Below are 72,089 nucleotides of genomic sequence, written 5' to 3'. Positions count from 1 at the left end.
TTGTTGTCTCCCTAGGATCATAAAATTGCAATATTGATCCTTCAGATAATGACTCTTTCAGTGTTTCGAAGGGGTATTGGTTGTCCTCATGCCACAGGCAAGGCACATTCTTTTTCAACAATATCCTTAGCAATGATGGTCTTAAGTGAAATGGAGATCTAGAAATCTTCCCTATCTTGGGGAAATGGCATGGCCTTAATATCCTCTATTTTACTGGGATTGAGGGATATGCCAGCACTGGGATAAATAGAACCTTATCTGCTTCATATTGATGTCACATTTCATACTGTTGAATACCAATTCTTCCAACATCAATAAGTGCAGAATATGGTCTTGTTCTTGCATGGATCTTAGCACAACAGCAATGTCATTGGCGATACAGATGCATCCTGGCACAATGCATGTAATGTGTTCCATGTGAACTTGAAAGAGATCCTGGCTGATAGTCTGCGAGGGAGTCAATGAAAATCGTATCATCCAAATCGGGAATGAAATGTAATACGATTTGGGACTTCTCCACGATTTTTACCAACCAGTAGTCATGCTTGGCATTAACCTTTGAGAAAAAAAATTGCACCTGCGAATCTTGGATTTGACTCTTCCAATGTGGAACAAATGTCCAACATTTCAAATCATTGTATAAATGTCCTGGATTGAGGTCTTTCCTTATGACACATGTGTTTGAGTTGCACCAATCAGCATGCTCTTTGCTCTTCCAATGATACCGTCTCTTTCCATTTTGTCCAGTTCGACCTTTCATTTGTCTTGTCTGTGGATCCTGTATTTATGTGCGAATCAATTGAAAGACTTGGGGGGGCGATTCTCCCAAAAAAATTCTAAGTGCTGAATTCGCGGGAAAAATGGTGTAAATAACGATTGTTTTTTTTCAGTGGGAGTTCAGACTCGAATCTCCCACGCTCTGTGCAATGCAGATGTCACAATCGTGAATCTCATTATAAGCTCAGGGGGGTGGGCCTATTCACGCCAGAGTCTGACAGTACCGGAACTCTGCGTATGCACACAGCTCAATCGCTGGCCAGCCCTTGACCCTCTCAGTGCTGCCCCCACTCCCAGCACCCCCCACAGCCCGATCATGGCCCGATTGTGGCCCCCACAACAAGCATTCCCAGGCCAGCCCCGACTCCCCCTCCCGTCACGGAGCACACCGATTTCCAGCTCCCCCCCTCTCCCAGCAGTGATGATCTCCCCCACACCCCCCCTCCCATGGGAGGCAGACCCCCCCACCCCGACAGACTCCCACACAGGAGGCAGACCTCCCTCCCGGCAGACAACCCCCAGCCCACTCTGATCGCTGGCCTCCCTCTAGCCCTGACCAAATCCCAATGCAGAGTGGCAGCAGGACCCCCCACCCTCACCCCCACCGTTTGCCCCCTGAGCCCCACCCCTTTGGCCCCACCCCTTGGGCCATGCCCCCTTAGAACTTCATTTTGCCCGGTGGGCAGTGCCAAGGTGCCCCCTGGGCATGGGCACTTTGCCCCTTGGGCAGTGCCGGGGCACAGGCTGACACCGCCAGTGTGCCCACACCCAGGGGGCACCACATCCCCGCCGCTGACCCCCTGGAGGGTCCCAATTGCCCCCCTTCACTTCAGCGGAGTCTCCTGCTTGTTCCCCGAAAGTGGAGAGATTCTCTAATCTCCGCCAGAGTGAATTTGTACTGGTGGGGTGGGAAATGCTATCGGGCTCGGAGAATTCAGTCCTGGGGCTGATAATTACATTCAAATAACATGTAAAATAGATTAAAATTACTTACCTGGTCTTCCCGTCTGTTTCCTGCGTTGTCTCGACCGTGCCGGATTTCTGGTGGTGGGAGATGCGCATGCGTCGGGAATGCATGCCCGAATCCCGCGAATCAGCGCATGTGCGCATCTCCCGACTCGACCTGCCAAAAAATTAGTGGGTCGGAATGGGAGAATCGCCACCTTGCATTCTCCTGCAAATGTAATGTTGAAGCTCCCTTGAAACTGCCAATTTTGCTAAAACATTCTGGATATTTTGATAAAAGCAAATTACTGCGGATGCTGGAATCTGAAACCCAAAGAGAAAATGCTGGAAAATCTCAGCAGGTCTGGCAGCATCTGTAAGGAGAGAAAAGAGCTGACGTTTCAAGTCCAGATGACCCTTTGTCAAAGCAAAAAGGCATAGATATTAGGTCATGAATTGAGGTGATGAATAATGTTTGAGGTTGATCTGTTATATGAAATCTGACTAATTCCATGGATTGTTACCAGTGCAAGATCATGACATGCTGTTAGACCTGCGATTGCTTGGTCTTTAGTCTTCATCATGTAGTACACCTGTGGCACTCGGGAGAATTGATCAGACTTGCATTCCATGGTGATGAAATCTGGTTTTGCTATGGCCTTCTGTGACTGTGGATATGTGTCTTTTAGAATTTACAGGGGTAGTATGTTGGCATTTACCCCTGTGTCAATCTTGGTCAATAATGAGTAGTCACCAACTTTCTTAGGGCAGATAATTTGAATCTTGGCAAACACTTTGATGATGTGATGGCATCTAGGTTTTCCACAAGGTTGACGGTGTGAAAAAGTTCACTGCTCTTCGTCTCATCACGCACAGCATCACCATTTTCTGGTTTGTCAATCATCTCATATATATGTTTCTTACAGGATACCAGATGGTCATTCTTATTGCTTGATGGTACCGGTTGTGGATGGTCTGTTTGGATCAATGCATGACTCTTTGTAGTTTCATCAGTCTTCATCAGCGGTACTGCACTGCCACTGCCAATGGCCTTTTCTGCCATATTGTGCAGAATTGCTGGAAAGCTGGGCAACTCATTGGTGCATGCAGAAGGCCACACCTTTCACATGTCTTGCTAGGTTTGGGTGTTCCAGTGAGTACATCAACAGTTGGGGTTGTACGTAGGACCTGTAAGCTTTGTTGACCTGTAAGGGTCACTGCATAATTATATCCATCCTTGAGCAGCTCTTAAATACTCTATGTTTTGGATTGGTCTAATAGATCAATAGCTGGAATGCTTCATGGGAGTGGATGTGGTCACCAACTCAATAATTATGTCTGCTAGCTCTGCGTTTGAAAAATCACAGTACGTACCTTTTTTCCTGCATCTACTGACAAAGTGGAGTATGGATTCTGAAAATTGTTGTCGAAGTGACATTAACTCTAGACAATGAATACGGAAATTTAACCTGATTCTGTACCGATTTTCCAATGTAGTCCATATCTTTTGTGGATCCTTTAGCTCTTCTTCTGTCAATCCTGATGTGTTCAGCCTGTGTAGACTTTCATTCCTAATTGTTAGGCAACTTTTTATGGCTTGCTTGTCTGGTTCAGACACACCTGAATCAAGAAACCATAGCTGTTAAACATTTTGAATTCAAATAATTGGCCAGGTACAGCCCTATTCAAACTGCAAACTTTTGACAATATCCCTTTGATCTTTCCCCATGTTTTATTTAATTTACTATTCAGAGACTTCTGAAGTCACCTATTATAATCACAGCCTTCTCTGGACAAATTTTGACAACATTCTTTGTTTTTTTTATTTGTGTCTCCCTCACTTGTGATCGACCTGGTCACTTGCCTTTCTTGACTTTTGCAGTCTGAGGTCAAGGTCAAGAAAAGGTCAAGGGTATCTCATGCCACATAGCATAATCTAAGACTGTTCATCAAGTCATGCCTGTACTTAATCTTTCTGCTACACTGTTTGACCACCACTAAATATCATTTTGTGTTGCTAAAATGATATAAGAGCACCAATCATTCATAGGGGATTGGGTAAACACGTTGTGGGTTCATTTACTTAAACCAGGCACATAAGAAAATGTATACATGGATAAAAAGCTTGGAGACATCAGCAACAGAGCTGTGTGTGCTGTTTTCTACCCACAGGGCAAAGTGAAACTGGGACTGGATCACATGATGCACCTCTCTTCTAATGATGGCATGCTGCTTTAACAATTTGCATTTTACAATTTGTTTAAAATACCATTTTACACACTCCCAGATTGCTTTCTTTAGACACTAGGAGATAGATGCCAATTCTGGTAACATCTTGGCTATTGCAAAACGATTGGCAACCCTAGTCCCACCATACACTGAGGTCCCAGATGTGCCGTTGCCCTCATCATGCTGTCATGAGCTCACACTTTCAACAAGTTATGGTGCAAATGTGTTTCAAGCTGGAATGTGCAGGAAAGGGTTTAACTCGGGGGCCACCTACTCCGAGATACTTTGGTTCAGCAAGATCCAGCCCTTTATGCTCCCTGCCTCATGCAACAAAGTTTTTTTTTTACAGGAAGTATTTTGTAAAATAAAGTTAACACTGCAAAACACAAGAAAAATTAACAAACACTCATGCTAGTCTGCCTGATACAAGCTGAAAAATTATGTGTGAACATATCTATCATCATTTACAATGCTCGTCAAGCATCCAGTCGGGTGAAACTCTGCACCATTTGGAGGATTTGCAGTTACCTTCCAAAGGAAACTAATGTTGCAGCATTCAGCTTTCTGCATTGGATAGTAAAGCACTGCAGCTTGAGTTACCACTCATGTGCTAAACGATATCAATAGTGACTGCATAATAAGTTGATACTTGGTAGGGGATGATCCCTGCAAATATTTCACACCTTCTTGCAAAAATATGTTGCGCTAAATTTATTTGATATTAATCTTAACCGCAGTCCCAAATTGTTGTGGCAAGAACATTACATTAAAGGTGTGACGCGCAGAGGAGCGTATATTGAGTACAGAACCGAATAATATAAAGCTCTTATTTTAATAGTGGTCATAAATTTTTAAATTTGTGACTCGTGCAACACTTTTACAGGCATGTGGACTAATTTGGTCATTTAGGTTATTGTAGCTTAGTTGGATCAACCTTGTGGGCAATCCTCAGTTCCACAGTAACCAGTCTAAATCTCGGAAACAACTGAACTAGAACATTTTGCAACTCAGGGAGTTGAAATATATTATGAAATTAGTATCTGTGTGAATTAAAGATGCGTTTTTTTTCTCTGGATTAAAACACTAAATGAACAACTATCTGTTTTTCCTACTTTTTCTTCTTTCATCCAAATCTTTGCTTATTGTTCAGTCTCAAGTTTCCCTACTGAGTTGAAAACGTTTTTTTTCAGGTAATCTTCACAATCTAAATGGTCAAATTAACCCATAAGGCGCTAAAAATGTTACACGTCATACATTTTTAAAAAATGATCACCATTGAAGCAGGGATTCTATATTATTAAGTAATGTCCTCAATAGGCTCTTCTCTTTGTGATTGTCTTTCAACACAATGACACAAGGGTCAGTCATGAGGGGATATAGATTCAAGGTGAGGGGCAGGAGGTTGAGGGGAGCTAGACCATAAGACCATAAGACCTAGGAGCAAAATTAGGCCACTCGGCCCATCGAGTCTGCTCCACCATTCAATCATGGCTGATATTTTTCTCATCCCCATTCTCCTGTCTTTTCCCCATAACCCCTGATCCCCTTATTAATCAAGAACCTATCTATCTCTGTCTTAAAGACACTCAATGACCTGGCCTCCACAGCCTTCTGCAGCAAAGAGTTCCACACTCTCTGGCTGAAGAAATTCCTCCTCTTCTCTGTTTTAAAGGATTGTCCCTTTAGCCTGAGGTTGTGCCCTCTGGTTCTAGTTTTTCCTAGTAGTGGAAACATCCTCTCTACATCCACTCTATCCAGGCCTTGCAGTATCCTGTAAGTTTCAATAAGATCCCCCCTCATCCTTCTAAACTCCAACAAGTACAGACCCAGAGTCCTCAACCATTCCTCATACCACTCCTCATTTCAGGGATCATTCTTGTGAACCTCCTCTGGACCCTTTCCAAAGCCAGCACATCCTTCCTTAGATATGGGGCCCAAAACTGCTCACAATACTCCAAATGGGGTCTGACCAGAGCCTTATGCAGCCTCAGAAGTACATCCCTGCTCTTATATTCTAGCCCTCTTGACATGAATGCTAACATTGCATTTGCCTTCCTAACTGCCGACTGAACCTGTACGTTAACCTTAAAAGAATCTTGAACAATGACTCCCAAGTCTCTTTGTGTTTCTGATTTCCTAAGCATTTTCCCATTTAGAAAATAGTCTATGCCTCCATTCCTCCTTCCAAAGTGCATAACCTCACAGTTTTCCGCATTGTATTCCATCTGTCACTTCTTTGCCCACTCTCCTAACCTGTCCAAGTCCTTCTGTAGCCCCCCTGCTTCCTCAGTACTACCTGTCCCTCTATATATCTTTGTATCATCTGCAAACTTAGCAACAGTGCCTTCAGTTCCTTCTTCCAAATCGTTAATGTATATTGTGAAAAGTTGTGGTCCCAGCACTGACCCCTGAGGCACACCACTAGTCACTGGCTGCCATCCTGAAAAAGGCCCCTTTGTGCCCACTCTCTGCCTTCTGCCAGTCAGCCAATCCTCTATCCATGCCAGGATCTTACCCTTAACACCATGGGCACTTAACTTATTTAACAGTCTCCTATGCAGCACCTTGTGAAAGGCCTTCTGGAAATCTAAATAAATCACGTCCACTGGTTCTCCTTTATCTAACTTCCTTGTTACCTCCTCAAAGAACTCTAACAGATTTGTCAGACATGACCTCCCCTTGATAAAGCCGTGCTGACTTAGTCGTACTTTATCATGCACTTCCAAGTACTCTGCGATTTCATCTTTAATAATGGACTCTAAAATCTTGCCAATGACTGAAGTCAGGCTAACCAGCCTATAATTTTCCATCTGCTGCCACCCTCCCTTCTTAAACAGCGGTGTTACATTAGCTACTTTCCAATCCTCTGGTACCCTGCCTGCCACCAGTGATTCCTGAAAGATCACCACCAATGCCTCCACAATTTCCTCAGCTATCTCTTTTAGAACCCTGTGGTGTAGTCCATCCAGTTCAGGTGATTTATCCACCTTCAGACCTTTCAGTTTTCCCAGAACCTTCTCCTTAGTGATGGCTACTGCACTCACCTGTGCCTTCTGACTCTCCTGGAGCTCTGGCATCCCACTGGTATTTTCCACCGTGAAGACTGATGCAAAGTAACTATTCAGCTCCTCTGCATTGCTTTGTTTCCTATTATTACTTCTCCAGCCTCATTTTCCAGTGGTCCAATGGCTATTTTTGCCTCTCTCTTACCTTTTATACATTGAAAAAAACTCTTCCTATCTTCTTTTATATTACTAGCTCGCTTACACTCATATTTCAACTTTCCCCCCCCTTATTGCTTTTTTAGTTGTCCTCTGCTTGCTTTTAAAGGCTTCCCAATCCTCTGGCTTCCCACTAATCCTTGCCACTTTGTATGCTTTTTCTTTTCCTTTGATGCTTCCCTCGTCAGCCATGGATGCCTCGTCCTCCCTTTAGCATGTTTCCTCCTCCTTGGGATGAATTTCTGTTGTGCCTCCCGAATAACTCTCAAAAACTCCTGTCATTGTTGTTTTACTGTCATCCCTGCTAGGCTCCCTTTCCAATCAACTCTGGCCAGCTCCTCCCTCATGTCTTTGTCGTTACCTTTATTTAATTGTAATACCGTTACATCTGATTCCAGCTTCTCCCTCTCAAACTGCAGAATAAATTCTATCATATTGTGGTCACTGCTCTCAAAGGGTTCCTTCACCTTAAGTTCTCTAATCAAGTCTGCCTCATTACACATCACCAAATCCAGAAGTGCCTGTTCCCTAGTAGGTTCTGTCACAAGCTGCTCCAAAAAACCATCCCTCAAACATTCCACAAATTCCTTTTCTTGGGATCCACTACCAACTTGATTTTCCCAGTCCATCTGCATATTGAAATCCCTATGAATACCATAATACTGCCTTTCTTACATGCCTTTTCTATCTCCTGATTTATTTTCTGTCCGAAGCCTGACTACTGCTAGGGGCCTGTACATAACTCCCATCAGGGTCTTTTTACCTTTGCGATTCCTCAACTCTACCCACAGAGATTCTATGCCTTCTGATCCTATATCACTTCTTGCTATCGATTTAACTTCATTCTTTACTAACAATGCAACCCCGCCTCCTTTGCCCATCTGCTTGTCCTTCCAATAGGACGCATATCCTTGGATATTTAGATCCCAGCCCTGATCCCCTTGTAGCCACGTCTCTGTGATGCCCACAACATCGTACCGGCCAATTTCAATGTGCACAACAAGCTCATTTACCTTGTTCCGTATACTGTGCGCATTTAGGTACAACACCTTCAGTCCTGCATTGACCATCTCTCTTCTCATGCGAAGAAAAACTTTTTTACCCTGAGGGTAATGACAATCTGCCTGGGATGGTGGTAGAGGCGGGTTGCCTCACATTCTTTAAAAAGTATCTGGATGAGTACTTGACACATCATAACATTCAGGGCTATGGGTCAAGTGCAGGCAGATGGGATTAGGTGGGAGTTCAGGTGTTTTTAACGTATCGGTTCAGACCCGATGGGTCAAAGGGCTTCTTCTGCGCTGTATGATTCTATGATTCTATAATTGTGGGCAGAGTTTTACAGCCCCATCGCAGTGGGGGCAGGACCGGGGCTGGAAATTGTGGCGAGCCTTTGGAAAGTCCATTGACGTCGGTGGGACTGGAAAATCCTGCTGGTGGGAGGGCCAGAAAATTCTGCCCAGAGTTCTGAGTTATAACAATTTGGGAATGCAGTTAGCTTACTGTAAAAGAAACTTAGAATAACACTAACACTTTAGTCTGAAGGTGTGAAATATTTGAGGTGATAAGCCCTTAGTCTTCACTGTAGGAATTCTATGATTCTATAATAAGCAGAAGTCTCCATACATCCATACTGATATTGTTTATCACATAAGTAATTCAATCTGCACTATATAAATATTAACTAGTGCTGGTATATTGGGCACCCTCAGATATCTTGCCAGGAAGCTGTTCTTCATATGTGAACATGGACAGTGTACATAATCCTGAAGGCATTGTGGGTTACTGACAATCTTCAACCAAAGGGATGGTAGGAGCATTATCATTATCCTCAGCATTCCTGGAGCAAAAAATAAAATAAACCAAGATTAAACTGCTGATCACTATCCAACAATTGGTTGGGGTCAAGAATTAGGATAAAGTATAACGCTCTACATGATTAATTAAACAATTAACAAAGTCATTTCTATACATATTGTTCCTATAACATACATATAAATATTAACTATTTCCAAAACTGGTAGTGACAGGGCTTCAGTGAGACCACACCTGGAGCACTGTGTACAATTTTGGTCTTCATACTGAAGGAAGGATATATTTGCCCTCGAGGTGGTGCAGTAAAGGTTCATGAGATTGATAGTTAAGAGGAAAGATCTGCCAACTGAGTAGAAGTTGAGTAGAATGGGTCTTTGCTCTCTTGGTTTAGAAGAAAGAGGGGTGATCTCATTGAAACATTAAAATGGCCTATGGATCACCAGAGACTGGACGGACAATGAGAGGCGCATCGGGACCCTGCTGAAAACCTGCAGTACTGAGCTACGTGGGAATTGCCTAGAAAGTTTTGACTTCTGATGTGCAATTCCCCTGCTCCCTGGAACCTTTCATGAATGTCTTAAATCCGAGTTAGAGTCAGACACTTTGAATTATTCCGATATACTTACCTGAATAGTTACCCAGAAAATGTTAGAGAGAAAACTCATGGGTAACTCGAGAACCTTCCAGAGCCTCCCAATCAACCACATCAACTACCCAGCCAGACCACCCGACTACAGCCTCATCACCTGCCACCCTACCCATCTCCCATCTCATCCACAAGCCACCTTATCCCCTGCCAACTCACCCACTTGCCACCCTACCATCTACCACCTTACCCATTGTCACCTCACCCTCCGCCATCTCACCCACCAATCATCTCACCCACCCTACCCACTTACTTCACCCATCTTAGCACCTGATCCAGTCACTCATTCACTCATCCCTCAACATTCATCCAGCAATATTCATCCATCAACATTCACCTACCAACATTCATTCAAGAACATTCATTCACATACCTTCAAACAGGACCTTTAAACTTATCATATGGCAGCTAGTGCCATAAAAAGGGGTGTTTTGTGTTTTCCCTGTCTCTACGCTGCTGCAGTGGAGCTCTTCGAGGAACGCTGCGCTCTGCATTTCTGGTAAACCCAAGTTCAGAAGTCCTGGCAAAAATGGTTGAGTCGCAGAAAAGTTTGAACAGAGTGGCAATCTCCTCGGAAGATCTAACCCATTATTTGTGAGCACTTCATAGGATAGATTCTGAAAGGTTGCTTACCTGATTGGAGAGTCTAGAATTCGGGGGCATAGTCTAAAGAAAAGTGGTTGACTATTTTGATTTGAGGAGTCAGGAGGAGCTTTACTCGCTGCAAAGTTCCCAGCCTCTGACCTGCTTTTGTAGCTCTGTTGCATTCCAGAGTTTCGTATGCATGGTTAGCATGCGTTTAGAAGAATAACAGATGATCGTATTGAAACATATATGATACTGAAGGGGCTTGATGTGGATGCTGAGCTGATGTTTCCTCTTGTGGGGAATCTAGCACTAGGGAACACTGTTCAAAATAAGAGGTCTCCCATTTAAGAGGGAGATGAGGATAAATTTCTTCACTCAGAGAATTGTTAATCTTTAGAATTCCTTTCCACAGAGAGCAGTGGAGGCTGCATTATTGAATGTATTCCAGCTGAGTTAGACCTTTTATTGATTTGATTTGATTTGATTTGATTTATTATTGTCACATGTATTAACATTTGGTGTAAAGTATTGTTTCTTGCGCTCTATACAGACAAAACAAACCATTCATAGAGAAGAAAATGAGTGCAGAATGTAGTGTTACAGTCATAGCTAGGGTGTAGAGAAAGATCAACTTAATGCAAGGTAAGTCCATTCAAAAGTCTGACGGCAGCAGGGAAGAAGCTGTTCTTGAGTCAGTTGGTACGTGACCTCAGACTTTTGTATCTTTTTCCCGAAGGAAGAAGGTGGAAGAGAGAATATCCGGGATGCGTGGGGTCCTTAATTATGTTGGCTGCTTTGCCGAGGCAGTGGGTAGTGTAGAAAGAGTCAATGGATGGCAGGCTGGTTTGCGTGATGGATTGGGCTACATTCACGACCTTTTGTAGTTCCTTGCAGTCTTGGGCAAAGCAGGAGCCATACCAAGCCATGATACAACCAGAAAGAATGCTTTCTATGGTGCATCTGTTGAGAGTCATAGCTGACATGCCAAATTTCCTTAGTCTTCTGAGAAAGTTGGTGGGCTTTCTTAACTATAGTGTCAGCATGGGGGGGACCAGGACAGGTTGTTGATGATCTGGACACCTAAAAACTTGAAGCTCCCGACCCTTTCTACTTCATTCCCATCAATGTAGACAGGGGCATGTTCTCCTTTATGCTTCCTGAAGTCGATGACAATCTCCTTCGTTTTGTAGACATTGAAGGAGAGATTATTGCTGCCACACCAGTTCACCAGATTCTCTATCTCATTCCTGTACTCTGCCTCGTCATTGTTTGAGATCCGACCCACTACGGTGGTGTCGTCAGCAAACTTGAAAATCGAATTGGAGGGGAATTTGGCCACACAGTCATAGGTGTATAAGGAGTATAGTAGGGGGCTGATAACACAGCCTTGTGGGGCCCTGGTGTTGAGGATGATCGTGGAGGAGGTGTTGTTGCCTATCCTTACTGATTGTGGTCTGTGAGTTAGGAAGTTCAGGATCCAGTCGCAGAGGGAGGTGCCGAGGCCCAGGCCATGGAGTTTGGAGATAAGGTAGTTGAGCACTAGGGGACATAGTACAAGGTAGCCGAGGGTTATTGGGAGGGCGTCGGGGAGGCAGGTAGGAAAGGGGTGATAGGGCCAAAATCAGCCATGATCTTAATGAATGGTGGAGCAGGCTCAATGGGCCAAATGGCCTACTCCTGCTCTGATTTCTTATGATCTTAGGCAGTCCTGTGTTGTTTTGGCACCTCATTTTTTTTTGGTATGCCTGGTGCTCTCCTGCGCTCTTCATTGGACCAGGGCTTATCCTTTGACCTGATGGTAATGTTAGAGGGAGGGTTATGCCAGGCCGTGAGATCACTGATTGTGGCTCAATGCAATTCTGCTGCTGTTGATGGCCTACAGCGCATCATGGAAGCCAGGATTTGAGCTGTTGAATCAGTTCTGAATCTACCATGTTTAGGGCTGTGGTTGTGCCATACAGCCTGAGGAAATTATCCTCAGATACCTGTGAAGGCAGGACTTCATCTCCAGAAGGACATTGCAGTGGTCACTCCTACCAATACTGTCATGGACATATTTCCTTGACCAAGCTTTTTGATCATCTGACCTAATATTTCCTTAAGTGGCTCAATGTCATACTTTTTTTTATAATGCTCTTAGGAAGCACCTTGAGACATTTCAATTTGTGAAGGGTGCTATGTAAATGTTAGTTGTTGTTTTTGCAACAGGTAGATTGATGCGGGTACGATCAAAATGGTTTTTCCAAGTTCCCTCACCTACTGCCACAGGTACAGTCTAGCAGATATGTCCTTCTAGACCTGGCAACAGCCATGATACCAAACCACCTCTTAGTGATTGACCATGAAATCTCCCACCTGGAGTACATTCTGTTCCCTTGCCACCATGTGCTTTTGCCAAATGGTGTTCAACATGGAGGAGTACTGATTCATCAGGGAAGGCAGACGGTGATAGGCAGCAGGAGGTTTCCTTGCTCATATTTGACCTGATGCCATGATGCCATGAGACTTTATGTGGTCCAGATGTTGAGGACTCCCCGGTTCACTCTATCCTAATGGAATATCATTATTCTATCACCTTTATTACCTTCATCCTATAATATGTCATTCCTGAGGATGGTGATGGAGGAGTGTGGGACATTAGCTGTAAGGTATGATTCAGTGAGTCTGACTCTATCAGGCTGTTGCTCGACTAGCTTGTGGGTCAGCACTTCCAATTTTGGCACATCTCCTGATGTTAGTAAGGTGCACTTGCAGGATGTGTCTCTGTCATTGCTGATGCCCAGTAAACTGCTGGGTGGTTCATCTGGATTGTTTTGTTCTTATTCCATTTTTCTGTCGTGGTTTTCTGGATCATCGTAGAGGACAGTTGTATGTCAACCATATTGCTGTGGATTTTAAGTCACATGTAGACCAGATTGGTTCAGAACAGCAGATTTCCTTCCCTAAATGGCATTAATGAACCAGATATTTTTTAAAACAATAATTTTTCATGATCATCATTGCTGCTGAGGGTAATAATAAATGATTTACCAATTAAACTTAAACCCAACAAACTACTGTGGGAAAACTCAAACTGACATTTCTGGAGTATTGTGTGGGTTACTGGAATACTAGTCTAGTAACATTATCACCGTGCTACCAGCCACATAGTATTTAATATAAACATCAATCTAATCTATCTAGAAATGGGTTAGAACATAGAACATAGAACATTACAGCGCAGTACGGGCCCTTCGGCCCTCGATGTTGCGCCGACCAGTGGAACCAATCTAAAGCCCCTCTAATCTACATTATTCCAATATCATCCATATGCTTATCCAATAACCATTTGAATGCTCTTAATGTTGACGAGTCCACTACTGCTGCAGGCAGGGCATTCCACGCCCTTACTACTTTCTGAGTAAAGAACCTACCTCTAACATCTGTCCTATATCTCTCACCCCTCAATTTAAAGCTATGTCCCCTTGTGCTAGCCATCACCATCCGAGGAAAAAGGCTCTCACTATCCACCCTATCTAAGGGTAGGTTTAAGACAGTGGCAGTGGATGGTTGCCCCCCTTCCCCAAGGAGCAAAGAGGGCATGGACACTCTCCATGCCAGCCTGCTCCTCAGCCATAACACGCTGCAGGCTAAACAGGGGCAGTTGGGAACTTCCGCCCCTCACTGGGGAGGAAGGCTCGCCCTCGAGAGCTGCCAGTTAATCTGTAAAGCTCATCTGTTGAAGATAGATGCTCTTCTCACCCATTTCCTTCCAGTCCTTTGAGGAATTGGTTTTTAAATCGCTCCTGCCCAACTGCCAACACCAGCCATTTTATGGCATGGGCAACATATTATTGGAATCAATTGGCTTTGTAACTAGCACAATTGACCCTTGATTATCTATTTAAATATGATGGGTGGACTGCCAATTTTGTTGCGCATGGCGGTGAGCTCGGGGATGGGTGGTAATGTGGTGGGGTAGGTACCTGGGCACCCATCCTATTTTACATGCCCCCCACCTCCCCACCCTGGCCAATGTGGGGGCATGTAAAATCCAGCCCTGTGACCTTTCAGCCCTCTGTTGAAACGAATGGCAACTTTTTCTTCTGTTGCAGCTTTTGTGATTGTTTCTGACTAACTTCTCTGTTGACATTTAGTTATATTTGATTACAATGATCTGACCATGAGAACAATTGTTAAAAATTGTGACCATGGCCACAAATGCACTGGGTTACTGATTAGGGATTAGAACAATCAGCCTGAAGGTCACCAGCAGAGCTCAATTAGTGTGATTCCTAATCTGGGACCATTCTGTATCTATGAATCTAAATCCCAGGTCTTGAGTTTCTTTTGTGAAATATTCAGTTGTTGATATGACAGTAAAGTTATCGAAATAAGATGAGTTATAATTGATTTTAGCCGTGGTTTATTCCCAATTTGCAGCATGTCCTTGAGGTAACAGTATGAGTGGCTACATTTTCTACCCGTACGGATTTTCCATTGCATGTGTTGTTAAATTTCTGATACCTTAAAAGGTATGAAGTTGTGCACCGCAATAATGGTTCTTATCTCTAGTGGACAGCAGTTGCTGGAGAGATATTGTATTTATAGACTGTTTGGCAAAAGAATCCCTATCTGCTTAATTGCTGGCGTCATCTACCAAGTACGAAGCTTTGACAGTCTAATAAAGCAGTGGATCTCTCTCCTTGTCTTGTTCTATCATTCATTTGCCTGGAAGTGAAGATTATTGTGCTCAACTTTGAGGTAAGGACTGGTGTCTCTCCAACTTTTGCATTGACTTTTCCTCACCTAATTATTTAATCTAGTTATTGTTTGTCTTCCTTTGTCCTTCTAAATAGGTAGCTTCAGGTGCATGATCTATCTAATTAAATATCAACAAACTGCCGCTTCTACTCTCTGGAGTCATTCAATTAACAGGTTATTAAAGCAAAAGGTTTATTAAATAGTTACAGGGTCGCTCAGAAATGTTGGTACTGCAAATAGATCTGCATCTGATACCTCTCCATAATTAGTCCAGTTGGAGCTTCCATGAAAATTAATCCAAAAAATTGTCCTCTAACTTTTTCATCCTCTTCTCTTATTGTTAAATGAGGTGATCCCCGATTATCAGTAACCATCAGATTATTCTTTAAATGATCATTGTGCAATATCTTCAGATCTGGGTGACACGGTGGCACAGTGATTAGCACCCAGGGACCTGCGTTCGATTCCTGGCTTGGGTCATTGTATGTGCGGAGTCTGCATGTTCTCCCCGTGTCTGTGCGGGTTCCCTCTGGGTGTCCCAGTTTCCTCCCACAGTCCAAAAGAAGTGCTGGTTAGATGCTGTGGCCACGCTAAGTTCTCCCTCAGCGAACAGGCACCGGAGTGTGGCGACTAGAGGATTTTCACAGTAACTTCATTGCAGTGTTATTGCAAGTCTACTTGTGACACTAATAAATAAACTTAAACTTACATCATGAACTACAGGTCAATTTATAGCAATTAATGACTATTTCCAGTGTTTCAGCTGTTAAATGCCAATGACTATTAAGCTTTAAATTATAGCGTTATGCTCTTTCGTGAAATATTTCTTATTTGGCCATTTTCCTTGTTTTCCCATATTTTCCCCCCTTCAATTTTCTCTCCATTTCTCAGGAGGTGTTGAGTTTTGTTGGTGTGCAGTTCCACAGCTATCTGCAGCACTGTGAAATCTCGCAAAAGTAACCATTCCTCCTGTGCTAGTCTAGACATTGTCAGCAGGTTGCTCAACCACAGGATGTCATAACCACGCTCAGTAAAAAAGAAAGAACCCAGACACCCAGAAATGCCTTCCCAACCAAAACTAATTAACTCAGCCTGGACAATGAGTGGAACATAGAGCTTTTTGGATGTGTGGCCCAATTTTGCGTTGAACTATTTAATTGCACACTGCCTCTTCAAGGGAACCATTTGATTTATTTTGTAAAAGTAGTTCTGTGTCAGATTAATTGATTGTTTACCTCATTGCTGTTTACGTGATGTTGCTATTGCCAAATGACTGTTAACAATAGAAACTGAAAAAGCTAGAAATATTCAGTAGGACAGGCAGCATCTGTGGAGAGAAACAAAGTTAAAGTTCCAAGTCGATAACACCAGACTGAAATGTGAACCCTGGTTCTCCCCAAAGGTGCTGCAATATTTGACCTCCTGTAATAATAGAAACGGCATTATGTATCAGCTGGTGGCAACCTTGCCCCAAAATTATATGGTTGCAGGTTTAAGCCCCACTGCATCACACAATATCATGGTTGAAGGAATACTGGAGATGCTGTCTTTTGGATAAGATGCTAAACTGAGTGTCCATCTGGATTTCCAAGGGCATTTTTTGCACAAAAATATACTCATCATAAAATTTGTGTAAGTAAATTACACAGCAGTTCAAATTTGACATTTTATAAAGGGAAATACGGATCGCTTTCTTTCAATCATAGAATCCACACAGTGCAGAGGGAGGCCATCCAGCCCATTGCATCAGCACCTACCCAACTCATGCCCATGACCTCACGCATTTACCATGGCTAATCCATTTAACCTGCAGATTTGGATGCTAAGGGGCAATTTTAACATGGCCAATCCACCTAACCTGCACATCTTTGGACTGTGGGGGGGAATCGGAGCACCCGGGGGGAAACCCCTGCAGACACAGGGAGAACATGCAAACTCCACACAGACACCCAAAACCGGAATCAAATCCAGGTACCTGGCATCGTGATACAGCAGTGCTAACAGTGTGCCACTGTGCCGCCCAATACAGCACATGAAGTGCTTCACTACATTTGCCATTACAGGTTATACTTATAGTGCATATTTACATTTCACGTCAAACATTCACTGGGGTTTTGAATGGTTTCCAGACCCTAGCCCAGTGTACTGTGGTGGGAAGATATGGACAGTGGTTTTTCCCCATTGAGCCTCTGCACCTGCTGTCCCAAGATTTAGTGTGTCCATCAGCACGTAGCCCTGTGCCTTGGAATGTGCGAGCCTGGAGCACTCAGTTATCAACAGTCTTTGCACTGGAAGGGTAGCAAGTTTTGAGCAGAACAAACAGCTTTTTCTCACTGAGTTTATGGTCCTCCTGCAGTGATTTATGTTTATCTCCATGTACAATCCCATAGCACATATTGATGAAGAGCAATGGCGTTGTCCCTTGTGCCCTGGTTAATCTTTATCCCTCAATTGACAGCACAAAAACAGATTAACTGGTCATTATCACACTGCTGTATGTAGGAGCTTGCTGTGTGCCAAATAAGCCGTTGTGTTTCCTGTTTTACAACAGTGACTGGACTTCAGAAGTACTTCATTGACTGTGAAGCACTTTGAGATGCCCAGTGGATGTGAAAGTTGCTATATAAATGCAAGCCTTTCCTTTATTCCAAAAAAGCTTCAGTGTTCTTTTGGCACTCACTAACAACATAATAAACATTATATGAATGTAAGTATTTCTTTTATATTTTCAATAAATCACATTTGATTAGCTCCACTGTGTGTTTCTGGATCACAATGCATGAAGTGTAAACTTACAAAACCTGTGAGATACTTATCCCCCTGTAGCTATTGGCAGTTGAATGTTTAATTTAGTTACTGCCGACTACAATTTAATGACACCTCTTAATGTGTTTTCTGTTTAAACCCTGCTGGTCTTTTTCCACAGTTTAAGGAGCTTCCGCCTTAACATTTGTATCTTTTCCTTTTGTTCTGCCTTTGTCCAGCTATTTTGTTTTTGAATTCATTTGTTTAAGCAGGATTAAGCAATAACTGAATTAACTTTTAAACTGTCAGCAGGCACATTTGACTGTCTCCATGGTAATGTAAGTTTTGTAAATCACATGTTTTTCAACACAAGAAATAAAAACTAAGGGGCGTTGACCTCGGGTGGGATTTTCCGGTTTCAGGGCGAGCGCAGCCGGAAAATCCCGCCCACAATTGTATGAGACATATGGAACAATGTTTTTATTGAAAAAAGATAAAGTTCTTATACTTACATGGTGTTTTATTATGTTGCTCAAATGTCTTAAAATATTCTAAATGAATATTTTACAATGTAATAGCTGTTGAAATGTAGGCAAATACAACAGCTTTTTTGATTCAGCAGCATGGCATAAACATCAGTGAATCATAGAAACCTACAGTGCAGAAGGAGGCCATTCGGCCCATTGAGTCTGCACCGACCACAATCCCACCCAGGCCCTATCCCCATAACCCCATGCAATTACCCTAGCAAGTCCCCCTGACACTAAGGGGCAATTTAGCATGGCCAATCCACCTAACTTGCACATCTTTGGACTGTGGGAGGAAACTGGAGCACCCGGACGAAACCCACGCAGACAGGGGGAGAATGTGCAAACTCCACACAGACAGTGACCCAAGCCAGGAATCGAACACAAGTCCCTGGCTCCGTGAGGCAGCAGTGCTAACCACTGTTTCAGTGTGCCACCCTGTATGAAATGCATGATCAGTTAATTTGTATTTTTGGTGCAGTTGATTGAGGGAAGCATGTGCTTTCAATTAAGAGATAATATATGTTTATCCCAAACCAAAACATAAATTCTTTAAAATTTAATTAAATGCAAACGTTACATTTTCATTTGGTGCATTTATCCTCATCTGTCGTTCTCATACTCCGGTCTTTTTTTTTTCAATTTTCCATTTTGAAGCTGGAGAAAACATTAAAAAGGGAGATTTTGATTGCCTTAAACTAGTTCCAAAGGTTTGGGGAAGAGAAAAGGCTGACACACTTCAGATCAGATGCTAAACTCGCAAAGAGCACCCTAGGAAATCCTATCCACTGACCCAGAAGCTGAAAAGCATCATGATTCGGAAAGAAATATGGGGTAAAATGGGGTAAGCACAACATTTCCAACAAGATACTTTACTGTAGGCATTTAAAACAATCAAACACTAAAAGCTAAACCTACACGGCTTATTTCCATAATCGTATCACAGTCATCATTTTGTCATGACATACCTATTTACACCACCAGGAGGCAGTGGGCACACTCAATACACTGCACCAGCATCTGTTGTGTTATTATTGGCAAGCTGTCCTTTTAGACGTGAAACAAGGAGCCCTTTGGGAAAATGGAAAGTTCAAACCAGAATTAGATTGCGCCCTGTCTCAGAAGTTAACAGTGCATTTCACATATTCGTCTCATTGCACAGACACCAATGATATCAGTATGGAATGCTGCAGCTCCCAGGGAATTATCTCATTTCACTGAGGGATGTGTGAGTTACATTTCGCCCTTTTGTTTTAATGAAAGGTTTAATAAATTTCTGGCTTTCGAGGATATTTTTCTGTGTAACAAAGAGATTTCGCTATGAAAAGCACTAATTAGAGCGAGAAATAGAAAGGTGAGAACCGCAGCTCAGCTTAAGAGCTTCTCTATATCAAATTATAGATCTGTGATGCCGCAATTAATTTGGAACTATGGGGGTGCAGCAACACACTTCTGATGCCATCCAAGCAACAGGAGTGCTGCTCAACTCATTGCTAGCGTGCTAAAGCTTTTGTTTCACAACTATATTTCACAGTGCTGGATAGCAGCCTTTTCTGGAGTGCACAAGCACCCTTAGTTCCTGTCAGTGTTTGCTCCCTCACCGTTTATTTACGGAATCATCCCTCACATAGAATCTAAGCAAAATGTCCATCTTAGGCTGCTTACTTTTGATTTGATTTGATTTATTATTGTCACATGTATTAGCATTCAGTGAAAAATATTGTTTCTTGCGCGCTATACAGACAAAGCATACCTTACATGGAGAAGAAAAGGAGAGAGTGCAGAATGTAGTGTTACAGTCATAGCTAGGGTGTAGAGAAAGATCAACTTAATGCAAGGTAAGTCCATTCAAAAGTCTGACAGCTGCAGGGAAGAAGCTGTTCTTGAGTCGGTTGGTACATGATCTCAGACTTTTGTATCTTTTTCTCGACGGAAGAAGGTGGAAGAGAGAATGTCCGGGGTCTGTGGGGTCCTTAATTATGCTGGCTGCTTTGCCGGGGCAGCGGGAAGTGTAGACAGAGTCAATGGATGGGAGGCTGGTTTGCATGATAGAATTGGCTACATTCAAGACTTTTTGTAGTTTCTTGTGGTCTTGGGCAGATCAGGAGCCATACCAAGCTGTGATACAATCAGAAAGAATGCTTTCTATGGTGCATTTATAAAAGTTAGTGAGAGTCGTAGTGGACATGCCAAATTTCCTTAGTTACAATAAATTTAAGGAGTTGTTTACGTTTAAACAATGAAGTGTGTTGGGTTTTTGTTCTTAGTTGCTGAGAAACAACTTTCCTTCTGTTTTGTTTATGCCTTTTGTTGATGCAATCAGGCTTAAGTATCTTTTTTTCATCACTATTTTTATAACAGTTGTACCTGACCTGCTGTGTATTGGTTACTTGTTGATTTTTTTGGATTAGCATCTAAGACGGGGAGGGCATTGATTTCCCCATATTGGAGTGATTCTCTTTTTTATAGAGTCAAAATATGTCTTTGCATCTGGAGGTTAGGTACTACAAACTGAAATTCCATTCACTTTACTGTCGTGCTTCAAGTAAAAATGAGTCTATAATAGAATGGAATATTGGATACTCTAATGCATTAGGTGTCTGCTTGTATACAGTGCCAAGTATAGAGTTGCTTCTCTTGCCATCCAGAGAAAAACAAGCTTGTCTATTTCCATCATACATGACTAGATGTCAGCAGGGTTGTAAGTTAGATAGACTGGGGAAGCTGGGACTGTGCTCTGAGAGAAGAGAAAGTTGAAAGGTGATTCAAGAGAAGTGTTCAAAATCATGAGGGGTCTGGGCAGAGTAGATAGAGAGAAACTGTTTCCAATGGTGGAACGACCGAAAACCAGAAGACACTGATTTGGCACTATGATTGGCAAAAGAAGCAATGCCAATGTGAGGAAAACCATTTTAAACACTGAGTGATAAGGATCTGGAAAGCACTGCCTGAGAGCATGGTGCAGGCAGATTAAGTCACGACTTTCAAAGGGAATTTTTTTTTTCATTTATTAGTGTCACAAGTAAGCTTACATTAACACTGCAATTAAGTTACTGTGAAAATCCCCTAGTCGCCACTGGGATGGCAGTTCTATCATATGAGGAGAGACTAAGTTGATTAGGATTATATTCACTGGAGTTTCGAAGAGTTAGAGTGGATCTCATAGAAACTTATAAAATTCTAACAGAATTATACAGGGTAGATTCAGAATGAATGTTCCCAATGGTGGGGAAATCCAGAACTAGGGGTCATAGTTTGGGGATAAGGAGTAAACCTTTTAGGACTGGGGTGAAGAGAAATTTCTTCATCCAGAGGGTGGTGAATGTGTGGAATTCACTACCACAGAATGTAGTTGAGGCCAAAACATTCTGTGATTTCAAGAAGAAATTAGATATAGCTCTTGGGGCTCAAGGGATATGGGGCAGAAGGAGGGATCAGGATATTGAATATGATGATCAGCCATGATCAAAATGAATGGCGGAGCAGGCTCGAAGAGCCGAATGGCCTACTCCATAGAACCATAGAAAATTACAGCTCAGAAACAGGCCTTTTGGCCCTTCTTGTCTGTGCCGAACCATTCTTTGCCTAGTCCCACTTGCCTGCACTTGGACCATATCCCTCCACAACCCTCTCATCCATGAACCCATCCAAATTTTTCTTAAATGTTAAAAGTGCATTTACCACTTTATCCGGCAGCTCATTCCACACTCCCACCACTCTCTGCGTGAAGAAACCCCCCCTCATATTCCCTTTAAACTTTTCTCCTTTCACCCTTAACCCATGCCCTCTGGTTTTTTTCTTCCCTAGCCTCAGCGGAAAAAGCCTGCTTGCATTCACTCTATCTATACCCATCATAATTTTATACACCTCTATCAAATCTCCCCTCATTCTTCTACGCTCCAGAGAATAAAGTCCCAACCTGTTCAATCTCTCTCTGTAACTCAGCTTCTCAAGTCCCGGCAACATCCTTGCTTCCAGTTTCTATATTTCTTTGTTTCTTTGAGCAGGGCTGGAGTGCAGGTGAGGAGGGGGTGGGGGAATGACGGTTCTGGTGGCCTGGTGAAGACAAGAGAGGCAGTGCAAAAGGAGGTGGTAGTACAATGGTTCACAATGGCAGGTAGAGGGGCAAGGAGATGGGTGAATAAGATGAACAATGGAAGGCAGAGGGAAGACGGAGGGAAGGAAACTGGGCCCCAACAAGCCTGCATGAAAAGCTCACAATCAAGGAGATCAAAGGGATACCACATTGCTTACAGGAAGGGAATGTGTAAAGATTCCAAATGTGGTGGGTAGAGGTCCAAGTGGGGCATGTGCGCCTCACAGGTGTTGGGCTTTGGGGGAAAGGTGGTTGAATCAAGGAACAGACTTCTCCTTGAGTCTGCTAGCCTTTTCCCTCTGGGTCATTGACAGCCTGCACAGTCTGGTGAAGACAGGTGGGCTGGACAGAGTGAGAGTGTGCTGGACTGGTATTTAAATATGGCACCAGGATCCTTGAACCCATCAGCTGAAGGCAGGTGGACAAGTCAGCTGCCTGCCCACCAGGAGAGTCGGAGGAGAACTCGCCTGTGCATAATTAATGAGATTCTGATTATTGATCTGGCACCATACTGGCTAGTCGGACAGACACCGCCACAGCCGCCTGTCACCACATTTAGTCTCAAAATGGGAGAATTCCACCTGGAGTGTTGGCCTTTATCTCAAGATGATTGACCAAAGTAGAGGAAGTGATGTTTCAGCTGTACAGAGCACAGTCAGACCACTTCTGGAGTAGTGTGTTCAGATTGGACACTAGCTCAAGAACAATATATTGGCTTTGAAGGGAATACAGTGCAGTTTCACCAGAATGATGCAAAAGCAAACTGTGGATGCTGGAAATCAGACATTAAAAATGGTAAATGCTGGAAATATTCATCAGAGTAGATGATTCCGGTCAAAGGTCACAGACCGAAAATGTTGACTGTCGCTCCACAGATTCTTCCAGCATTTTCTGTTTTAATTTCACCAGAGTGCTGTTGGATGGGTAAAACATCATAACATTATGAGAACAGGTTGGATGAAGAGACTTACAGGGGATGATCTTAACAAAAAAGATTCTAAGTGCCGAACGAGTGTGAAATCGGAAGAGAATTGTGACCATTCTTTGGGTGAGCTCCCAGACACAATTATATGGCACTTAGAAAAAGAAATGAGGCAAAGTGTAATTCCTGCCAGGAGGGGGAGTGAGCCAAGCCAATTCACACCGGGAAGCCAGCTGCTGAGCTGTAGAGGTATTATTGTGTAATTTCCCAGTGCACTCTCCTCACCTTCACCCGCCACGGACGTTGCCCTCAAGCCCCCTGATCGCCACCCTAGTCGATCCTTGATGCAGAGTGTTCCCCCTACGGCCGATCGCCGCCCCAGCCAATCCCTGATGAACAGAATGCTGAATTATCCTGAGAGAAAAGCCAGTTGTGCAGCTGGCGAGCTGCACACGCGTATACCTGCCTCAGTCAGCACTCTGTGTGGAGAATGGAAAATTCCACTCAATGGGTCCTTTAATGCGGATTATTAACAATGACAATTTCAGAGATCCCTGGAAAGGCAACGGAAAATTCTCCAACTCTTTTTTTATTCTGGAACTATGTATAGTTTCAACCTTAACATTATTAGGAAGTCAGTGGAATTTACGATAACATTTATCAGTTGCGTAAGCCCGTTTGCTATGTCATTGCATATTTCAATATATCGCCAGAAAGGCAGTCAGATATCAGTGTTTGAGATCTGCAGTTCTGCAATGCAAAAAAACATTTATTGAAAGGCATTTAATCTGTCCGGACTTCTGCAACTGTCATCTCAGCTACCAAAATACTCTGAGCTTGGAAAATTAAAATAAGAAAATACATCTTACAGTTTTGCGATGCAATCAACATTCACTGCTCTAATGTCAGCTGGCTGATGCTGCAACAACATCACTGCTTCTGCTATGGACCACTGTGCCACAAACTGACATCTAATTTTATGATAGTGCAGGAGCAAAGCAGTTATTGGAGGAAACAGGAACTTTCTGACGCAAAATGCAAAACCTCCAAAATAGAAGATAAAATGTACAAAATAAAACTGGAACAAAATACAAATAATTGCTAAAGCACAGAAGACAAACAATTTTCAAGCAGGAATTTGACCCTTTCATAACATTCAAACATTTCACAATGTTTTCCCCTGTTTTTCGACTGATCCTTTGAGTTTGAGTTGCTGGTTCACTTCCTAAGCTCATGAAGACACAACTGGTGGGTCCTTTATTAGAAACACTATGATAACCATTTAACAGAGATAGCCCAAGATTTTCGCAGAAACAAGTCCTAACATGGGGACCATTTGTAAGCCTCGAGCCTCCATGAATCGGCAACGGAACTCCAGAAGCCTATTCATTACATAAGAACATAAGAAATAGGAGCAGGAGTAGGCCATCTGGCCCTTCGAGCCTGCCCCGCCATTCAACAAGATCATGGCTGATCTGAAGCGAATCAGTTCCACTTACCCGCCTGCTCCCCATTTCCCCTAATTCCCTTATCGATCAGAAAACTATCTACCCGTGATTTAAACATATTCAACGAGGAAGCCTCCACCACTTCAATGGGCAAAGAATTCCAGAGATTCACTACCCTCTGAGAGAAGTTCCCCCTCAACTCTGTTCTGAACCGGCCCCCCCTTATTTTGAGGCTGTGCCCTCTAGTTCTGGTTTCCCTTCTAAGTGGAAAGAATCTCTCCACCTCTACCCTATCCAGCCCCTTCATTATCTTATATGTCTCTATAAGATCACCCCTCATCCTTCTAAACTCCAACGAGTACAGACCCAATCTGTTTAATCACTCCTCATAAGCTACACCCCTCATCTCCGGTATCAACCTGGTGAACCTTCTCTGCACTCCTTCCAAGGCCAATATATCCTTTCGCAAATAAGGGGACCAAAACTGCACACAGTACTCCAGTTGCGGCCTCACCAGTGCCTTGTACAGTTGCAGCAAGACCTCCCTGCTTTTATATTCTATCCCCCTCGCGATAAAGGCCAACATTCCATTCGCCTTCTTGATCACCTGCTGCACCTGCAGACTGAGTTTTTGCGATTCGTGCACAAGGACCCCCATGTCCCTCTGCACAGTCGCACGATGTAATTTTTCTCCATTTATATAATATTCCAATTTACTATTATTTCTTCCAAAGTGGATAACCTCACATTGGCTGCCATTGGCCCATCATCCAATTAAGAATAGCAGATGGGTGCTCCACGCCTCAGGCCCAATCAAAGAGAGGACTGTCAGCTCAGAAGTCTCAGGACACCATGGCAGGTGGTCACTGGGAAGGCAATTAGGACAATGAGAGGGTGCCTCCATCTTGGAGCTTCCTGGCAGGGAAGAAAGACATCTTTGTTCTGCCCAGGCCAAGAATATAGGCCCTGGCATTTTGAAGGGGAATCTTCCAGTATTAGTATCAGGGCAGTGGAATAACCATTGATGCAAGGGGCCCCCTCCTTTAGACCTGGAACCTCTGATAGCCTCATGCAGTTGTCAACCTCCCCATGCAGCAGGGCCCATTCCCCAATGACAAAATGCCAGCGACCGAGGAAGTTGACTCTCTATTGGGCCTGTAATTGATTAAGTTGGCTCCCTTCATTCTGTCGGCGGCAGACAGCCAAGCTTCAGTCATTCTCTGCACTGGGTAACTTCCTTAGTGGCGAGACTGCATCAGGGAGCCAACCCAATGTGGCTCCAAAGCATTTGACCACACCCCCTACCATGGTTTACCCCACCGCCTAGGCACTGGTAAAATCTCACCCATGATGTCTGTAGTCTACGGAACTGAAGATGATTTTTCTGGTATTAAGTGGGCCTCAACAATGGTATCAAATTAAGATTAATAAACCTTTTAGATATGTTCTGGATACTGATGTAACAAATGAGAATAGATATCCTCGGAGACAAAGGTTCCAGTGTGAACTTCTGCCCACTCAAAGAGCCTGAAGGGACTGGAATTTGGACTGCAAAGAACTTCCAAATATATTAATTAGGCGCAGGAGTAGGCCACTCAGCCCCGTTCTGCCATTCAATAAGATCATGGCTGATCTAATTTAAACCTCAACTCCACATTCCTGCCTACCCCAATAACCCTTCATTCCCTCGCTTCTCAAAATCTATTACTCCTTAATAATATTCAAGGAGTCTGTCTCCACCATCTTTTGAGGAAGAGAATTCCAAAGTCTCTCAGATTTTTTTTCCTCATCTCTGTTTTAAGTAGGTAATTCCTTATTTTTAAACAGCAGCCCCGAGTTATAGATATTCCCAGAAGAGAAAACATCCATTCCATATCCGCCCAGTCAAGTCCCTTCAGGATATTGTATGTTTCAATCAAGTCACCTCTTGCTCTTCTAAACTCCAGTGGATACAACCCAGCCTATCCGATTTTTCCTCATAAGACAGTTCTATCCAGTAATTGAGCTGACAGAGCAACCAACCCTGCTTGATCTAGCTGGTACTTGAATGCAGAAAGGCTCACATCATAACTTAATATTCTCCTAAGCGAGCTTGGTACAGCAGCTGAAAAACAATCGCAATAAAATCTTCCATAGGGTGCCAAAATGTTAATATTATTATGACTAGTTGGAAGGAAGATACTGGATTGCCATCCAGATCCTTACTGGGAACAACTTGTCCTTTGTGAATACAATTAGTGGCACAAAGTTAAAGCTACTACAGGTTGGGTTGGTTCATACAGTACTGAAAATTTAGGAGGAATGAACGGATTACCTTATTTAAGACACAGTCCTATGAATGTGTCCCTTTAGTGGTAATGGTTAAAGCTATTTTGAACTGGACTTAAACCCTTATTGGTTAATAAATTAATATTTGTATGCACATGCTGTAACAGAGTCATTTTCGGTTAGACACTCTAACTCTCCTGTTCCCCATTCTGTCCTAAAACCAAATTCAACAGTACCAATGCAGATTGATCCCAACATGAGGATCAAACAATTTAGGAACTAGGATACATTTCAGGGTATCTCATGTAATATTGAGAGTGCTTTCATGGACTTCAGTAATTAGACTAGGTTTCACTCCAGAAACAGATGATACTAATAACCCTGCATGTAGATTTTTGTTGATCTACTTATTTGACTACCACATAGAATGTTTAAAAAAAATCCTCAGTTCTGTATTCTTCATTTTACCCCATTTTATAACATTGCTACAACATTATCAGTTGAATGGCTACATTCAGAACAAGATTGCTTACTTGAACGTGAAATTAATTTAAGGCATAATGATTTCATGATATCTTCATCATATGAATCAGTTACCTCGGGATATATTTACAAGCCCCTTGTGAAGGTCTGCTGTGTTTCTGTACTCATTAAAATGAGTCTGGTGATTAACTCATTAGGAAAAATTAGAGAAGGCAGTGTGGAAAACAGTAAACCTATGGAGAAGAAGGGTCAGCTCCCAGCTGTACTGAAGCTCTGAGAGAGAATGATTTCCTAGCTTTTATATCCTTATATGGTAAAATGACACAGGATTTTATTAGGCAGTCAGCCACACAATTGCTTCAACACGACACTCACCAGATACTAGGCGTGCAGCAGTTTAAACTACTTGAATTCTAGGGGCTGGTGATCTAACACCTTAGCTTCTGTCTGACCAGCAGAACAGTGGGTGACTGACAATCTGTCACAATTTATATTTCTGATCTCATGCTGAGCACTGTGGATCTTTAAATGCTTTTGCTTTTGTTATGATTGAACTGGGATAAATGTAGATGTGCTGAAATGCATCGAGATAATCAGGACTGTTTCAATTCCTTGCTCTTATTTTGAATTTTAGGTGCTCAGAGCTTTCCAAAAAGCACAATGACAGAACGCTTTGACTGCCACTACTGCAAGGAGTCTCTCTTTGGGAAGAAATATATCCTTAGAGAAGAGAACCCCTATTGTGTGAAGTGCTACGAAAGCCTTTATTCTAATACCTGTGAGGAATGCAAGAAACCAATTGCGTGTGACAGTAAGGTATATGATCTATCATCTTCATTCACTGAGGTGTAACTGCCATGTAATGCAATGTTGGGGTTTGGTGTTTTAACAATACTGTCTCATTTCTGTACATTGAGTTGGGGCTAATGAATTTTGCCATACCAGAATGTTGATGATATTAGTTCAACATGAGTTAGCTGTTTTATTATTGTGATGTGCTCAATGGCAGCCTTTAAAAAAAAATTAAGAACGGCGATTATTGTTTCTCCTGTGTCAGGGGGCAGGATTTGACAAGGAACATTGCAGGTGAGACTAGAACTGTCCACTCATGGCAATCAAATACGCAAAACTTTGCATCTTAATAACCATAGTCTCTTCCAGTTATTTCGAAGTTGCTTAATTCAAGCTATCTGATAATTCAAATGCTTTGCATCCTAAAATCTCATTTGCTGTCATTTACACTGCTTAATTGAAATTATTAGACAATTCAGATTTTCAGTCCAAAAACCTACTTCAAATGATTAAGAACAGATTGTAACTTGTTGATTTAACGTTTGAAATTTATTCAAACTTTCTTTTGTAATATAAAAGCAAATTACTGCTGGAATCTGAAACAAAAACAGAAAATGCTGGAAAATCTCAGCAGGTCTGACAGCATCTGTGGAGAGAGAATAGAATGAACGTTTCAAATCTGGTCAGCTCTGATGAAGAGTCACCCAGACTTGAAACATTGGCTCTGTTCTCTCTCCACACATGCTGTCAGAACTTGCTTTTGTAATGTTGTCCTTTCTTTGTAAATTAGCTACTGTCTTCAGATTCATTTGGCTTTCATAGTGCTGCTGCTGACAGTGCGGATCATGAGCTGGTGCAAAGACCACTGCTACTGAACACTTAATAGTAATTGTCAGTATATGAGTATAATTTGAGACATGACATGTGGAGCAAAATGTAGCATACTTGGAGGGAACAGAACTTATGGATTCCAAAGCTCTCTACTGCATCTAAGATGTGCGGGGTACCATCTTGGTGTAACTCTCCTTTCTGGATTTCCTTTCAAGCTGCAGGAGGTTGCCACAGTCTCCATTCAGTGCTCCATTCGCTTAGCACAGGTCCTACGTGGAAAGTTGATTGAATGGGATTTGAAGAAATAACCAGTCTAGTTTGTGACACTCTGCATTTGTATTCCACCATTCAAAACAATGCACTGGCTCATATTTGCAGTCATTCTACATGGTTCACATCACAATTTCAAATATATTTAATTTGAGGGTTTCTAGTGTCAGGCAACCTTGTTCTTCTGATCTCCCCAATTTTCTCAGCAAATCTACTCTACCTCATATCTCATGAAGATAGAATCATAGAATCTCTACAGTTCAGAAGGAGGCCATTTGGCCTATCGAGCCTGCACTGACAACAATCCCACCCAAACCATATCCCCGTAACCACACATATTTATCCGCTAATCCCCCTGACACTAAGGCCGGAATTTTACCAGCACACCCACCCCGATCCCAGGAGTGGGCCAGGTTCGGAGAACGGCATTCTCCGTTGGCCTCGGGTGGGATCGTACGAACCTCAGGCAGATATGCCGGTAAAATGCCATCCTAAGGGTCAATTTAGCATGGCCAATCAACCTAACCCGCACATCTTTGGACTGTGGGAGGAAACCAGAGCACTTGGAGGAAACCCAAGCAGACAAGGGGAGAACGTGCAGACTCCACACAGACAGTCACCTGAGGTCAGAATTGAACCCGGGTCCCTGGCGCTGTGAGGCAACAGTGCTAACCACTGTGCCACCGTGCCGCCTGTGCCGCTGAAAGTATTTGGGTACAACTCTATGTGTTCTAGAAACCCACTGTTAAGACTCACAAATGTGAACAATAACAGTCGGTTTGGCAGTCCCATTCAAATAAATTTTGCTGCCAACTTCATTTGCATCACAATTCAATACTTACATAAGTGCTTCTAGCAGGGCCTAGGGGATTTTCACAGTAACTTCATTACAGTGTTAATGTAGGCCTACTTGTGACACTAATAAATAACCTAAACTGAATGTCAATGCAAACAACCTGGCCAAATTTCTTACCGTGAATCAGGCAACATTTTGGCCAATTACTTCTTCAACAAACAATAAAACAGAGCTGAGTTAACTCAACACAGCTTGGTGATGAAACCTGAAACGTTCGGGTCTCAGCCACAGTGGGTACTCTTTTCTTCCCCTGTCCCAAGTTCTCCTTTTCACAATTGGGTCTTTTTCATTTTTCTCATTTCTTTAGCTTTCTATTTGGATCCTGCACCAATAACAGGTTGACAGGACAGTCATTCCTCAGGCCTCACTTCAACATAGTTCACAAATTCAATTGAGGTGGAAGGGATGGGGGTGGGTGGGGGGGAGGGGGGGGGCAGGGAGGGGTGGAGGGGTGGAGGGGTTCCAGGCCGCTGGGTGCCAAGCTGGTGGAATATGTTTTGTGGCAGAATCTGACTGATCTTTTTGTTTCAATCAATGGAATGTAACAAAGATTGGGCAGCTTCCACAGAGAGCAGTGTTCAATCAGGTTGCCACCCAGCTGGTGAAGTTACAAATGACTCCCAGGAGGTACATAAAATTAGTCTCAATTGACTCATTCTCTGATGTTTCCTTCCTGTGCACAAGCATCAAATCCATTCAGCAACAATGTGAGTTTAGATGAAGTAAGGGAAAACAATGTCCTTGAGAAGTCACAGATAAAAGCTTGCGCTTATTGCTAATGAACTACATGCTAGGTGTTAGATCACTGACATTGTTTATACTTTCTTGCAATTTTCTCCCCTTCCATGATTCCGTTCACCTCGAGGCTAGTTTTCTGCAATGCAACCCCTGTCAACATCCCGAGCTCTAACCCACACAAACTCCAGCTCAAACAGAACTTGGCTTCCTGAACCTTACTTGTACCAAGTCCCACTCAACTATTATCCCTGTCCTGGCAACCTTCAGCCCATGTCCCAAAACATTGATTTCAAAACCTTTGTACTTTCCTATAAAAATCCTTCATGTCCATGTTCAGTACTATCTCTGCAACCTAGCCCTGCAACTTGGTCATATCTTTTACTCTTCCAATTCTGTGTGATACATTTAAGTGAGGGTATCTTAATTTCCTCACTTTGTGACAAAGCTTTCAGGAGCACGGTCATGGCCTTCAGAACTCTGTCCAAACCTGGATGGTGTTTGATGGGAGAGGAGAGCAGGCCTTGCACAGTCAGTAATATCTCACAAACAGCAATGTGGTAATGAGCAGACAATCTGTCTTGCAGGGTGTTTTTTTTTGTGTGAGCCAAGGAGGAACATCATGTTGTGGACATTGATTTAGCTGTGATGTCCCATATGGTGGAACAGCCTGCAGACACTGTCTTGGCTCACACATCAATGGCAAGATTTAAAATGCTTTTCTTTAACCAATTTCCACTGATTAGTTCCTGAATTTCCCTAGATTGATAAATGGATGAAAATCATTTTTCCCCTGATTTTTGCTTTCCAAAGTCGGAATTTCCTTGCTCCTGAGTCACACTGTGTGCTGATCAATAAATGTGATGTGATGACTTATTACTGTTATGCAGTGACATACCCACATTGAATGGTAATTGATGCAAGTAGCATGATGACTTACACATGTTGCATGATCTATGTACATAGAACCATGGAACCATAGAAACCATACAGTGCAGAAGGAGGCTATTCGGCCCATCGAGTCTGCACCGCCAACAATCCCACCTCAGGCCCTATCCCCACAACCCCAAATGTTTACCCACTAATCCCTCTAACCTACACATCCCTGGAAACTAAGGGGCAATTTTAGCATGGCCAATCAACATAACCCGCACATCTTTGGACTGTGGGAGGAAACCGGAGCACCGGAGGAAACCCACATAGACACGGGGAGAACGTGCAAACTCCACACAGACAGTGACCCAAGCTGGGAATCGAACCCAGGCTCCTGGAGCTGTGAGACTGCAGTGCTAACCACTGTACCACCATTACATTGTGTGATGACATATGTACATTTTGTTTTACCTGTTTCTGGGATGGGAGGGTTATTGGCAAGACCAATATTTATTGCCCATTCCTACTGCCCTGGAGAAGGTGGTGGTGAGCTGCCTTCTTGAACCGCTGCAGTCCATGTGGTGTAGTTACACCCACAGTGTTGTTAGGGAGGGAGTTCTAGGAGTTTCACTCAGTGACAGTAAAAGAACAACAATCTAAGTCAGGATGGTATGTGGCTTGGAGAGGAAATTGCAGGTTGCGATGTTCCCATGCATCTGCTGTCCTTGTCCTTTTAGGTGATAGAGGCTGCAAGTTTGGAAGGTGCTGTTGAAGTTGCTGTAGTGAATCTTGGAGATGGTAAACACTGCCGCTACAGTGGTGTAGGGAGTGAATGTTTAAAGTGGTAGATGGGGTGCCAATCAAACGGGCTGCTTTGCCCTAGATGATGTAGAGCTCCTTGAATGTTGTTGGAGCTGCACTCATCCAAGAAAGAAGAGAATATTCCATCACCTCCCCTGTGTCTTGTAGATAATGGACAGACGTTTCAGAGTCAGAAGATGAGTTAGTCATCACAGAATTCCCAGTCTCTGTCCAGCTGTTTTAGCCACAGTGTTTACATGGCTGGTTCAGTTAAATTTATAATCAATAGTTAGCCCCAGGATATTGATGTTGGGGGATTCAGCAATCGTAATGCCACTGAGTGTCAAGGGGAGCTGGCTAGATTCTCTCTCATGGGAGATTATCAATGTCTGACATTTGTCTGGTATGAAAACTACTTGCCACTTATGAGCCCAAGCCTGAATGTCATCCAGACCTTGTTGCATATAGACATGGCTAGCTTTTGATTGTTACTGAGTATTATGCAAACATTAGTGAGCATCCCCAATTATGGCCTCATGATGGAGGGAAGGTCGCTGATGAAGCATTTGAAGGTGGTAGGGCTTAAAACACTACCCTGTGGAATTACTGGAGTGATGCCCTGGGACTAAGATGATTGATCTCCAACAATGACAACCTCCTCCCTTTGTGCCAGGCATGATTCCAACCAATGGAGAGTTTTTACTCTAATTCTCAGTGACGTCAGTTTTATGTGGGTTCCTTGGGCCCACACTCAGTTAAATGCTGCCTTGATGTCAAGTGCAGTCACTCTTATCTCACCTCTGTAGTTTAGCTCCTTTGACCATGCTTGGCTCAAAGCTATAATAAAGTCTGGAGTAAAAAATCTAACCAAGCACCGATGAACCATTTGATCGAACTGCCAATAACACCTTCCAAGACTTTGCCGATGATCGAGAGTTCGCGAGTAGACTGACGGGGGTGTGGGAGAGTGGGGGAGTGGGGGAGTTGACTATGTTGCTTTGCTTTATTCCGCATTTTATGGCAAGACATATCTGGGAAATGTTCCACATTGTTGCAAGATGCCATTGTTATAGCTGCACTGCACCAGCCAGTTCTGAAGCTCAAGTACTACTGCCAGGATCTTGTCAAGGCATTTGCTAATTCCAGTGGCTTCAGCCACTTCCTGATATCACATGGAGTGAATCAAGTTGACTGAAGATTGGCATCTGTGGTGATGGGGACCTCAGAAGGAGGCCGAGATGGATGACCCACTCAGCACTGCTGGCTTAAAGTGGTTGCAAATCTTTTGCATTAATGAACCAGGCTCTCCCATCATTGAGAATTGGGATATTTATGGAGACTCCTCCTCCGTTAGTTCTTTAATTATCCACCACCATTTACAATTGGATGTGGCAGGACTGCAGTGATTTGATTCAATCTGTTGGTTGTGAGACTGCTTCTCTCTGTCTATCACATGCTACTTCTGCAGTATAGCATGCATGTAGTACTGTGTTGGTGATTTAGTGGCACAGTGGGTAGCATCTCTGCCTCTGAGCCAAAGTTCTGGTTTTAAGTCCCAATTATGAGTTTGATATCCAAGGAAGGTGAATTCATAACATGACCAAACAGATTGAGTGTCGACCTGCAAATCCTTCCAATATGGCAATGGCTGGCGATAAGAGGAGCAGGAGAGGCTCTTGGTCAGACACACTTGATGTGGAGTGGCATCCCCTGAAGCTATAAGCCTCTGGTGACAGACTAGCAATCTGTTCCAGGAATTGTTAGTTATGGAAACAGATGAAAGTCTGACTTAGTGCACCACTAGATGTGGGAAGAGAAAAGGATTGGCCTCCTGTGTTTGAATTTCACCAAGCTGGCAACCCATTTTTAGATGTGCTTGGTGCTGCTCTTTGCATGATAGAACCCATAGAACCCCTACAGTGCAGAAGGAGGCCATTCGGCCCATCGAGTCTGCACTGACCACAATCCCACATAGGCCCTATTCTCTTAACCCCTCACATTTACCCTGCTGATCCCCCTGACACTAAGGGGCAATTTAGCATGGCCAATCAACCTAACCCACACATCTTTGGACTGTCGGAGGAAACCAGAGCACCCGGAGGAAACCCATGCAGACACAAGGAGAACGTGCAAACTCCACACAGTGACCCGAGGCCGGAATTGAACATGGGTCCCTGACGCTGTGAGGCAGCAGTGCTAACCACTGTGCCACCGTGCCGCCCAAATGATGCCTATGCATATTGCGTGATAGCTAATGCATGTTGCATGATGACCTAGGCATGTTGCATATTGACTGATGCCATTATACAATAACCTATTCATGTTGTATGTTGATCTATGTACATTGAGTGATAATGTATGCGTGCTGTGCAATGGCATATGTAAATTGTATGTTGACCAATTCACTTTGCACAATGACCTGTGTATGTTGCCTAATGGAGTACACATTTTATAATCTCTGTATGCAATAATTATGATGATGTACCTAATAAGAAGCATCCAGAGTCCTGACTTGGTAAGATTTAGTCACTAGGGGAATCCTGAATGCAATTGTCAGTTTTCTAATTGGCAAAGCCAAATTATTTTTCTATTGATAGTTCAAGATTCAATTAATTAAAGGGATTGCCTCCCAAAGAATTCAAAATCTGGCTATGGAGAACCATGCTCTCGACCAAACATAGCAGCCATTTTTAATGCAATTGTTGTGATTGGTTCCCAAATGAGATCCCCTAATTTGTTAAATTCTTGAATGGGACCCCAATTTTGTTATGATCTCAGGTAAGGAAGAATGAACCGGCTCCCCTTCTTTATTCCAACCCATCAGTTGATCGCAACAAGATTAATTCATAAGGGGTCCATTCTCCTGTGGATAACTTCTCCCAGTCCAAATATATTGATTTCTTCAGAAGGAGTCAATTTAACTAGGCTTTCTTGAGTCAAAAAAAGAGTAAGTATATTAATTACTAAAACCCAAAAAAAATGCCACACTCGTACACACAGATCAGAAATGAGAAGTTAAGAGTCCAAATAAAATTTTTAAAATACACAAATCAGTCTTTGGTTTGTCTGTGAGGTGCAGATGGCAATATGTTGCAGCCATTAAGTTGGGTGATTCTGGTAGATCTGACTTTGGCAGTTTTGCAGTTAGTTGGAGACACTTGATTCGGCAGGCTGGTTGAAGAGACTGTCAGATTCCCTTTTGATTATGGCTTCTGCTGAGCCTTGCCTCCACCAACAAGAAGGAGCAGCGCTCCGAAGGCTCGTGATTCCAAATAAACCTGTTGGACTTTAACCTGGTGTTGTGAGACTTCTTACTGTGCCCATCCCTGTCCAACGCCGGCATCTCCACATCATGTCCAGCAAGAGAGAGAGAGAGAGAAAGAAGGAGACATTCTGCAACTACAGGGCTGACTGGATGGTGTTTCTTCTTGTTTCTGGTCACTCACACACTAGTACACCAGCATTCCCAGACTAGGTCTGCAGGTGCTTTTTAACCCATTTCCCTGTGAATTCCTGGAAGGAAAGTCTTGCAACCAGAGTCTGCTCTTTCTCTAATATCAGAACATTTTACACATTTAGAGACATAATTCAGCAGGCTATGCATTTTTGGATAATTGCTAAGATGTGCCAATCAGTTTCTGTTGTCACTGCAACCACAGGAGATCAAAGTTCAGTCTTTTGCATTTCTCTTCCTTTCACGGTAGCACAGTGGTTAGCACCGCTGCCTCATAGCGCCAGGGACCCAGGTTCAATTCCCGGCTTGGTTCACTGTCTGTGAGGAGCCTGCACATTCTCCTCGTGTCTGCGTGGGTTTCCTCCAGGTGCTCCAGTTCCCTCCCACAGTCTGAAAGATGTGCAGGTTAAGTGTACTGGCCATGCTAAATTCTCCCTCAGTGTACCTGAACAGGTGTCAGAATGTGGTGACTAGGGAATTTTCACAGTAAATTCATTGCAGTGTTAATGTAAGCCTACTTGTGACACTAGTAACTAAATGTCAAAACTTTTCAAATGTCTGTCTGAAGTAGGCCTTGACATCTTTTCAGGTGCAACATTTCATGTTCTCTTAGGACAGGTCTGTCAACTATACTCTGCCATGGAATTTTCCAGAAAGTGCACTACATTATCAGTCATCTTTTGCTCAGTGCCTTTGCTTGTATTTCTTCTTAAAGACACAGGTCTTCCTTAAAATAGTTCAAATTGCTTGTAGGTATTTGGTACCGTGAGTCCGCTATCATTACACAATACTTAACAGCTTGTACTTATACTTCTTTAAGACTCAGATACTATTATAAAATGTAACACATCTTTAATTTTGTTGATTCTACTGAACAGAATAATTTATTAGGTTCAAAAAATCTTTCCTGATCGATTTGGAGTTCAAAAGTACAGTAAATATTTGTCACCAAATAAACTCCAGCTTGCTGCACGCTAAGTATCCTTTGCAGTTTTCATAACACAATCATTTTACTGCATGGCATTTGTACTGGTGATTTTCCATGTTAAATATTGAATGTTGTAAAAGAGAAAGACATGGATCGTAGATCATTTTTATAGTATTAACTGACTAAGCTCATAAAAGGTGTTGCTTGGAGGGTTAACCATACTAAGGCATGTCATATTGTTAGATTGGATGAAAAATATGGCCTTAGACTTGAGATCACGAAAGAAAAGGCAATTGCAACATGTGCTGCTAAGATTATTTTTGGTATCAGTCCATCACCTATCATGAACTTTTCAGTAAATAAAACTCTTTGACATATTGTCATAAACAATACATCTTGACTGGTTGAGTCAAACCACAGGAAGCACGTGACAGACTTTAGAGAAGCTGTAAATGTTTATCAGAGTGACTGCAGACGAGACACATTTCTCAGCAGTTTCTGGATGTTTGTTTCCTTGAATACAGACCAATTGGCTCCTTTAGAGTTTAAAAAGAAGTAAAACTTAATAATAGTACTATATGCATCCAAATAAAACTGCAATGAGGAACTCGGAGACTATAGCACGACCAGATCCTAATATTACAATTTCTCCACACGTGAGGTTGAATGATTTTCTGGAGATGTTTCTCATATCACAAGATGGCCAGGTTTCATATCATCTGTCAATTACATATTAAACAGAAAGATTTCTGATAAAAGCAAAATACTGCGGATGCTGTAATCTGAAGCATAAACAGAAAATGCTGGAAAATCTCAGCAGGTCTGACAGCACCTGTGGGGAGAGAGTAGAGCCAATGTTTGAGTCCAATATGACTTCTTAGGAAATCTGACAAGATAGATGCATGTTATATTTCACATTTGGGAGATGATGTCAGTAATAATTTCCATCAAGTTTGTTTGATTTTTTTCCAGTATTTCTTTAAGCCATCAGCATATTGATGCAAGTTTCCCTTTCATGACAATAATTTTGCCACATGTTTGGCACTGTTTTGTGCAACATATTTGTAAACTATAAAGTTAAGATAGATCTCAGGAGGTTATTTTCACATAGAGTCATTGACCTCTGGATTAAGTTATCGTTGAAAAATGTGAGTGTGATTTCCAGCAAGAGTTCAAGCTGAAGTTGGACAAATTCCTAGCCATGGCCTACACTGGAGTTATAGAAGTAATTGGGTTAATGAAGAATAATAGTTTGCTCGATTGCTTCTGGGGGTCAGAGAAGAATTTCCACTAAGGTTTTATTTCTCTGCTTTTCTGTCTCTCCCAGGAAATTGCTTGATTATGGTGGGGAGAGGGGGCTTTTTTAATATTCTAGTTTAGTTTATGAGTTTAGTTTATTTATTAGTGTCACAAGTAGGTTTATGTTAACATTGCAATGAAGTTACTGTGAAAATCCCCTAGTCGCCACACTCCAGCACCTGTTTGGGTATACTGAGGGAGAATTTAGCATTGCCAATGCACCTAACCAGCGTGTCTTTCAGACTGTGGGAGGAAACCGGAGCACCCGGAGGAAACCCACGCAAACACGGGGAGAATGAGCAGACTCCACAGTCACCTAAGCCAGGATTCGAACCCCAACAGCAGTGCGAACCGCCATGCCATTGTGCTGTCCTTAGTGTTGGTGGTGTTGGTTGAAGGAGAACATTCCGCTCTTCTTCCAACAAGTTCCATTGGCTCATTAGGAGACTGTTTGGTGCAATTGGTGCATAGGAGACTGTTAAATAAGTTAAGTGCCCATGGTGTTAAGGGAAAGATCCTGGCATGGATAGAGGATTGGCTGACTGGCAGAAGGCAGAGAGTGGGGAGAAAGGGGTCTTTTTCAGGATGGCAGCTGGTGACCAGTGGTGTACCTCAGGGGTCAGTGCTGGGACCACATAGACTATTTTCTAAATGGGAAAATGCTTAGGAAATCAGAAACACAAAGGTTAACGTGCAGGTTCAGTCGGCAGTTAGGAAGGCAAATGCAATGTTAGCATTCATGTCGAGACGGCTAGAATCCAAGAGCAGGGATGTATTTCTGAGGCTGTATAAGACTCTGGTCAGACCCCATTTGGAGTATTGTGAGCAGTTCTTGGGACCCATATCTAGGATGTCCTGGCCTTGGAAAGGGGCCAGAGGAAGTTCACAAGAATGATCCCTGGAATGAAGAGCTTGTCATATGAGGAACAGTTGAGGATGCTGGGTCTGTACTCGTTGGAGTTTAGATGGGTGAGGGGGATCTTATTGAAACTTACAGGATATTGCAAGGCCTGGACAGAGTGGACGTGGACAGGATGTTTCCACTAGTAGGAAAAATTAGAACCAGAGGGCACAACCTCAGGCTAAAGGGACGATCCTTTAAAACAGAGATGAGGAGGAATTTCTTCAGCCAGAGAGTGGTGTAGCTGTGGAACTTTTTGCTGCAGAAGACTGTGGAGGCCAAGTCATTGAGTATCTTTAAGACAGAGATAGATAAATTCTTGATTAATAAGGGGATCAGGGGTTATGGGGAAAAGCCAGGAGAATGTGGATGAGAAAAATATCAGCCATGATTGAATGGCGGAGCAGACTTGATGGGCCGAGTGGCCTAATTCTGCTCCTATATCTTATATAGCCTTATGGTCTTATTAGCATTTACTAATTGGTTCATGGGACATGGGCATTGCTGGTCAGCATTTATTGTCCATCCCTAGTTGCCCTTGTTCAGAGGGCAGTTGAGTGTCAACTGCATTGCTGTAGCTCCAGAGTCCCATGTAGGCCAGACCAGTTAAGGATGGCAGATTTCTTTCCTAAAAGGATTTTAGTGAATCAGATAGGTTTTTCCAACAATTAACAATGATTTCATGATCATCCGTAGATTCTTAATTCCAAATTTTTTTTATTGAATTCAAATTCCACCACCTGCCATGATCTCCAAAACATTAGCTAAGTTTCTGGATTAATAGTCTCGTGATAATACAACTAGGCCATCGCCTGCTGGGTGAGATGGGCTTCATGGTGTCTATAGGTTTCACTATGTAGGGCAGGAGAGGCTTGTTAGATGACTTAGTCTTTTCATGTCTTTTTTTTATGTGTTCATCCAGCATTTGCTTGACAGTGCCCACCCACTGAGGTGGCAGCAAGCAAAATAATCAGAGTCATCTCATGGGCCAGCCATGAATCTTTTTTAATGCTTACTATCCATCTCTCCAATATGGAGACTGAGTTATATGTACCACACTAGCAAATGTGCATGTATGGTCATGTGCTGTAACTGCAAATAAAATACAATAAAAGGGACCGGTTGTAAATAAAAATTACTTGCTAACTTCACTTTTCATTATGCTTAAGCATGTTTTGTAAAGCAGTTTGCTAGCTTCTGCTCACATTTTCCACAAAGATAAATCTCCACGGAAGTTACTGTACTTGAACATTTTTAAGTTATTAGTGCAGCGCTTCCTGTGCATATGTGCAAGATCATTTTTGTGCAGGTCATGCTCTTAATTGTCAAACAAAAATGAAAACCAGAAACATCTGTCTTATCTACAGGACACATCAAGAAATCTCCCAACCCCCGTAGAAGTATGGAACATTAACTCTAATGTAAACTGTGTGACATTTTATCTACAATTTGAGATGCTTCAGCTTTGCATTTTGAATGTATTGTTTGATTCCGGCAGGACTTGTCCTATAAGGATCGCCACTGGCATGAAGCCTGCTTCCATTGTTTCCAGTGTAAGAGATCACTGGTGGACAAGCCTTTCGCTGCCAAGGACGACCAACTGCTCTGCACAGACTGTTATTCAAATGAATACTCCTCCAAGTGTCAGAGCTGCAAGAAGACAATAATTCCAGGTTAGAACAAAGTTTTACACATGTTGGAATTTTACCACACTGCCCGCTGTGGGAATCGGAGCGGGTGTGGGACGGACCATGGAAAGATCCGTTGACCTCGGGTGGGATTGTATGGTTTCGGGACGAGTGAGGCCATAATATCTCGCCCAATATTAACTCCTGAATCATCATGGGATTAAAAGCAGTCTATTTTCTGTTAGAAGGTTGCTTCTTCAAACCAGTGGCTATGGTAAAACCCTTCTTTCATTTTTTTTCTCATTATATATGGTACAATCCCAGTCTTACCTCAAGTCGAGAAGGTCGAGCCGTGCTGCTCCTAATTGCTACAAAGAAGGAAACAGATCCTAAAAGTTTTTTTCTACCTTCAGACAGTTTCCCCTGAGCCACAGGGTTGACAACCTTGTGATAAGGAAAGGAACTGGAAGTGTTTACCTGATTGATGGAGGAAGGGTTGACAGTTAGCTGATGATGGTGTCTAATTTAACTTTCAGTTATAATTTTTTAAATGGGCAGGAGGAGAATAAAAGGAAAATCAGGTGGATTGTTTAATGGGCAGCCAATTGGTTAGTGTTACACCATCACCGAAAGTAAATATCAGCCTTTAGAAGTTTGAAGCAAAAACAGAGAGACATTTCAATAATCAGTCAGAATCTATGGAAAGAACAGATTAGTATAGACAAAGGATCGAGAACTGAAACACAAATTATTTGTTCTCCCCATTTTGTTTTTGCAAAAATATAATTCAGTCATAAAGAAAGAACATTACAAAACACTTCTAAATGGCTATCACAGAAAGTGCAATGATATTCAAGTTTTCTACATAGATCATGTTGCACTGTGAAGTGCTTCAGTACAATTGGGATACATGTAATATTTATTGTATATATTCAATGTGAGTCATACTGGGGGTTCTATATAATTTCCACCCTTTGGTGCACTCTTAGACCTTTCCCCATTGCATCTCTGTGATTTTGAGATTTTATTCGAATTTAGATCCAGAAACCAATGTCACCTCCAACCCTATTTTAAGAATACTGACAGTGCAGAAAAAGGCCATTCAGCCCATCCAGTCTGCACCAACTCTCCAAAAGAGCACCCCACCCAGGCCCCCCCTTCTGCCCTATCCCCATAACTCTGTGCACTTACCATGGCTAATCCATCTAACCTACACATCTTTAGACATTAAGGGAAAATTTACCATGGCCAATCCATCTAACCTGCAAATCTTTGGACTGCGAGATGAAACTGGAACACCCGGAGGAAGCCTTTGCAGACCACAGGGAGAATTTGCTGAATGGACTGCTTCTGCACTGTAGGGGTTCTGTGATTCTATAAAAGTGAAAAGTTAAAATCTTCGTGATGAGTTTTTTAAAAATTGAAGTATTGCTTAAGTGCTAGCATTTTGAAAGAAGTGCTAATGATTCTGCCACACTTTCTGTGCTGACCTCCAACTCTGAAGAGAAGAGTTGGGACCCTTCAGCTGGGACTGAAGTATGGTGCCAATTCACTTTCACTCCAGGAAAGTGCCAGCTCTCTAACTGTGTGATCCTCTATGGATTCTAACTTAAACTCAGGCGAGGCATTCTCCATGGAAGTCTCCTCTTGAACAACAGGAGTTAAAGTAGACAATGTCCAGGCCATTGTGAGCACTGGTTAAAACATACTCTTTTGATGACTAAATTATGCTTTGGGTTAGAATGGGTGTCAAAGGCTTTAATAATGAAATCAAAATTGTAAGGGGCGTGAGAGTCCCTTTGGAGTCTCACTTAGGTTTGGAGCCTTATTCTGGATATAACAGGAACGCATGACAATGCCAAGTACTGTGTTAAAACAACAATTTTATTGAACAATGTTAATTGTAATTAATATATAAAATTATAATTGATGATATAGTAAAAAATAAGTATGTTGAAAGAAAGATAACTTTATTGAAAGGAGAAAGCACTATATTAAAAGAGAGGGAGAAAGACAACTCTACTTACATACTATACATACTATTTTACAGATTTATACTATGTTACAAACATTAACCCCAAATTGGTCTGCTCACGACAGCTCCCCAAAATGGATAACCCCAAATTAGTCTGTTCCATGAGATGAACCTAATTTGGTAAAATTCCCCTTGGCTCATACATGACCAAGCCTCCAAATAATCTTACAATGGGTGGTAACTATGGTTAGTCATTCCACTCCTGACCCTTCCTCCTGTACTGTTGACTATTCCACTTGGCTGCAGCACTGAATCCCTTTAAGCCAAATTTCTGGATCCATTCCAGCCTTTTGAGGCTTTCTCAAAACAGAGTCTGGTAAACATATGTCCCGAATGATTCTCCTCATAGGCACTGCAAGGCTTTGCAGACTTCACAATCCAAGTTGTTTACATATCTTTTGATTCTGTCTTTCCTATTGCCATCATTCAAATGATATGTCCATCATTCAAACTCCATTTCCAGATGTCCACACCATAATTCACCACTCTATGCAAGGCCATTCATTGTCCTGGCCTGTAGTCCAAGGGTCATCAAATGCAATAAAAAAATACTTCTGAATAAAAAACTTTATGTTTTTGTCTGGCTTAGAAAGAGAAAGCAGAGATGTAGACCAAATACCAGATGGCCAATATGAAGAACAAAGGCTTGGGAAAACGTATCACTACTGATTATTGTTAACTAATTAATCAAAGTGTAATCAGAGCTAGGTTTAGACCAATGTCTACAAAGTAATATTTAATACGAGGTAACTTTAAATATTTATTATAGGCTTAAAATCAAGAACAAAGCAGAAATAAAATGCAAATGTACAAAAAAAACAAAAATTAATATCTGCAAGCCTCAGGCCCATAAAATTCGTAGTGGACTCCCATACACCCTTAAGAGAATGTTATCTGCTACTGGACCTACTGCATAAAGAAAGGAACTAACTCAGGCTGTTTTTCATGAAGACCTGATGCAGTTTGGCACCGGAAAAAATTGCATTTCCATAACCCCCACTATGGGCCCTCAAGGCAGCCAAGTGGGTGAGCAAGAGCAGGGACTTCTCTTTAGGATGCTCATTGTTACCCCCTCCAGTTTGCCTCCTGCACCTGCCAAAATTTCTCAAGTTGCTTTCAAAACCTGTATCATTCTGTGATTCCTTCAATTACACTGATGTGTTTTTTACATTGGTGTCTCTATTGCTGCCGCCATGTTCAGACGTTGCGTCCTTCTTTCTTGGGACTTGGTTCTTAGACATACTCTGGTATCTGCTTAACAGTTGTGTATTAGTACTACATCAAAGCTGGTTACAGAGTAAGCATATAGCTCTTAAACATGATTTAACCTCTCTCCTGAGAGTCTAACACATAGCCAGCTATTGTCAGTGGTACATCATTATGTACATCATACATATCTCAGCTGTTAAAAATTTATACTGGAACTTGCTACCCTTCTTCCAATTATGTAAGAAAATATGTTCTTGCTTTGGTGAAAATGGCTTTTCAAAGAAATTAGCATCGGTGAATTTAGCTGATTTCTATTGTAATATGAGTTCTTAAGCTGCTCAGTGATATCACATAAATTAAATCCAGTCAGTGCTTCAATCTCTGCCATAGATAAATCTCGGTGGTTGCGGACTCAAGTTCTAGTGGTGCTAAATAAATGGAACTACAACTATCTATAATGGCTCCAAATATTTGCAGGTTCTCTCACTGTAGCTTTGCACAACTATCAGTGAGAAAGTTGTTGTGGAGTTCAGCCATCTGTTCATTTTTCTGACACACCTCATAAAGGGTAGCACTTCCTCCCACTTCTTACGAGGTAAATGTCATCAAGCACTCCACACGCTGGGAGTTAGCACATGCCTGGCTTAGCAGCATACTGGAGGTTGGTATTTTTTTTATTAATTCGTGGGACATGGGTGTCGCTGGCTGGCCAGAATTTTATTGATGTGGAGATGCCGGCGTTGGACTGGGGTAAACACAATAAGAAGTCTAACAACACCAGGTTAAAGTCCAACAGGTTTATTTCGTACCAAACGCCACTAGCTTTCGGAGCGTGCTGCTCCTTCGTCAGGTGGAGTGGGAGTTCTGCTCACAAACAGGGCATACAGAGACACAAACTCAATTTACAGAATAATGATTGGAATGCGATTCTTTACAGCTCATCAAGTCTTAAAGGTACAGACAATGTGAGTGGAGAGAGAATGGATCTTCACAACACGCGACAACGCAGAGTCGCTGAGCAGAAACTGATAGCCAAGTTCCACACACATGAGGACGGCCTCAACCGGGATCTTGGGTTCATGTCACACTATCTGTAACCCCCACAAGTTGCCTGGACTTGCAAAATCTCACTAGCTGTCCTGTCTGGAGACAATACACATCTCTTTAACCTGTGCTTAATGCTCTCTCCACTCACATTGTCTGTACCTTTAAGACTTGATTAGCTGCAAAGAATCTCATTCCAATCATTATTCTGTAAATTGAGTTTGTGTCTCTGTGTGCCCTGTTTGTGAGCAGATCTCCCACTCCACCTGACGAAGGAGCAGCACGGTCCGAAAGCTAGTGGCGTTTGGTACGAAATAAACCTGTTGAACTTTAACCAGGTGTTGTTAGACTTCTTACAGAATTTTACTGCCCATCCCTAGTTGCCCTTGGAGTGCAATTGAGAGTCAACCACGTTGCTGTGGCTCTGGAGTCACATGTAAGCCAGACCGGGTAAGGACAGCAGTTTTCCTGCCATGAGGTAAAGCGTAGGTGCTTCCAAGTGAGGTTGCAGGCGTAAGGGGGAGGGGTGGGGGGCAGATGTTGGAGGGAGGTGTCCATGCTCATAGGCATTCCATTTTTCAGCCACATGAAGGAAGTGAACACTGATGATGTGCCCATTTTGACACTTGCATCCACATGCCCCACATAATTTAGATACCCTCCAACTGATCTAAAACTGATAGGGTGAATGCTGGAGACCTGCAATAAGCTTGATCTCAATACACGGAGCCAATGAATTTAAGAATGAGAAGCTATGTTGCTAAATGCAATATTCTATATCAGAAACAAAACTGACAGTTCTGCATACAGTGATTCCCATGTGCCTGTGATTTGCACAAATTTCAAAGGTCACTAAAGAGTCTAAGAAGTTCCCAATATTAAAGAATGACAACTGAAACCAATGAGGTTTACTTTCTCTGCAAACTGTTGAGTTAAATATTTGGCTGAAGGACTGTCATGAGACAATGGTTTTCAGTTCTGTTTGCATCAATGTCAACAGGACAGCAGAAGTAAATGAACATCTGTGGCAATACTATCAGAATTCAATTATTAATAAGCTTTCATATGTTAATGTATGAGGAGAGATTAAACAGTTTGGGCTTATACTCACTGGAGTTAAGAGGGATGAGATATATGATCAAGATATATAAAATACTAAAAGGGATTGAGAAAGTAAATGTAGACCAAACGTTTCCCCTTGTGGGGCAATCTGGAACGAGAGGTCACAGGTATAGTTAGAAAGGCAGTAGATTTAAAACTGAGATGAGGAGGAACTACCTATTACTTGCCTATTACTGCCCCTAATTCCTATGTTCCCATTTATTACATGGGTTATTGGTCTACTGCTATACTCACAAGTTGATGTTTATGTACCATCAAGACCATGTTTCAAGTATTACCCTTGACTCAGTGAAAGTGTTCTTGCCATTGAACCACAAGATCATGCAATTCAGGAACCCTATTTCAGAGACCCCAGAACATAAACTAAGCTGCCAGTTCTAAAAGAGTGCTGCACTGTCAGAAGGACTTCCACATTTAGATGAAATGTTAAATTAATGTCCTATTTGCCCTCTCAAGTGGATGTGCATAATCCCATGGCACTATTCAAAAAGGAGCATGGGAATATTCCTAGTATCCCAATCAATGCTTATCTTTGAATCAACACCAAAACCAAATCATCTCATTTCTATTTGTGAGGCCTTGCTGTTCACAAATTGGCTGCTGGGCTCCCCTGTATTAAAACTCTGACTACACATCAAATTGTCAGGAAAAGCATCATATAAATTCTCTCTCTTCTTCAGACACTGGTAAAAAAAGATTTTCATTCATTCACTAGATGATTAGCCTTTACAGTTGTCTGATATCAGTTACAGTGTCAGTGTTGATTGTTGTGATGCAGATGTGGCATTATTGCGTCATTATTGCTGAACTGAATACTGCTAAGCTGAATTCTCAGACCTATTATCAAACCTAATATTTGGCGATCATCCTTTCAACTGGCATCAGATGAGTCGCTACAGCAAAGTGTCATTTACATAGCACATTTCATTTCAACTGTTTATTTGATGTGGCTGTTACATCCAACTCCAGTCACCTCAGAGAGATAATGACTATATGGTGCGTCTACAACATACTGCACCTTATATCCAACTATCAGAACAAAGTTGATGATCATTTGGCCCAGCAGTTAACTGTCTGAAATGAATGCTATCCTGTGATGAATGATCATAGAGAGGGTTGTTGTCATATGAAGATTTTGGTTGCATTGTTGAAATGAAATGGTCATTGGGACTGAGATTTCTCATTAAAAAATAAAAGTCGAACAGTTTTGCACTTTGCAGAGCAGGCTTGAAGGGCTGAATTGCCCACTTCCGCTCCTAATTTCTATGTTCCTTAAGAGGAATGTTCAATGACATAAACTCAAAATTGTCCTTCCCCAATTAACCCCACTACCATCACCTCACTCACACACTGCTGAGAAAAGCTGTGCTCCAAATGTCTTATTTTTGGAAGAAAATGTCTGCAACAGAGACTAATTTCAGAAATACTGCTGGAAATAATTTCAGTTATACTGATAGATAATGCTTTCTTCTAGTGTTCTTTCTTTGTGACACTCAGTGAAACAGGTACAATTAGCTGAAGGCAGCAGAATTATGCCACAAATTTGTGTAAATAAAGTTGATCTTTGCTAGGTAATCTTTTCCATCTTCCAAACAGATGGTAGGAGAAGAATTATTTTTTCATTGCTTAGTGTCTTCAGCTCACACTTTTATTCTAAGAAAATATAATTTAGTAGATGTTTTAATCTCATTGTAGGACAGTTCACCTTCAGCTGACAAGATCAGATAATGAAGCCTGGTATATCATGCTCCACAGGCTGCTACAGAAAGAACTACTGCATATTCTTTACATTTTAAAAATGACTTGGTAGAAATAGGAGAGGTAGCATCTGGATTTACACTTGCCTTTGCGTCTCTTACTGAAACACAGGCACCCGCAAGATGGAGTACAAGGGTAACAGCTGGCATGAGACTTGTTTCATTTGTCACCGCTGCCAACAACCAATGGGCACAAAAAGCTTCATCCCTAAGGACGATGAAAATTACTGTGTGCCGTGTTATGAAAAGCAGTTTGCCATGCACTGTGTGCAATGCAAGAAGGTGAGCCACTTATTACAAGGTCTGTGGGTAGTAATTTTTTCAATCGATCTAAACCAATTGTATGATCTGGCATGGGACCATTCAAATCAAGAAAGTTCAGGTTTCAGGGCGGCACGGTAGCACAGTGGTTAGCACTGCTGCTTCACAGCTCCAGGGTCCCGGGTTCGATTCCTGGCGTGGGACACTGTCTGTGTGGAGTTTGCACATTCTCCTCGTGTTTGCGTGGGTTTCCTCCGGGTGCTCCGGTTTCCTCCCACAGTCCAAAGATGTGCGGGTTAGGTTGATTGGCCAGGTTAAAATTGCCCCTGAGATATGTAGATTAGCGGGTAAATATGTGGGGGTAGGGCCTGGGTGGGATTGTGGTCGGTGCAGACTCGATGGGCCGAATGGCCTCCTTCTGCACTGTAGGGTTTCTATGATTTCTATGATTTCATTGTGTTAAGCGAATTCAATCCAGCAGAAGGCACCAGGGACACCAGAATTGGCTTCAGCACCACTGAACATAGGGGAAAGAAAAGTCTTCCAGGATTTCCATTCCCAAAAGTTGGTTAACAATTTCTACTTGAAATTTGACATAAACATTGAGAACGGTTAAAACTGAATATGGAATTCATGAAGCAGATTGTTGAGGATCCCAAGGCCATTCACAATTTGGTTTCACTGGTGAATAACTGCCACTTAGCCAAGACAGTGGATGTTGGTATGCAAAGGGAGGAAATTAAAACAAACTTTTGGAAATTAAAACAACCTGAAGTTAAAGTTTATTTATTAGTCACAAGTAAGGCTTACATTAACACTGCAATGAAGTTAAGGGAAATTCCCCTAACAATACAATAGGTTCCAACCATCTACTACTGCCTTTTGGGCCCTCACTTCCAACAAGAGTTTTTCTTTAATCTATTGTTTCATGGGATATGGACATTGTTGGCAAGGCTAACATTTATTGCTGCTACCTCAGCGCCCTTGAACTGAGCAGCTTGCTAGGCCATTTCAGAGGGTGGTTAAGAGTCAACCACATTGCTATGGATCTGGAATCAAATGTAGGCCAGACCAGGTTAGGATAGCAGATTTCCTTCCCTAAAGGACATTAGTGAATCAGTGGGTTTATAAAGACAAACAATGATAGTTTCATGGTCTCTATTGCTAAGACCAGCATTCAATTCCAGATTTTCATTTTTATTAATTAAATTCAAATTCCACCAGCTACCATGGTGGGATTTGAATCTATTTCCCCTCGGTCTCTAAATTACTAGTCTAATGACATTAGCACTATGTCACCAAATCCCCAGAGTGAAGAATCCATGGACATTTTTACCACCAATCCAGGGACTTTCCTTATTCACCGACCTCCATCTGTTGCTTCTTCCCACTTTCTCTTGCCCAACAACTAATAGTCCCCTCAGGTTCTCCCTACCCAGCCACGCATCACATCTTTCGTAGTTTCTTTCCCATGTTACCCTTGGCCTATCTGGTGTTTCCTTGATTCCAAAGATGTGCGGGTTAGGTTGATTGGCCATGTTAAAAAATTGCCCCTTAGTGTCCTGAGATTCGTAGGTTTGAGGGATTAGTGGGTAAAATATGTATGGATATGGGAGTAGGGTCTGGATTGTGGTCGGTGCAGACTCGATGGGCCGAATGGCCTCTTTCTGTACTGTAGGGTTTCTATGATACCAACAAAACTGTTGGCCACCCAACCTTCTGATCCCCAGGCCAGCTATAAATTATAAATGGTTTCTCCTTCTTCCTCTTCCCCTTTTTCAAAACCTTCACACTCCTTCTCAAAGAAACTCTGTCTTAGCAAATTATCACTCCCACTGAAATTTCTCTGTGCTCTGCATGTTTCCATCTCCCAAATGTATGTCCATCTCTCGCTATTAGATTCTCTTCAATAAAATTTCCATTCCTCCCACAATGGGTTTAGCCAGGGTCATAAGTGGTATAATCTCTGTGACTGTTGTGCATTACCTAAAAGGCTGCTGAAGAAGATTAGGGCACACGGAGTTGGGGGTAGTGTGTTAAAGTGGATTGGGGACTGGCTATCCGACAGGAAGCAAAGAGTCAGAATAAATGGGTGTTTTTCCGGTTGGAGGAAGGTAACTAGTGGCGTGCCGCAGGGATCGGTACTCGGGCCGCAACTGTTTACCATTTATATAGATGATCTGGAGGAGGGGACGGAGTGTAGGGTAACGAAGTTTGCAGACGACACAAAGATAAGTGGAAAAGTGAATCGTGTGGAGGACGGAGAAGATCTGCAGAGAGATTTGGACAGGCTGAGTGAGTGGGCGAGGATATGGCAAATGGAGTATAACGTTGATAAATGCGAGGTTATACACTTTGGAGGAAATAATAACAAATGGGATTACTATCTCAATGGAAACAAATTAAAACATGCTACCGTGCAAAGGGACCTGGGGGTCCTTGTGCATGAGACGCAAAAGCCCAGTCTGCAGGTACAACAGGTGATCAAGAAGGCAAATGGGATGTTGGCCTATATTGCGAGAGGGATAGAATATAAAAGCAGGGATGTCTTGATGCACCTGTACAGGGCATTGGTGAGGCCGCAGCTGGAATACTGTGTGCAGTATTGGTCCCCTTATATGAGGAAGGATATATTGGCATTGGAGGGAGTGCAGAGAAGGTTCACCAGGTTGATACCGGAGATGAGGGGTTTGGATTATGAGGAGAGGCTGAGGAGATTGGGTTTGTACTCGTTGGAGTTTAGAAGGATGAGGGGGGATCTTATGGAGACTTATAAGATAATGCGGGGGCTGGATAGGGTGGAGGCGGAGAGATTCTTTCCACTTAGTAAGGAAGTTAAAACTAGAGGACACAGCCTCAAAATAAAGGGGGGTCGGTTTAAGACAGAGTTGAGGAGGAACTTCTTCTCCCAGAGGGTGGTGAATCTCTGGAATTCTCTGCCCACTGAGGTGGTGGAGGCTACCTCGCTGAATATGTTTAAAGCGCGGATGGATGGATTCCTGAGCGGTAAGGGAATTAAGGGTTATGGGGATCAGGCGGGTAAGTGGTACTGATCCACGTCAGATCAGCCATGATCTTATTGAATGGCGGGGCAGGCTCGAGGGGCTAGATGGCCTACTCCTGCTCCTATTTCTTATGTTCTTATGTTCTTATGTACCTTTCTTTGATCTCCTTTACCTTTTGAAGTGACTGACATGATCAGTTACACCATCCAGGATGTTGCCTGGCTGGAGGTTTTTAGGTATAAGGAGAGGTTGGATAAACTCGGATTGTTTCACTAGAAAGACAGGAGCTGAGGGGTGATCTGATAGAGGTCTACAAAATTATGAGAAGCAGAGACAGGGTGGATAGTCAAAGGCTTTTTCCCAGGCTGGAAAGGTCAACTAGAAAAGGGCACATGTTTAAGGTGAGAGGGGATAAGTGTAGAGGAGACGTGCGGGGTAAGTTTTTCACACATAGGGTGGTGGGTGCCTGGAACACATTGCCAGTGGAAGTGGTGAAGCAACACATTAGCAACTTTCAAGGCCTAGATACATGAACAGAAGGCAAACAGGACTGGCCCAGACCTGGTCAAAGTATACAAGAGTTGTTATGACCAGATGAGAAGTGAAGTAACTCCCCTCTATTCAACCTCTTCGGCTAATCACAACAAAGATGTTTTTCCCCCTATGTATGCCTTTTCCAAATCCCAAATCTATTTGCTTATTATCTGTACAGCGAACAATAAGGAGCCAGTCATGAAGTTTTGTCGAGTCAAAGAGTGAGTTTATTAGCTAATAAACCCGAATAAATAATAAAGTTGCAATATTATACACACACACACACACACACACACACACACACACACACACACACACACACACACACACACACCAGAAATAAAAAAAGAGTATACAGTTAAATCCTTCACTTGTCTTAGAGGCTTGGAATTGTTGAATGTTAGCTGGTTCTTTGAAAATTCTGGAAATGAATTGAAGTGGAGACATTTGTTGGAGACAATGTCTTTTTTAAAAAAATCTGTAATCTGTCTTCCAGAAATCGATGAGTTTCTCCTGAGGTTCTTTCAGATGGACATTCACTTTCTCTTGTAAATGATTTTTTAGGCTATAAAGATAGGGCTTTATTAAACTTAATAGCGAGGGAGAAATTCCTTACTGCTCCATTAATTCCAGATTCCTCTGCTTCTGCTTCACACACAAGTCCTACTCACTGTGTTGCTATAATATGGCAGGTGGTACGTGCCATGCCAACCAAATCCCAAAGGGGAGCTCGAAAAGCTATCGCAATGATTTTCAATTTGTATTTTACTACAAGAAGTTACATGCTGAAGTCAGGAGTCAAAATTTCCAATAACACTTTTGGAGATTTTAAATAGTAAATTCAAATGTTTATTAATAAAAGGAAAAAAAACTTAAGCACACAAGATTACATCAACACAGTTAAAATCAGTCTTACAACAATTTCCTCAGTAGATTTTTACTTGGTTAGACTCGTAGCAAACACCCCTTTTAGGCAACAGTCCCTATAGATATACAATCTATATAAATTCCTGTACAATTACCACAAGGCACCCACTGTTGCTATAAGAAAGATATGCCAAAAGGCTTCTCGCTCTCTCTCTCACTCCCCTGTAGAGGATTCCAAGAGCTTTCTGGAGCAAACAAACACTTCCCTAGTGTAACTAATGACTGCTTCACTGGTTCTTTCACAGTCCTGTCTCCGTACAGCATTCTTTTCAGGATTTTACCTGGCTACATCTCTAGCATGGCTTCCAACCACTCTTTAAACATATTTTTTCTCTTTCATCTTTAAAACCAATGTTCTCAACCTCTCTCTGAACTTAACTGTCTTCAAAATATAAAGATCTTTCATGTTCTCTACTGCCCCCACTCTTGGGGTCAAATAACCTTTCCCAAGTTTACTTATGATCTTTCCTTAAATTGTAAAACCTTTTAGTTCCCTTTGAATGTTAACAGCAAAAAATTCAAATCCTCACTTATCTCCTAATGCAATTTTCTACCCATGTTGTGTTTAGTTGTAGTACATCTAACGTAGGTCATCTCCACTTCAAATGCCTGCTTTTACGCCTAACCCTTTGATGGTCTTAATTCCAAAGACACCCAGTTCCCAGTTTAATTAAATTAGTCATACACCCAGACACACATACTGTTTCCACAGCCCAACACAATATTCTCAAAAAATATTAAAATAACAACATTTTTATCATAGTATATTCCAAAGGAATCTGATTACCATGTTTTCTGTAGTCATTGTTGTAGAACATTTTGATGTTTAATTGCTGAAACATTTGAGACATTTCAAGATAGTAAAAACTAACAGGAGATGAGGTGTGGAATTTTCCCATCCTGCCCGCCATGGGAATTGCAGCGGGCAGGACACGGACCATGCAAAGCTCCGTTGACCTCGGGCTGGATTTTCCGGTCTTGGGGCAAGTCAGCCAAAAAATCCTCCCTGAGGTTCTTTCGTTCTCCACATGGGGTTTGATTGGTTGTTGGTTGTTTAACCTGGCTGGCTAGCCATTCCCCATTGTCTTAACAGGATTATACTTGATTTAAGTCCAGCAGTTTGCATTTTAATATCTACCATTCAATAGTCCTTTTTGAAGTGGAATTCAACATCCCAAGGTGTGAAATTCCATGAGCAATATGTCAGAGCATGCCTGCAGTATAATTCCAAAATTGTGCACCAACCACGCCAGACATCAGATGACTTATAAAAGGCATCTTTGGTCACATATTTTCCAGTATTTTTAAAAAAGGTCCTCTTTAAACAGTTTTGTGTGGTTTTGGTTAACTGGTGAAGGTATAGATAGATATCAGTCAATCATAATTTCCCAACATCATGACAGACTGCTTCCGGCTGGCAGCATGTTAAAATCCATGAAGAAAGGCATCATTTCACTCGTCTGCATGCAGGAAGGGGGAAAGGAAGGAAATTAGAAATTGTGAACCCATTTCAGTGCCTAATGTGTGTTTGAGTCTCTCAGTTGCGAAAGAGTAAAGGCAACACAAGTTCTGCTTCTTCATAAAATACCTTTATCTCTTTGATCCAACTCCACACACAATTTTCCACCAACAAATAGTACCACCTGTGGCCCCTTGATATATCAGTGACTTCTATTGAATTATTGACATCAAATTAGGACTTAATTGGAAGGTCCGTTAACCCATTCCTAATAATGTGGATGACAAAACTCAAGATAATTGCCAATCAGGTCAAGCACTCTGGAGTTGGTGCCCCACCCTGACCATACCTGCATTGTGTCTGACAGGAAAATCTCCAAGAACTTTGCACGTAGTCAGGGATATGATTGCCCATGTGTGGGACAGAGGGGTAGACACCTGCTTTAACAGTCTGGCCCAACCTTCAACAAAATATCGCAAACCTAGATGATAGATGTGCTCACCAATAGTTAGATATACGCTGAATTGCAAAGAAAACAGAAAATTGTAGTGATTGATTAAGTGAATGAGTGAAAGAATGATAGACGTAGTTTAATGTAGAAATGTGTGAGATACAAATAGCAGAAAGAAATTCAATTTAAAAGGTGAAGTTTAAAAGTTTATTTATTATCACAAGTAGGCTGACATCAACACTGCAATGAAGTTACCTTGAAAGTTCCCCAGTCGCCACAGGGACTTTAGGGGTGTAATTTCCCAAAGGGCATTCAAAATGTAGGTCACAAATCATTAAAAGTCGGCTCAAAGGTGTAAAATCATTTTTTCAAGTCCAAAATGCAAAGATTCAGCATTAGATGTGCAAAGGAATTGGTATCTGATTTGAAGAAGGAAATTCTGTTCTTAAGGATTTACAAGAAGTAAATTATTGGATGAAGCAATGACCATAGGCCATGTAACTGGACGTTATACTCATAGATGATCAGGAAATTGAGGAGTGAATGGACTAATATATTAATGATAATATAATGGATGGTAGAGGATGACTTATTCTAGCTGGAGAATCCAAAACAAATGGGTATAATCTTAGAAGTTTGAAGTTGCTGGGGCTGATTTGTCACTTGTGGTGGGGTAAAAAGTTTGCAGTTTCAGTTTAGTCACCTTGCCTGACTTTCCTTTCCCCAGCAAGCTGCAGATGGGTGTTAACTGCTTGCACCCAAAGTGAAAATTACCCTCACTGTCCCTGAAGACCATTGATGTTGATGACAGTGATGAAAAGAGAGATAGATAGGTACTTACTCTGGACGTACATGTATTTAGAAATATGAAAGAGGACTTTGTCATTGAGATTTAAGCTATGTTGCTGCCATTTCTGATAACAGTGCAGAAGAGTTGAATGGCCTACTCTTTATCTTCAATGAAAATTTGACCAGTTGATGCAATGCTGTGGTAAAATTTGCAAATATTTAAAGCCAGTTTATCATACTTTTATTATCTAATTGCAGTGAAACAACATACTGAATAATTTTACCAACATTGCTATGACATTGTAAAAGTCTGACATGTGTTTCCACAAACAAGCATAATTTTTCAAATTAGTTTCAATTTTCTTCTGTTACATGAACATGTTTTCACTTGCACAATAAAATGAATATGATTTATCCTCTCTCCTTTGTCTGCTCAATATTTTAACTAAAGGTCTGCTATGGTGGTATCAATCATTACCTGTTGACAATGACGTAACTGACAGTTGCCTGTATTTCACCTTGCTGACCAGGCTATTACTACTGGAGGTGTCACTTACCATGATCAACCCTGGCACAAAGAGTGCTTTCTCTGCACCGGATGTAAAATGCCACTGGCTGGACAACGTTTCACCTCACGGGACGAATTTGCGTACTGCCTGGATTGCTTCAGTAACCTCTATGCCAAAAAATGTGCTGCCTGTGCCAATCCAATCACTGGTAAGTTCTTCATCGTAAAGAACCCAACCAGCAAAGAAAAGGATGCAAAATGGGGGTGGTGTTGCGATCTAAAATAGTTGAACTCAGTAGTGAGTCCAAAAGATTGTAAAGTCCCCAATTTAAAGATGAGATGCTGTTCTTTGAGTTTGCATTGAGCCTCAATGGGACACTGCACAAGGCCAAGGACAGACAGGTCAGAGTGGGAGTCAAGTGCAGAAATAAAATGACAGGCAACTGGAAGATGTGGGTTGTGTTTGCAGAGTGAGCAGAGATGTTCTGCAAAGTAGTCATCCAGTCTGCATTTGGTGTCCCCAGTGTAGAGGAGACTGCATTGTGAGCAGAAAATACAGTGTAACAAATACCAAAGACAAGAAAATCACTGTTTCACCTGGAAGGAGTGTTTGTGAACTTGGGTGATGAGAATGGAGGAGATAATAGGGCAGGTGCTGCATTTCCTGCACTTGTGTGGAAAGGTGCCTTGGAAAGGGAGGGAGTGATTGAGGTTACTGAGGAGTGGTCCAGGATTTCATCGAGGGAATGGCCCCTTCAAAATGTTGAAAGGAGACTCTAGGGGGAAATGCGTTTGATTATGAAATCATGTTGGAGGTGGCGGAAATAACCTCCAACAAAAATCTACAAAAACTCCATTGTCTAACAAGAATTGTCAAAATAAATTGATTTTGCATACAATGGAACTTCATTGCAGAGCTAAAAGTCACTTGACTCCATTTCATTTCCTTGGTGACTAAAACTGCAAAATGCTTTGTTTAATCTAAATTCCTATTGCAGTATTTGTTGAGACTAAAAGCTGAATACTTGATTATTTGACAGTTCCAGTAATGCAACATGGATCCCCTCATTTATGGCACATAACGTGTTGTAAATTTGCATCTACATTTAATATTAATTGAATTGATATCTATAATGAATTGTAAAAGAAATTTCCCATGGACCTGTTGGGTCTATTCAATCCTTTGAACAGACGAGGGGACAGCACTAGTACGGGGTTTTAAAATGAATTTCTTTTATTGAACAGAACTTATGAAAATTAATATGACAGAAGCAGTAAAAATAAAAATAAAACTTGGAGACTGGCTTTCAAGCAAGCCAGGCCCTGTACTGTACACACTGAACTGAGCTTGAACAGGATCTTGAAACTGAACTGAAAACACATACTAAAATCCACAATGTATCTCAACCCTTATCTTGTTATTGTAAGTGTCCTTTGCAGGCTGTCTCTGTCTAGAAAAACAAGCCTTGCAGCTGCTGTTATTAACAACTTGTTTCGCCTGCATTGTGTACCCTTCAGGAATGCAGTCATTTTTTAGCTAACCCAGCATGCCTTCTGAGTTTTAAAACTAGTCAAGTTAGCAGTGTTAGTTAGCCTCTACTGTCTAACAATTAAATGTAATTGCATAGGCAGAAATATCTTAAAATGAAGTCTTTGCATAGATGATCTCTTTACATAAGCTGAAGCAAACAGGTGTAAGCATACATAGGATCTCTCAGACCCTTAAAATAAGGGAGTTTTCATCAGTAATGTACCATGGTATATTGCTTTATTTTAAAATAGACTTCTTTATATTTGACAAAAATCAGTCAATGTGATGTAATAACCACTACAACGACTGACATTTATTGGGGGCAGGATTTCCAATTGAAGAGGAGGCGATCTTGTTGGGAAGACTGGATTTCTCCGAGAAGCATGACATTTTAACTCCATAGCATGTGGTTGTCTTTTAATCAGCTCCCCACCCACAAGCCAGCCTGATTGGCAGTGATGGCTGGTGTCAGAGAAAGAGGTCCGTGATTGTGAAAATTCCTATGGGGGTGGGGGGAATGATGCAGCGGTGGGGTTGGTGACACCCTGGGGGAATCAGTGCTTGTTTGCCTAAGTCAGAATTTGGGGGGGTTGAGGAAGGTCCCAATTACAGCAGCTTAGTGATCATAGTGGGAGGCTTGTTCTTAGGGGAGTCGGTGATCATGTGTGTGGTTCAGTGATTGTGAAGAGTGTCATTGACAGTGTAGTTGTTGGTGACCATGGATGGAGGTTAATGATGGTGAGTAGGGATCAGTGACTGTGGGGGTCTGATGATACGTGATCACAGGGGTGGGGTGGATGATTGTGGGGGGGTCAGTGATTGATGGGGGGAAGTCAATGATTGTGGAGGGAGCCAGTGACTTTTTTTGGGAGGAGAGGTAGTCAATGATTGTTGGGAGGGTATGGATGAGCACATGGATCGAGAATCAGATTGGTTTGATGCGCCGGGTGGATGAACTTGCATCCCGGCCATCAAGAAATGGTGTAAAAGCACTTCATTTTTCTATGCTGCTGTCCTCCCCTTTGTTTATTACCAGACTTCCTGAGGCCCAATGAAACCCAGTTAGCCTGGACTAGTGATAAGATCGGACATATGCAATCTCATTAAAATATTTAAATGAGTAATGGCCTCCTGTGTGTGCGTTTGTTTTCTGTCCCCACCACTCCCTTTGTGCCGCCTCCATTAAAATCAGACGTGGGGAGGTTTGAGACGGGTTAGGTTCGTTTCTTGAGATTTGGCTCAGAAGGCACAAAATTTGTTGAGCTTGGAGGTGACAGATGGGAGTTTGAACAATGATTGGGGTAAGGTAGATGATACGGTGAAATTGGAAATAGATGACCTTGATAATAGAGTGGGTTTTGGATTGAAACTCCGTTCAGATTTGGGTGGCATAGGGAGGTGGACCATTGTTTTGGGTTAGTCTGATCAAGTGATGGAATTGGGGCTAAAATTATGAAAGCAGAACAGCCCTAAATTGCATTTTGTCAAATATCTACATAGTTCCCTGGGATCATCTCCCTCAACTGCTTCCTTGGCAATCTGTTCCATATAATTAAAGCCCTCTGTGTAATGTGGTTAAACCTCATCTATTTATTTACCTTCCTTTTGCAATTAATTTTTTCCAGGTCTTGGAGGAACCAAATACATCTCATTTGAGGAGCGTCAATGGCATAACGACTGCTTCAGCTGTAAAAAATGCTCTATGTCACTCGTGGGGCGTGGTTTCCTCACAGAACGAGATGACATCCTTTGCCCTGAATGCGGCAAGAATCTGTGAGAACAGATTGGTTAGCGACAGATTTTATGGCAACTTTGACTGTAGCTGCATTAAAGCAAACTTCTCTGGCTATCACCTTCTCTTGTATGAATTATCCATAATAGTACTTTCTCTTCCTCTGCTTGACAACTTGGTAAAAAAAAACAGTTTACAAAATGTTAATGAAATCACCGATGGTTTGCATGATTGCACTGAATGTTTCCAAGTGAAAGTTTAGCATTTTAATCTAGTATGCACGCATCAACATGAGCAAGTAAAATTAAATACCTCTATAATGATAAAAGAATACTGAAATATTGTGGTCTACATTATATCAGTAAAGGTTTAACTTTATTGATGAAGAGTTTGACATTGCAGTTGTTTTTAAACTGTAAAAGTAATGTGGTACAAATTTAAAAGTTTAGGACAAATTGTATGTGATTTTATCAATTGATCCACCTGACAACAGACTGAAGTGACAAAGGTCCATGTGCAGACTCCATTACTAAGCTAACTTTGGCCAGCCGTATGCATTCACATTTAGTAAAAACACATTTGCAAGTAACATTTTTATTATATTGCATGAATATATGTGTGAAGTGAATGTTGGTTGAAGGCACCACCATGCATCTCACTATTTTCCTCAACTATTAAGTACTTTGATACATAACGTGCATCAAAGAAAAAAATATCTTCTCCAATATCCTGAACTTGTGAAGAAAGTATCAATAACTACAGGAAGTATCAATACTTTCTGTAGGGACTGCAACAATTCAAGGAGGCAGCTCACCACGATCTTCTCAAGGGCAACTAGGAATGGGCAATAATTGCTGGCCTAGCCAGCGACGCCCACATCCTGTAAATGAATAAAGAAAGCAACTGAACCTAGACTCCTGACTGTAGGTTTATCATGCCCTCGATTCTATTGTCCAGGAATTGAGACATACACAACAATTACACTGCGGTACACAATGATAGAATGTGATATTTTTTACAAGGTCACATTTGACTTTCTCATTATTCTTAAGTGTCTCTAATTTGTTTCAAAATGGCTATAAAATAAAGATTTTGGTGGGGGGGCAATGGATTGTTTGTTCTTTGGAGTCGTGGAGTGGGATTTTATGGCCTCACTCATCCCAAAACTGTAAAATCCCGCCTGAGGTCAACAGATCTTCCTATTGTCCGTCACTTGCCCACTCCAATTCCCGTGGCGGGCAGAGCGGTGAAATTCCGGCGGTGATGCCTATTAGGTTCAATGTACTATTCAAAGTATTTTATAGAAAGAACCAGTTACCCATCAAATTCCCCAGTCAGCAGGAGCTTTAGCTAAATTATTACCCTGTTTCTGTTCAGAGCTCCAATCAGATTCCATGAGAACTCTCCTTTCTATGATTCAGGTAATGTTGAACAAATACCCTTTGAAAAGTAAGGAGTGTTGTAGAGGCAACGGGTGACTAACTTTCATAATACAATAGTTCATGTGCATATTAAAGTAAAAGAAATCTGGGCCTCGCAATGAGTTGACATGGCAAAGCTTCCAAAGCAGTCAGTCTTTGCTTCAGTAAAGGAGGAAATGGAAGCATCAGAGATGGTGCCATAATCCAAGGCCTTGCATTTGCAAATAAAGGTGCCTAAGGCTTAGTTGTGGCCTTCTTGTAAAGTTGGCTTGCCTTAAACTCGACTGGCACCAGACTGGCTGCATTCAGAGAATTGAGGTCTAACTGCAACCAAACCAATGGTGAAAAAGATAAATTTGTTTTTAAAAGTCCTTAAACAAGAATATGGGTCTTGGAGCAGCCCTCCTGTTTCTCGCTACTCTACTGTAGTTTTGCAGAGCATTTACAGCTCTTGCTTAGCCCCAACTATGCCTCATTACTTCTGATCCCTTCCCCACCTCATCCTACCTCTTTCCTCTTCTGCTCACCTCATCCCTCCCCTCCCCTCCTCTCCCCTCCCCAACTCACCCCCGAACTTCCTGATGCAGCAGCCTGGAATCCAATTCAGATTTCCTAGCTAGCTTCCTGAGGTTACCAGCAAGAGCTCAGGCAGATCATAAAACAAGGTTTGAAGGGCAGCAAGTTCTGCTTTCTGCACGGTGTGCTGGAAGAATAATAGAAGATTGGGAAGAGTTTGAAGGAAGTGAAGGAAGGAAACAATCACATTTGTGGAACATTGCAGTAATTTCTGTAACAAAGCAAGGCTGTGTTAAAGGGATTGGCTTAGAACATAGGAGCAGAAGGAGCCATTTGGCCGGTCAAGCCTGCTATGTCACTTAACTGGATAATGGCTGATCTTCTTCTACCTCAATGCCATCTTCAAGCACTATCCCTGTATCTCTTGACATCATTGCTATCTACATACATATGAATTAGGAGCTGCAGTAGGCCCCTCAAGCCTACTCCACCATTCAATAAGATCATGGCACCAATTCCTGCCAAACCTTTCAAATCTATCAACCTCTGTTTTGAATATACTCAATGACTGAGTCTCCATAGTCCTCTGCGGTAGAGAATTACAAAGAGTCATCACTCCACTGTCTGAAGAAATTCCTCCTCATCTCGGTCCTAAATAGCCTACTGCTTATTCTGTGACTGCAGCCTCTGGTTCTGGACCCCGCAACCGGGGGAACATTCTTCCTCCATCTACCCTGTCAAGCCCAGTAAGAATTTTGTACACTTCTATGAGATCACCTCTCATTCTTCTAAACTCTAGAGAATACAGGTCCAGTTTTTCTCAATCTCTTCTTGTAAAACAATCCCACCATCCCAGGGGATAGTTTGGTGACCTTTGTTGAACTCCCATCTATTGCCAGTATATCCTTCACTGGAACCAAAATGCTGTTCTCTTTGATTATTATGGAAGGATCAAAGCTAAATTTACCTTTGTGAGGAAATGGTATCTTTGTGACTTCATAAGGAGTACAGGATAGTCATATAAGAATATAACAGCAAAGACTTAAGAGAAAAGGATTGGGGAACAATGATGAGTTGTGTTCGTTAAATTTCATAAAGTTGTTTGAAGAAGTGATTCATTAGTTAGCAAAAGGGAATGGATTAGATGTATCAATGATTCTTCAGGGGCATTTTGAAGATACCTCACAAGAGGCCTGTTCCTAAAAATTGAGAGATGTGATATGAATTAAGTTCAGTAGAAGAGATCGCAAGTTGTTTGACGGTCAGGAAGCAGTTCAGAGTAAAAGGATTTTCCTTGAATGGGAACAGATATCTGTCAGGAATTTCAGTCAATATAAATCATAGAATCCCGACAGCGCAGAAGGAGGCCATTCGGCCCATCAAACCTGCATTGACAACAATCCCACCCTATCTCCACAACCCTACGTATTTACCCTGCTAATCCCCCTGACACTAAGGGACGATTTCGCAGGGCCAATCAACCTAACCCGCACATCTTTGATTTGGACTTGGGTACAGTGAAATATTTCTTGCTAATATTCACAAAAATAACAGTTTTGCCAAGCAGTGAGCACCATAAAGAGTTCTCGTAACATGGGTAAGGTAAAGGAATGGATGAAATGATGGCAGGTACATGTTTACTAAACATAACATTTTTGCAATAAAAACAAGGAATGGCTGTATTGTGTATAATTAATTAAAGAACATTGAATGATCTTGGGCTTCAAATGCATCATTTCCTGAAAATGCAAGTTCGGTTAACCAAATGCTTAACTCTGCTCAGTGGAAAGGGGTTCTATAAGTAGGAGCATAAAGAGAATAAAGAGTTAACATTAAATTTATCCAATATATTGGTGGCTAGAGTTCGAGTATTGTGTGCAGAAACAGAAGTAAAGCTAAGCAGATATTTCTGCTTAGGAGGTTTTTAAATTTTAGTGGAGTGAATAGAGAAATGTTAATTCTGTATTGATAGGGTCAGTACATACAAGGTTAATGTGCGATTGAGAAGAGTACCACCCAAACAGGGGCCAGGATGTAAGAAGGCACATGACCCAGTGTCAGGGTCAGTCTCGAGATGGACAGAGATGTGTAAGTACTGAGAATGGAGTCAACTCTATATCTGTATCCGCTACTGTATACATGCACATTGTCCTATCGTTAATAAAGACTTGCTGTTAATTTACTCAAGACTGTGAAGCCCACTTCATGGACATCTGAAGCAGGATTCTTCAATTTCTTCTGGAATCACTGACGAGGAGTAATTATTTTAAACAATGATAAAAAATAATTAATTTAAAACTGTCATCAAAAGAATAGAAATTCAGAAAGATTTCGCTCCTGGGGTGGGATTCTTCCAAAAAAATTCTAAGTGTCAAATTTGCACAAAAACTGAAGTAAATCCTGCTGTTTTTTTCAGTGGGAGTTTCAAAATGAATCTCCCAGACTCTCACTGCAGAGTGCACTAGCGTGAATATCATTAAAAATCTGTGGGCGAGGCCTATTGCCACTGGAGAGGCTGGCTGCATTACGCTGTGCGGGTCACTGGGTCACTGCCCATGTGCCAATCTATCAGTGCTGAGATCAGCGCATGCACAGTAGCCCCACATTGTCGGCTTCCTGATCGCTGGCCAGCTCGATTGGCAGTCCCGCAACTCCCGCATTGCTGCCCCCCAATCGCTGGCCTCCCAGAGTGTCCGGGCCAGCCTTGATCGCCCCCGCCCCCCCCCCCCCCCCACAACCCTGACCCACCTCGAATTCTCCCTCCAGCAGTCCCGGTCTCTCCCCACCCCCGGGAGGCCAATCCCCGCCCACCCCATCCCGATGGCCAGCCCTAATCATTGCCCCCTCCCCTCCCTCTGTTACCACCGAGTGCAGAATGGCAGTGGGATCTTCCACTCCCACCAATCACCCCCAGAGGCCTCACCCTTGTAGGCCCTGCCCACATTGGGCCTCGCCCTCTTGGCACTGCTCGATTGCCGGTGGGTAGAACCAAGGTGCCTCCGAGGCATTGCCACTTTGCTCCTTGGAAAGTGCCAGGGAGCCAGGGTGGCACTGTCAAGCTGACAATGCCCAGGGGGCACCCCCCATCTACCCCTGACTTCCTGGGGGGCCTCCGTGGCCTCCCTTCACTCCAGCGGTGTCGGGCCGCCAGTTCCTCGCATGTGGGGAGCTATTGTAAACCCTCCTGGAGTGAAACACTCCTGCTGGAGGGGGGAGGGGGGAGAGATTCTGGAGGGCCTGGAGACTACAGTCCCAGGCCCACTAATCAGATGCTAATTCTCATTTGAATAAATTATACAGCTCTGCGCTAATTTCTGGTGTGGAGCTGATGGTGCCAGAAATCTGGCAGCTGGAGACTCGCGGAGACTGTGGCACCAAGTGGGAAGCCCGCTACATGGCCTCTGCTTGAGTCTCCCAGCCCGCTGCGCTGCTAGAGCGGCACAGCAGGCTGGGAGGTTCGCCCCCCCCCCCCCATATGTTGGATCATGGAATGGTTTGGACCACTGCATCTTTTAAGGCCAATAGGAATACATATTTGAATCAGAATTATACAGAGCTATAAGTTAGTACAATGGATTTAATTTGGATTGGTTCTAATAGTGAAACAGCACAGGCACTATTGGCTGAACTGCCTTCTTTTGTACTGTAAGAAATTTAAAAAAAAGTTTTAACCAAACTTTATACAGTGGATGTGGAAGCTAAGCAACAAGTCTATGAGCTGGATAAAGATCAAATGCAGAGTCAAGCCAGGTTAAGTCCAATTGTTTGTGGTATTACCCTGATAGAAAGCTTCTGTATATTCGTGACAATGCAGTAAATGATAAATAAAAGATTGTGAATCAGGGGAACAAATTTAGCTTTCTCAGTGCTGTCAATCATCTAATTGTAACAGTCTACAAAAATAAGATGGGCCAAGTACATATCTACAGAAACATACTTGGTCCAAAAAGTACAACGTGTAGCACACTTCTATAAATGAACCCTCAGGGAGTTATGTGCATCTATAAAGAAAAAAAGAAAGATTTTCATTTGATAGTGTCTTCTACAAATTCAGAATGTCCAAAAGTGAATGACTTTTGAAGTTCAGTCATTATTGTAACGAAGGAAACATAGCAGCTGATTTGCACAGATAACGTCCTACAAACAGCAATGTGATAATAATGAACAATAATAATGTTTTTGTTTAAAGTGATATTGGTTGAAAGATATATATTGTCCAGGACATTGGAGAGAATTCTCCTGGTCTTCTTTGAAATAGTGTCATGGGATCCTTTACATCCACTTGCAAGGGAACGTGAAGCTTTCATCAGAAAGGCAAGTACCACCTCTGATACCGTAACACTTCCTCAGTACTGCACCGGAGTGTCAGTCTTGATTTTGTATGTAAGGTCTTTGGAGGATTGAACACACAACCTCCTACCTCAGAGGCTAAATTTCCATATCTGAGCCATAGCTAACAACTATATTACAGCAGCCCATCATCAATTTGGTGATCCGAAAATGCAAACAACAATAACATATTTCCACATGCACCAATTCATAATTGTTCATTTCAGGGTTCCATGGAATATTATTGATAAGCCCAATTATTTATCCTTATTGAGTCCAATAAGCAAATTTATGAAAAAAAATAAAACAAGTGGAAGCATTTTCTTATTTTCTTAACTGGGCAGCCTTACAACACCTGGTGGGAGAAGTGATCAAGACATCATGAAGAGCAGAAGATTTGCAAAACAAACTTCCATAAAAACGTAAGACGTTTTTTGAAGAAAGTACATCTCTGTGAAAGTAGAATGAGATTATGCTTCAACATTACTATATGGATATGAAAGTTGGAATATAAACAGGACAATGGATGATAAAGGCAACAGAAATGTGGTTTCTGAGAAATAGGATGAGGATTAGATGGACAACATGTGCAGTAAATGTGGAGGTTTTGAGGAAAGCAGGCACACCGAACTTTTACAAATGATTGCCCAGAGACAACTGCAATTCCTTGGGCACATATCTGTAGGAGAGAGAAATCAGAACAATCTGGTAGTGACTTGTAAAACTGAGGGCAACAGAGCAAGAGGAAGACAAAGGAGGAAATACACTGACAGCTTAAACAGATCAAATTTAAGATTTGAGAAGACATCATTTTGACCATTATCAAGGACTATGAAAGTTGGAGATCCATGATCGCCAATGTTGTAAAATATAATACCTGAAGAAGAAATAAGTGAAAGATCAGCTGTAGAAGGAATGTTTGGTTGTCTGCTTGGTCCAGGTGGAACTCAAATGTTACAACCTTCAGTCCACCTTCAGCAGGCTGAAATGCTAATATGTTAATATTAGAGGATGCCATTAAATGTAATTTTTTAAAAGTGTATTCCATGATATTAATAAGAATATTCTCTCTCAGCTTCAATGCATCAACAGTCCCTCCATCCACACAATCACATCCTCATAACTGCCATCTGGATGCACTCATCTTGTCCAACTTCCTGGGTCTTGCCCATACAAAACTAAGAATATCAAGATCAACAATAAACCAAGAAGAAAAATGTTCACGAAGATGCTTCATCTCTCATTTTACAATTAATTATACTGAATATGGCACACGAAAAGTCACCCTTGTGAAAAACCCATAGTCAATTTGATTTGATATCAAGGGTGAACTGGAAACAACACAAGGTATGGACTGCAATTTCTTCTCCGAAAACATCCCAATTGTAGTGTTGAAGATAAGTGCTCTAGAACTACCTGTGCCCTCACTAGGCTGTTCTAGGACAACTACATCACTGACAACTATTCGGCAATTTGGAAAATTGTCCAGGTATGTCCTGTCCACAAAATACAGAACAAATCTGTTCTAGCAATAAGGGCCGATCAGTGAAGAAATATTATATTTTTAAATATTCTCCCAATACTATTGTGTATTGTGAAACAGGCTTGTGTATGTGAGTATGGGAATAAATAACTTAATTAAATAGAAGACAGTGGACTGTAAGCTTCAGAATTTCAAAAAGGGGTTAAATATGAAAGCATGTAGCTTGATGAGCAGAGCTAATGGAGTACCAATGGGCAGCACAAATATAAATTTACATTAGGAAGATAAGGGAAGTGACTTGTAGTTAATCATTATATTTCAAAAGGAAGAGCTACAATTGGCATAGATCATAATGGATGAAGCAAAGTAGTAGGTTTACTTTAGTAGCCATAAAATAACATGAAAGACCTGTAAATTCTGCGAAAAGGAAATTCTAAAGGAATGTAAAACAAGAGTTAAAGATGAAAGTGAAATAAGATAGATTGAAGGTCAGTGTGATTATGAGATCCTAAAGTAGTGTGTTTTAGAAACAGACCTGTGAAGAAGCAGCTACCGCCACCTTCAGAGAAAAGCATTTGTGTCCTCAAGGTTTTAGAACATAAGAACTAGGGGCAGGAATAGGCAATTCAGCCCCTTGAGCCTGCTTCACCATTCAGTACAATTATGGTTGATCTTGTCTCAACCTCAACTCCACTTTCCTGCCCATTCTCCATAACCCTTCAACCCATTACGAATGAAAAATCTGTCTATCTCCTCCTTAAATTTCCTCAATGTTCCAGCATCCATTGCACTCTGGTGTAGCGAATTCCAAAGATTCACAACCCTTTGAGAGAAGTAATTTCTCAGCATCTCTGTTTTAAATCTGTTACCTCTTATCCTGACCTCTTGTCCTAGATTTCCCCACAAGAGGAAACATCCGCTCTATGTCTACCTTGAAATACCTTTTCTTATCTTATATCCTTCAATTAGATCTCCACTCATTCTTCTAAACTGCCCAATCTCTCTTCATAAGACAAACCCTTCATCTCTGGAATCAATCTAGTGAGTCTCCTCTGAACTGCCTCTAATGCCACTACATCCTTCCTCAAATAAGGGGGACAAAACTGTACATAGTGCTCCAGGTGTGGTCTCACCAACGTAATCAGTAAAGATAGGTAACAACATCTCCTCCATGATTATGCTCAACACCTGTGCCCCGCAAGGCCGTGTCCTCAGCCCCTTACTATACTCCTTATACACTTACACTGTAAACAAATTCTGCTCCAACTCCATTTTCAAGTTTGCTGATGACACCACTGTAGTGGGTTGGATCTCAAACAATGATGAGATGGAGTACAGGAAAGAGATAGAGAACCTTGCGAAATGGTGCGATGACAATAATCTCTCCCTCAATGTCAGTAAAAAGGAGTTAGTCATCGACTTCAGAAAATGTAGTGGAGACATGCCCCTGTCTACATCAATGTGATGAAGTGGAGATGGCTGTGAGCTTCAAGTTTCTAGGTGTTCAGATCACCAACAGTCTGCCCTGGTCCCTAAGAAAGCCCACCAACACCTCTACTTTCTCAGAAGGCTAAGGCAATTCGGCATGTCCACTACGACTCTCACCAATATTTACAGATAAACAATAGAATGCATCCTATCCAGATGTATCACAGCTTGGTATAGCTTCTTTTCTGACCAAGACCGCAAGAAACTACAAAGGATTGTGAACGTAACCCAGTCCATCACGCAAACCAGCCTCCCATCCATTGACTCTGTCTACACTTCCAGCTGCCTCGGGAAAGCAGCCAGCATAATCAAGGACCCCACGCACCCTGGACATTCTCTTCCACCTTCTTCCATCGGGAAAAAGATACAAAAGTCCGAGGTTGCGTACCAACCGACTCAAGAACAGCTTCTTCCCTGCTGCTGTCAGGCTTTTGAATGGTCCTACCAAATATTAAGTTGATCTTTCTCTTCACCTTACCTATAACTGCAACACTATATCCTGCACTCTATCTTTTCCTTCTCCCCTATATAGTCTATGAACAGTATGTTTTTACTGTACAGCGCAGTAGAAACAATACTTTTCACTGTATCCCAATACATGTGACAATAATAAATCAAATCAAATCAATATCTAGTATAGTTGCAGCAATGCTTCCTTACTTTTATACTCTTTCTTTAGCTAGAAATGCCAAAATTCCATTTGCTTTCTTTATTACCGGCTGTACCTGCATATCAGTTTTCTGCTACTCATGCACAAAGACACCCAGATCCCTCTGCACCAAAGCTCCCCGAAGTCTCTCCATTTAGAAAATAAGTGGCCTTTCCATTTTTCCGACCAAGATGGTTTCCTCACATTTATCCATGTTAAACTCCATCTGCCACATTTTGGCAAACGCCCTAACCTATCTATGTCCATTTGTAAGTTTCTTACTTTCTCATTGCAACTTACTATCTCACCTATTTTAGTGTGATCTGCAAATTTAGCTTTCGTACCCTCCATTGCTGTATCCAAATCAGTCATATAGATTGTAAATAGTTGAGGCCCAAGGACTGAACTCTATGATGTTGAGTGATGAACTGAGTTAAAAGGAGTCATTTTTGGGGTTGATCTGCCATGTGAAGTCAGACAGATACCATGGATTGTCACTAGTGTGAGGTTATGACATGCCAGTAGACCAGCAATCACTGGTTGGGCCTTTTGTTTCCATGATGTGGGAAATCTGTGACATCCAGGATCCTCCTTGCATTGGCATCCAGGATCCTCCTTGCATTAGCCTTAGAGGGTACTTGCATTGCAGAACATCAGATCCTGCATATGGAACTGGTGAACCGTTGTATGCTAAAAGTTTCACAGCAGGAGGTTTTGCCATGGATTTCCACATTTGTGGATGCATGTCTTTTAGAATTTGGAGGAGTAGTATATTGACACTTGCTCCAGTGTCAATCTTGACCAATAGCGAATAGCTGCCAATTTTCTGAGGGCAGATAACTTGAATCTTAGCCAACACTAGTTGGTATGACAGTATTCATATGAGATTGACAGCATGAAACATGTGTTCATTGCTCTTAGTCACATTGTGCACATCACCATCATTTTCTGCTTTGTCAATCACCTCATATTCTGAAGGGATATCGGATGGTTGGTCGCTCTAATTAGTTGAAGGTACCTGCTGTTTCCAATCAGGTTGGATCAGTGCACAGCTCTTTGTAGCTACATCAATCTTTGTTCCCGTGTACTGCAGCTGGCAATGGCCTTTTCTGCCACATGCCTTGCAGTATTGATGGGAAGCTAAGCATTTCCTTGGTGCATGCAGAAGATCGCACCTCCCACATATCTTGCTAGATTTGTGTGTTCTAGTGTGTCAACAATTGAGGTTTTCTGAAGCTTCTTTGAGGATTGCTTCATACTTACATCCGTCCTTCATTGCTTTTATGTAGCTCTTCGTTGCTATACATTTTGGGCTTGTCCACCAGATCTTTCTGGAACACTTCCACTGGAGTGAATGCAATCACCAATTCAACAATTCTGTCTGCTTGTTCTACATTTTTTAAAAAATCACAGTACATCCCTGTTTCTCCACATCTGCTTCCAAAGTGGTCTATGGTTCTGCAGGATGTTGTTGAAATGACATGAACACCAGCCAATGATAACAGAATGTTAACCTGATTATGAGCAGGTCTTCCAATGTAGTCCATACCTTTTGGGAGACTATTGGTTCTTCTGTTGTTCATTCTGACATGTTTGCCCTGTGTAGATCTTCATTCCCAATTGCTAGGCAACTTTTTATGGCTTGCTTATCTGATTCAGACACATCCCAATCAATAAACCATAGCTCAGTACACTGTTTAAACATTTTGTATTTGGATAGTAGGTCAGCTGCACTCCAATGTTGTGTTGTTATAAAGATATAAGGGCACCAATCATTCATAAGGATTAGGTAAACATGTTGTGGGTTCATTTACTTAGACACGGCACATGAGAACAGATAGAAATATTGAAGATATCAGCAGCAGTGTGTGCACTCTGCTCAAAAGCAAAAATGAAACTAAGACTGGATTACATGACACATTTCACTTTTAGTGATGTCATGCTGCCATCTCTTAAAGGCTTATTTTGACACCTGCCTGCTCATTTTTGGACCCGAACATTTTTTTCCCTTACTCTCAACACCTCCATCCTTTCCAACTATTGCCCTATCTCAAACCTTTCACGAAAGCCAGAGATCATGTAATAGCCTTGCGACTATGCTACGCTGACACTTAAAGCTTAGAACATCAAAACCACACCCAACAACAATTTGTCATTTATAAAGAACGTTTAATGTAACAAAATGCCCCCAAACCACTTAACAGGAGCATTACAAAATAAAATTTGACATAAAGCCAGATAAAATGTCATTACGGTCGATGACCCAAAAAAGGTAAATTATGAGGAGTGAATTGGAAGAGGAAAGCGAGGTTGAGAGGAATAGAGGTTTGGGGAGAAAATTGCAGCGCAGAAGGCATGGCTACCAATGATGGAGTGATTACAATCAAGGATGCTCAAGAGGCTAGACTTACAGGAGTGCAGACACCTTGGAGAGTTGTTGGCCTGGAGGGATATTACATCAATAGAGAGGGACAAGGGATGTGAAAACAAGAATGAGAATTTTAAATTCAAGATTGTTTAAACTAATTTGTCAGGGGAGTGGGAAAGGGAGTTGTAGTCCAGAAGTCAGTGAGGGTGGTGAGGTATTGGGGAAGGTATCAGGGTCAAGGGTGGGTACTGGTAGACAGGAAGGTGGGTTGAAGTGTGTCTACTTCAATGCAAGGAGCATCCGGAACAAGGTAGATGAACTTGGGGCGTGGATTGGTACTTGGGACTACGATGTTGTGGCCATTACGGAGACGTGGGTAGAACAAGGACAGGAATGGTTGTTGGACGTTCCGGGGTATAGATGTTTCACTAAGTGTAGGGAAGCTGGTAAAAGAGGTGGAGGAGTGGCATTGTTAATCAAGGATAGTTTAACGGCTGCGGAAAGGCACTTCGTGGGGGATCTGCACACTGAGGTAATATGGGCTGAAGTTAGAAATAGGAAAGGAGCGGTCACGTTGCTAGGAGTTTACTATAGGCCCCCAAATAGTAATAGAGATGTGGAGGAAGAAATTGCTAAGCAGATTATGGATA

General features: G+C 42.1%; 1 protein-coding gene across 5 annotated transcripts; it reads left to right on the top strand.

The window, feature by feature from the left end:
- Nucleotides 1-14,869: 14,869 nt before the first annotated feature.
- On the top strand, nt 14,870-59,302 carry LOC144499690 (four and a half LIM domains protein 2). Of its 5 annotated transcripts, none has more exons than XM_078221967.1 (6): nt 14,870-14,964; nt 28,088-28,269; nt 40,692-40,866; nt 48,101-48,270; nt 55,945-56,131; nt 59,079-59,302. In XM_078221967.1, the coding sequence occupies exons 2-6, from the start codon at nt 28,114-28,116 to the stop codon at nt 59,228-59,230; spliced, it is 840 nt and encodes a 279-aa protein (XP_078078093.1). In that variant the 5' UTR covers nt 14,870-14,964; nt 28,088-28,113; the 3' UTR covers nt 59,231-59,302. The 5 variants fall into 5 exon arrangements, with proteins under 5 accessions (XP_078078093.1, XP_078078091.1, XP_078078089.1 ...); XM_078221965.1 differs by lacking the exon at nt 14,870-14,964 and adding an exon at nt 17,547-17,671; XM_078221963.1 differs by lacking the exon at nt 14,870-14,964 and adding an exon at nt 19,319-19,464.
- Nucleotides 59,303-72,089: the final 12,787 nt, after the last annotated feature.

This window comes from Mustelus asterias, chromosome 10, assembly GCF_964213995.1.
Source record: "Mustelus asterias chromosome 10, sMusAst1.hap1.1, whole genome shotgun sequence".
Taxonomy (NCBI): Eukaryota; Metazoa; Chordata; class Chondrichthyes; order Carcharhiniformes; family Triakidae; genus Mustelus; species Mustelus asterias.
This window is presented reverse-complemented; position numbering and strand designations above follow the sequence as displayed.

Bases quoted from the DNA above. Each gene is read 5' to 3' on its own strand.
- LOC144499690 (XM_078221963.1), top strand. The intron at 28,270-40,691 runs GTATATGATCTA...TGATTCCGGCAG, and splicing joins CAATTGCGTGTGACAGTAAG to GACTTGTCCTATAAGGATCG. The intron at 40,867-48,100 runs GTTAGAACAAAG...ACTGAAACACAG, and splicing joins CAAGAAGACAATAATTCCAG to GCACCCGCAAGATGGAGTAC.